Source organism: Solenopsis invicta, unplaced genomic scaffold, assembly GCF_016802725.1.
Source record: "Solenopsis invicta isolate M01_SB unplaced genomic scaffold, UNIL_Sinv_3.0 scaffold_318, whole genome shotgun sequence".
Taxonomy (NCBI): Eukaryota; Metazoa; Arthropoda; class Insecta; order Hymenoptera; family Formicidae; genus Solenopsis; species Solenopsis invicta.
The window spans coordinates 1-58,021 of record NW_024105270.1 but is presented as its reverse complement, the minus strand read 5'-3'; the positions used below and the strand labels follow the sequence as shown (position 1 = coordinate 58,021).

The window sequence follows — 58,021 nt, the reverse complement described above, 5'->3', positions numbered from 1 at the left end:
ACCTCTGTCAATTTTTTTTTGGGAAATAAAACTTCCCTAGCTAAAGCTAGCAAGAGAAAGGCACTCTCTTTTAATACAGTATTAAGAAATCTTTTGCGAACAAGAAACAATTATGTTAAGAAAATAAAGGAATTAGACGAACAAATAACAACACTTCTTACGAGAAAACACTCCAAGCACTAACGAGCAGTCTCTACAGTTATTGAGAACGGCTCTTTCTGCAGCATCAATAAATTTTAATGATACATTTATAGAGTACCATAGACCAAATCAGAGTCAACTAGTGATCGCACAAACAAACCGAGTTTTACTGAATTTTCCAGTACGAGTAGAAACTACTCAGGTGACTTCTTCGACACCTCCTCCTTTTGAGAATAATCTTTCGTCTCAAAACTTCCCAGTCATAAAGTTAGAACCGACTGATGATTTGCAACTTCCTGAAGGAATAAATACAGTTAGGGAAACAGATTCTCAACCTGCTCGCGTGGAAACTCCAACCAGGAATATAATAAACCTTGAAGAGTTAGGACCACCCACCAGTTATCTGGAACATTTCCTAGCTCGTCCTTAAGGTTATTACTCCATCATTGCACCTAGCATTCGTATTACCGGCCTAGCTCTCGGCGTCCCCAGGTATTGCCGGCCCAGCAGGTAGCCTGAAATTAAAGAGAGCACCCCAGTTTCGTGTGACCGAGGTACGCGCGAAATCGGTTGTGTCCGACCTCCGGGACGTGACAATAACGATTAATTTGCAATTCTCGCTGTAAACGTCAATAGTTTCGTTTCTGATGAAGATCCACGATTGTTTGACGCTTTTTAACGTAAAACACGTGAGATATCGCATAGACAGCGATTTGTTTGCAATTCGCGCTGGGATCTTCAATAGTTACGTTTCTGATGCAGATCAACGCTTGTTCGACGCTTTTTAACGTAAAACACGTGAGATATCGCATAGATAAAGATTCATTTGCAATTCGCGCAGGGAACTTCAATAGTTTCGTTTCTGATGCAGATCCACGCTTGTTTGACGCTTCTTAACGTAAAACAGGTAAGATATCGCATAGATAACGATTCATTTGCAATTTGTGCTTGGAACTTCAATAGTTATGTTTCTGATGCAGATCAACGTTTGTTCGACGCTTTTTAACGTAAAACACGTGAGATATCGCATAGATAATGATTCATTTGCAATTCGCGCTGGGAACTTCAATAGTTTCGTTTCTGATGCAGATCAACGCTTGTTTGACGCTTTTTAACGTAAAACACGTGAGATATCGCATAGATAGCGATTCGTTTGCAATTCGCGCTGGGAAATTCAATAGTTACGTTTCTGATGCAGATCAACCCTTGTTTGAAGCATTTTAACGTAAAACACGTGAGATATCGCATAGATAGCGATTCGTTTGCAATTCGCGCTGGGAACTTCAATAGTTATGTTTCTGATGAAGATCCACGCTTGTTCGACGCATTTTAACGTAAAACACGTGAGTTATCGCATAGATAAAGATTCATTTGCAATTCGCGCAGGGAACTTCAATAGTTTCGTTTCTGATGCAGATCCACGCTTGTTTGACACTTCTTAACGTAAAACACGTAAGATATCGCATAGATAACGATTCATTTGCAATTTGTGCTTGGAACTTCAATAGCTATGTTTCTGATGCAGATCAACGTTTGTTCGTCGCTTTTTAACGTAAAACACGTGAGATATCGCATAGATAACGATTCATTTGCAATTCGCGATGGGAACTTCAATAGTTTCGTTTCTGATGCAGATCAACGCTTGTTTGACGCTTTTTAACGTAAAACACGTGAGATATCGCATAGATAGCGATTCGTTTGCAATTCGCGCTGGGAACTTCAATAGTTATGTTTCTGATGCAGATCAACGTTTGTTCGACGCTTTTTAACGTAAAACACGTGAGATATCGCATAGATAACGATTCATTTGCATTTCACGCTGGTAAATTCAATAGTTACGTTTCTGATGCAGATCAACCCTTGTTTGAAGCATTTTAACGTAAAACACGTGAGATATCGCATAGATAACGATTCGTTTGCAATTCGCGCTGGGAACTTCAATAGTTATGTTTCTGATGAAGATCCACGCTTGTTCGACGCATTTTAACGTAAAACACGTGAGTTATCGCATAGATAACGATTCATTTGCAATTCGCGCAGGGAACTTCAATAGTTTCGTTTCTGATGCAGATCCACGCTTGTTTGACCCTTCTTAACGTAAAACACGTGAGATATCGCATAGATAGCGATTCGTTTGCAATTCGCGCTGGTAAATTCAATAGTTACGTTTCGGATGCAGATCAACCCTTGTTTGAAGCATTTTAACGTAAAACACGTGAGATATCGCATAGATAACGATTAATTTGCAATTCTCGCTGTAAACGTCAATAGTTTCGTTCCTGATGAAGATCCACGCTTGTTTGACGCTTTTTAACGTAAAACACGTGAGATATCGCATAGATAGCGATTCGTTTGCAATTCGCTCTGGGATCTTCAATAGTTATGTTTCTGATGCAGATCAACGCTTGTTCGACGCTTTTTATCGTAAAACACATGAGATATCGCATAGATAAAGATTCATTTGCAATTCGCGCAGGGAACTTCAATAGTTACGTTTCTGTGTCACGTCCCGGAGGTCGGACACAACCGATTTCGCGCGTACCTCGGTCACACGAAACTGGGGTGCTCTCTTTAATTTCAGGCTACCTGCTGGGCCGGCAATACCTGGGGATGCCGAGAGCTAGGCCGGTAATACGAATGCTAGGTGCAATGATGGAGTAATAACCTTAAGGACGAGCTAGGAAATGTTCCAGATAACTGGTGGGTGGTCCTAACTCTTCAAGGTTTATTATATTCCTGGTTGGAGTTTCCACGCGAGCAGGTTGAGAATCTGTTTCCCTAACTGTATTTATTCCTTCAGGAAGTTGCAAATCATCAGTCGGTTCTAACTTTATGACTGGGAAAGTTTGAGACGAAAGATTATTCTCAAAAGGAGGAGTTGTCGAAGAAGTCACCTGAGTAGTTTCTACTCGTACTGGAAAATTCAATAAAACTCGGTTTCTTTGTGCGATCACTAGTTGACTCTGATTTGGTCTATGGTACTCTATAAATGTATCATTAAAATTTATTGATGCTGCAGAAAGAGCCGTTCTCAATAACTGTAGAGACTGCTCGTTAGTGCTTGGAGTGTTTTCTCGTAGAAGTGTTGTTATTTGTTCGTCTAATTCCTTTATTTTCTTAACATAATTGTTTCTTGTTCGCAGAAGATTTCTTAATACTGTATTAAAAGAGAGTGCCTTTCTCTTGTTAGCTTGGCTTGTGCCTGTTCGAGACATGAATCTTTTTGTTAAAGCGTAGTGTATTCTCTTAATGTGTTTGGTTCAATGTAATTGTCTGAAAATTGTATTAAAATAACGTTCCGATATTCTGAATGAGTTGGTAAGTTAGGTTATTGTTAATTACATGTATTTGTAATGCTTACTGATGGAATTTCCATATTAAACGCTGCTGAGATAACGTGAGATAATTCTGCTGGATTTCTAGAGTAAAAGTTGATCGCGTTATTATATAGTAAAAGTTTACCAAATAACAAAGGGGTAATTCGTTGATCGAATACCGTCTTCTAATTCGATATCTATCAATTCACAAGGGTTGCAAGAATCTATTTCTGGAAATGTAGTTAAATTATGTTCTTCACTAAAATTTGTAATTGGGTTTTCTTGGTTTAAAGGATCACAATATTCTATCAAATCAAAAGTGGGGTTTGTGTTCAGCAAGTCTTCATATTCTAAAGTATTCGGAAGATAAGGATCTAAATCTTCTTCAAACTCGAAGGGGTTTAACGTAGGTTGTTCTATCTGATTTATTTCTTCGAGTATAACAATTACGTGAATGGTACAATTTGGGAGAGGGGAGAAGGAGTGTTGGATGATTGACGCAACCGTTACTCGTAATTACGGGCTATGCGCTTAGTTAATCAACTCAACTAAGGATGGGTATTCGCGAAAAGCTGATGTGATCGTGACATATGAGAATACGCTACTCATCGACTAATCGCTCGAGGGACAGGAAATGAAAATGTAGTATCTTCCAAATTTTAAGTTTCGTAGCTTAATATAAATTAAATCAGGATTTTACTTTAAGAAATCGTACTTCATGAATTCTCTTGACAATAAGGATTATTAAAAATATTTCGAAGTTTCAATGACTCAAAAAAATTGGCGAGAGGTTCCCCTTAGAAAATTGGCTTTCATGAATTTTTCTGACACTTTAATAAGTCTCGGAAAAATTTCTAAGTTATCTGGAAAAAATAAAAATTTGAACAGAGATTCCCCTTAGAAATTTAGCTTTCGCAAAATTTTCTGACACTTTAGCTTGTGAAAGAAAATTTATCAGTCATCTGTCTAAAGAAATAGTATTGATTGGTGAATAAGTGACGTGAAACTGAGTAAAACTATTCGTTGAATATTCAATGTTTTATTGATACTAAATTTGTTTAATAACTGTAATGCTTTTCAAAATGTGCTTTTCAATAAGTTAGCAAAATTTGTGCTAACTCTCAAAGACAAGGAACGTCGGCTCTTGCTTCTGGTAATGCAAGAATTCCGTTCAACTTGAACCTTCTGAATGCTTGTTAGCTAAAATTCACACATCAAGATTTCTTTAGTTGGTTTTTCTCCAAGGAACGCAAGCTTCCGCTCGTCTAATTAGAAAGCGCTATTTCCCGTTCTCTCGAAATGTAGGAAAGTGAGCTAGAATTTTATGGAGCTTTCTTTAAGCAGAAATTTTTTGCTCCAACTTGCAAATTTTGCAAGGCTTCTAGATTATGGGGGATTACCACCCATGTAAAGGTAGAAGGATTTCGATGAACGCAAACAATCGCTCGTCCGGTTAGGAAAGCGCTATTTCCCGTTCTCTCGAAGTGTAGGAAAGTGAGCTAGAATTTTATGGAGCTTTCTTTAAGCAGAAATTTTCGCTCCAACTTGCAAATTTGGCAAGGCTTCTAGATTTTGGGGGATTACCACCCATGCAAGGTAGAAGGATTTCGATGAACGCAAACAATCGCTCGTCCAGTTAGGAAAGCGCTATTTCCCGTTCTCTCGAAGTGTAGGAAAGTGAGCTAGAATTTTATGGAGCTTTCTTTAAGCAGAAATTTTCGCTCCAACTTGCAAATTTAGCAAGGCTTCTAGATTTTGGGGGATTACCACCCATGCAAGGTAGAAGGATTTCGATGAACGCAAACAATCGCTCGTCCAGTTAGGAAAGCGCTATTTCCCGTTCTTCCGAAACATAGGGAAAAGGAACTACTCCAGCTTTAGGTAAGTAGCGACTTGTCGTCAGTTTCCTCTAGTGGGTATTTTACGCCAACTCTAAGGAAACATGAACTCCAGCTTTCTTAAGTGGGTGTATTACGCCAGCTATAAGAAAGCACGGACTGCCACAGCTCTCCTTTAGTGGGTACAAGGTAAAAAGGGGAAAGATGGATATAAGGTGTCAGATAGTTCAAGAATTCTTGATGGGAAAATATTCTAAGTTTTATTTCCCAAAAAAAAATTTGACAGAGGTCTGTTTGCGAGAAGAGACCTTTTCAGTTTCACTTATCACTTTCACTGAAGTTACTGAATTTAATTTTTTTTTGCAAGATTATTGTGCTAAATTTTCAACATAAATTGTGAAAATTGATTTATTTTAACAAGAATCTTCAAGATACACGTGATTTAATATATTACTTTCACTATGTCAAATTTTTACAAAATGTATAATTTTATTTCCTTTTCAAAGCCACTAGATATAGTAATGTGAGACAATGTCAATGTCAAATTATTCATCACAAAATTCTGATACATGCAAATTTCTGACATATACATATATATGTGTGCAATTTTATTTCCAAGTCACTGGATACATAAATTAGTTATTTAAAATTTTCTACTTTTCTTCCTCTCTTTTTCCACAATAGTTACTTAGAGATGTTCACAGTTTCAAAATATGGCAAATTTATTGTCATATGGATTTCTTAAGTTTTTCTCTAAGTTCTGATTTCTGAGACACTAGGTATATTGAAAATTATTTAAATTGAATCAAAATATTATAACAAAGAGGCCCGTAAGGTTTTATTTGATTATTTTATTCTAAATCAAAGATATTAATTTTTTAAATTTCATGAGTACGTAGACAAGGGGGGGGGGAAATACATGAGTGCAGTTACAATATAGGGGATACTAGATTGTCAATATAAATTTGTCAAATGGATGCTTGATACAAAAGGCCGTTTTAACATTCAGCGTAAGTACACATATATACATATAGTGTTACACATATATATATATATATTTATATTAGTATGTTAATGTATTAGCAACTTACCCTTTTTATATTTCCTCGTCGATTTTCAACAAGACAAAACAAGACAAGACTGCTCACGTCGGCTCTGGAACGTAGCAGATGAAGTAGCAGACCTCTGCAGTGGCTTCTAGCTCAAGGCAGGGATAAAATAATAAGTCGACGATTCTTCAAGGCTCGTAGTTGCGTTCAAGACTTTATTCTCAAATACGCTGATTGTCAAAATGCATAGCAAGAGACGACTCGAGAAACAAAGTTTCCACGGACGTCCTTACCGCACTCAGGGATTCACTCTGAGAAAATCAGAATGAAGAGCCAAATTGCTAATGTCAAAGTGCATAGCAAGAGACGACTCGAGAAACAAAGTCTCCACGGACGTCTTTGCCGCACTTACGGACTCACTCTGAGAGAATCAGAATAAAGACCAAATTGCTAATGTCAAAGTGCATAGCAAGAGACGACTCGAGAAACAAAGTCTCCACGGACGTCTTTGCCGCACTTACGGACTCACTCTGAGAGAATCAGAATAAAGGCCAAATTGCTCCGCGGGGCGCGTATTTATGAGTGCGCGAAAAGCGTTAGAGGGGGCGTGCCGTTCCCCACCGTGCGATCGTAGGGGAAGCAGCAAGCTCCTCCTTTTCTCTAAGTGAATCCGTGAGCACAGTTATTTGTTCTTTAATGTACATTTTAAAATAAACGCAATTGTTTAAACAATATGATTTTCAGCTTAAAATAACGAGAACAATAAGTTGTATCGTCGGTATGCATTGCATTAATCTAATACATATAATTCAACGATAAAACAAAAAAATTCGATTATTATTATAAATTGTTTAAATTTTGCAATAAAAACATTTTTAACATAAAGTCGGGTGCTTAATTAGTTTAACTGTATATTTTTGTAAAGTTGCGACCATCCGTTTGCGCGTAATTGAATCGGAAAGAAAATGAATTTTTTCTACATAGGCTTATGCATAAGTACATCTCTCTTGCTTTCACGGCGAGAATGTTCAATAAAATGGTCGATTGCTGGAAAACGGTTTGACGTAGGATTGTAGGGCTTGAATACAATCCTAATTGTTATACTTTTATCACTCCGTTATCAATGATTTATAAAAATTAAATATAAGAGTGTTCTCGTATTAGAGGTTACCTGTCAAAAATTTTCAAATTTTAAAAATTAATATTTTCAAAACTAATAAGGTTGAAGATTTGATACTTGGTATTAAGCTTTAGTACCACAAGAAGTTTTTGTGTGTAAAATTTCATATTCCTAGGGTCAATAGTTTCAAAGCTGGGTCTAGGTCCATTTTTATTTATTTCGCTTTATCGACTTTATACTCAGCTAATAAGAAAAAATCAAAATCTTCGAAACTAATAAGGTTGAAGATTTAAAACTTGGTATTAAGTTTTAGTATCACAAGAAGCTTTTGCGTATAAAGTTTCATATTTCTAGGAGCAATAGTTTCGAATCTGTATCTGGGTCCACTTCATATATTTGACATCTACGTTGAAAAATTTCAAAATTCAAAAATCAATATTTCCAAAACTAATGAAGTTAAAGATTTGATACTTGGTATTAAGCTTTAGTACCACAAGAAGTTTTTGTGTGTAAAATTTTATATTCCTAGGATCAATAGTTTCAGAGCTAGGTCTAGATCCATTTTTATGTATATTTCTCTTTAGCGACTTTATTCAGCTAACTTGAAAATTAAAATTTCTGAAACTAATAAAGGTAAAGATTTAAGACTTGGTATTAAGTTTTTGTATCACAAGAAGTTTTTGTGTACAAAGTATCATATTTTTAGGATCAATAGTTTCGAAGCTGTATCTGAATCCAATTTATATTTTTTCGCTTCGTTGACTTTATACTTAGCATATGCCTATGCAATATTTTAAGGAAAGAAAGCTTTATATTTCCTAAACGGGTTATCCGATTCTTATAGAATTTTAAACTTAAGTGTATAAAAAATATTGCCTATTAAAGGGAATAGGTGGAAATTGTGTAATATGTCAATTAAGAAAATTCGTCTGTCTGTCTGTTCGTACATAGGCGTAATGCATACGAAAGGGGGGGCGACAATGAATTTTGGTAGCAGCGCTTTAAATTCCTGATATAGTCAGTGGAATAGCCAAAGCTGCATAACATTGAAAATAAAATTTTGTTATACAAACGGTTGTTTTTGGTATCCCTTTTTTGAAGCATAACAAATAATAGTAAGCATTTAAAATGCCAACTACGCTTTCCCAAGATTCAAACCCCCTTAAAACCCGCCTCGGGGGGAAGTTTAGATACTACCTCTGGTGGTTTTCAACAATGAATCCAGCAGAACTGGAAAGTATTAGCAGAAGACTAATTAAAAAAGAGAACGTTACGAGAACACGCTCAAGCCTTAAGGCTCCGAGAAGAAGAAGTAGAACGTAGACGAAGAGAAATTGAACAGGGACGACCTCCCGTAGATACGAATATAGATTCGAGGCTTAACTCAATGAGGCAAGCCATGACTACGTTAACGGTGGATTTCCCCGAACGATTAGACGATATGTCTCAACGTATTACGAATTTAGATGACAAAATTAATCATGGTACTTTTAGAACTTTGAAAAGGGGGAAAAAGACCTCGAACTCGTGAATCAGGACCAGGATCCCCAACTGAACCCCCAACGCCCCCCATTCGCTTGAAAGATGTTATAGACAGCATTCCAAAATACGACGGACATAAAATGTCGGTATTTTACTTTTGCAAAATGTGTGAACGAGCACTTAAGTTGATTCCACAAAATCAAGAATATCATTTGGTACAACTAATTCTGAACAAGTTGCAGGGACATGCATACGCCGCAATAGAAGGCTCTGAATATACAACTGTACACGAACTAACAAAAAGATTGAGGAAAATATTTGGCCCAAATAAATCCACTGATCAATATCGAGGTGAATTAGCTAATATTTATATAAAAAATAATGAGAATCTCTTTGATTATATTGAACGAGTAAAAGAGTTACAAACCGCCATTGTGGAGGCGAAAGCACCGACTATGGCACTATTGATTCAACGACTAGAGCTGCAATTGAATTTACTACGAAGGAGAGTTTCATAAATGGACTCCCCTCTGATCTTTTGATAAGAGTAAAATTAGAGCAATGCTATACGCTAGAGGATACCATAACAACTACGATTCAATTATCTAAACAGTTGGAAGCTGAAAATTTACGCAAAAGAAGTTATCAAAATAAGGAGAAAACATACAATTACCTTTGCGCTGATGCACCGCAAAACCGCGGTCCGCCTTTAAGTAATATAGCAAGAACTGCTGGAAATTTTCAAAACGCATCTAAATCTAGTTCAAGCAATCCCCAGAGAGGAAGCGCAGGCCCCTCTCCTTTTATCAAGCCCTTAGTCCCAGGACGACCTGGACCGAATACCCCTCAAGTATGCTTTTATTGCAAAACTCCAGGGCATTTCATGAGTGAATGCCGTAAGTTAGCTTATCGACGAAATATGGAGGGGCGGCCGGAGCAGCCACTCCTGATTCGGGAAACGCAACGAGCGCCCCGGGGTACAAGCGGCGTCGACCGGGATGCGACCCCGCCCGGACGCCCAGTAACGCAAATTCTGACAGCCCGGAAACCGGCGTCACAAATTACACCCCTTCCTACCTTGCCGGAATGAACACGGGAAGCATTCCGTCTGGTTATCCAATGATTACTCTATCCTCGCCTGATACTTTAGAACCTTGCTCATATATAATAGACTCAGGCTCAGAAGTAAACCTAATTAAGCAGAGCTCCGTCCATCCTTCGCTTCCTTGGGAAGATGAACGTACTTATTCTTTAAAAGGGATATCTTCCCAACTCGTAGAAACTTTAGGCTCTGTAAAGATATCACTCATGGGGAAACCTACTCTTTTTCATGTCTTATCCGACTCAGTGAATCTTATTCCAAACGGAATACTTGGCAACGGATTTCTCCATGAGCGTAATGCAAATATTGATTATAAAAATAAATGTTTACACTATGACAACAGTAGTGTTCCATTTTCAGAGAAGTTTAACGTAATAATTAAGAAAAGAACTGTTTCTCCATTCTATTTGATTATCACTAATCCTGAAATACAAAGTGGTTATGTGCCACGAGTGACTCTAACAAAAGGTGTCTACTACGGTGACGCCATTGTGACAAATATTAAAGGAAAAGCATATCTGCCAATAATAAATGTAAACGAAATAGATTATAAGGTCGAGATACCTTTTGTAGAACTGGAAGAATTTGAAATTTTGAAATCTAGTGACAATGATGAAATAAATATAAATGAGCCCCCTTGCGAAACTCGCGACCATAAAATGGCCGAGTCAAATACATGTACAATAATCTCTGAAAAGAGAGAAGTTCATAAACAGTCTCACGACAGACGTCCCGATAAAGACATCGAAATCCGAGGACACACGATGAGGGATGTCGAGTCAACTGCTGAAACCCGAGGGCACACAGCAGTTCTGGAGAATCTTGAAGATTATAACTCACTGGCGAGGCCAGGAGTTCTTGTGGAAAATACGCAGCTCTATGGCGCGACCGGCTTTGTGAACAAGGCGCGTCCAGGAGACTTGATAAACTATTATAACTCTGAGGTGAATCCTAGAGTTCTGAATATTTGTGAGAAGGGAGAAAAGGAAGCTCATTTTTGTTCTAATTATGTTACCAAAACCCGAGGGCACATGGAGCATAATTCTGTTGATAATCCGATATATTTTTATGACACTACAGACAATGATGACGAAAGAAATCGTCTTAGTAACATTCTTCCACTTTTACGTCTAGATCATTTGAATAATGAGGAAAAAGAAAACATAATATCTTTAATTAGCAAGCACGTGGATAGATTCCACTTGCCTCGAGAAAACCTAGGAGTCACAAATGCAGCACAACATTTTATACCTACAATTAACGAAGTACCAATTCATGTTAAACAATATAGATTTCCGCCGATTCACAAAACTGAAATTGATAATCAAGTTCAAAGGCTACTTTCTGATGGATTAATAGAAATGTCTACTTCACCATACAATTCCCCGTGTGGATTGTACCCAAGAAACCAGATTCTTTAGGTAATAAACGATGGAGAATGGTAATTGATTATAGGAACTTAAATGAAAAAACTATTGGAGATGCCTATCCTCTGCCAAACATCTCCGATATCTTGGATCAATTGGGAAATGCAAAATATTTCTCAGTCCTTGATTTAGCGTCGGGATTTCATCAGATCCCGATGGCATCTCAGGATGCCCCGAAAACTGCTTTCTCAACGCCCTATGGACACTATCAGTTTAAAAGAATGCCATTTGGATTAAAGAACGCCCCCTCAACGTTCCAAAGGCTTATGGATAATGTTCTCTCTGGTTTACAAGGAAATGAACTATTTGTTTACATGGATGACATAGTTATCTATGCTAAATCTTTAAGAGAACATGAAACAAAATTTGAGAGATTAATGAAAAGATTGAAAGAAGCAAATTTAACATTACAGCCAGATAAATGCGAATTTTTACGTCGCGAAGTCGCTTATCTTGGACATATAATCTGCTCTGACGGAGTCAGACCAGACCCGAATAAAATAAAAGCAGTTATAGAATTTCCTGAATTAAAAACACAAAAGAATATAAAACAGTTTTTAGGACTTGTCGGATATTATAGGAGATTTATACCCAATTTCTCTAAAATTGCGAAACCATTAACTGATTTATTGAAGAAGGATACAACTTTTACTTGGCAATTGAAACAAGTTGAAGCTTTTGAAGAATTAAAACTATCATTATGTTCAGAACCTATCTTGCAGTATCCTGATTTTGATAAGCCGTTTAATTTGACTACTGACGCATCTGGATATGCAATTGGAGGGTTCTCAGTCAGGGACAAATCGGAAAAGATTTACCAATAGCTTACACCCCGAGTACTGAACAAAGCCGAACAAAATTATTCTACAATTGAAAAGGAATGTCTAGCGATAGTATACTGCGTGAACCATTTCAGACCATATTTGTATGGAAACAAATTTACAATAATCACTGATCACAAACCTTTAGTATGGTTACATTCGGTTAAAGACCCTACTTCAAGATTATGGAAATGGCGTCTTAAATTAGAAGAATACGAATATGAGATACAATACAAGAAAGGAAAATTAAACAGTAATGCAGATGCACTATCAAGGAACCCAGTTGTTAATTTAACATATCCAATAAGTACTTTAGGCGAATCAGAAGACGTCTCGTCCGACGAATCGATATTTTCGACTAGTAACACAAAAGTTAAAAAAAAACGGTTAGATTTCAAGATAACCCTCAACTTAGAAGCGACAAACCCGTCAACGATAATGCAGATTATGTAGACATGAGCAGAAGCAAGGAACAGGAGCCGTTGCATCCACTTGCTCCTGACATCGAGATTAATTCCGACGAATTACTAAACCCTGAAGACGATCACGAAAGTGATTCCGACGAAGATGAGAATGATGACCGAGCAAGCTTTCTAAACGATGATTTTAATATCGATGACGATCAAGAATATCAAGAAATTATGGATCCAATAACCTTGCCTTTTGAAACTAGAGAAACGGTTTCGGTACCCCAAACTTCGAATAGAATCAAAATAATCGAAACCCGAGATAACTTATTAAATTCGCACGATAATCATGTAATATTTATTTTAATGAACGGAGAACCGTTCGACAACGGTGCTTTAGAATATCAGAAGAATAACCTATTGCCCAATTATCAAAATCTTGCTTATGAGAGAGCAAACGTTAGACACAGAAACAGGCATCATGTATTAATATCTATCCCCATAAAATTCAATCATAGGACTCTTGTGGAACCTCAAACTTTAGATAACTGTTTGCAATCACTGGTAGACGTAATAACTGAATTGGGTCTTCCATCTATCAGCATTAGTAAAACCGAACGTTTTGATGATATCCCTTGGCGTCATATAATTAAAAGAATTTGTGAATATTTACGAGATAATCATATTTTGGTTACAGTATGTGAAAATTTGATACAAGCGCCTATCCCTCAGGAACGTGAAGCGCTCATAACGGAAAATCACTCTTCTGCATTAGGAGGTCATAAAGGCGTAACGAAAACGTACAACAGACTAAGAGCTAATTATTATTGGAATACAATGAAGAAAGATATTCAAGAATTTATTCGTAAATGTCGACAGTGCCAGATTAAAAAGTTAACCAGAGTAAAAACTAAACAGCCGATGATAATTACGGATACACCCGGCACTGCTTTTGATAAAATATCTTTGGATATAATGGGACCCTTACCAATCACTAATAAAGGAAATAGATATTTGCTTACCATTCAAGATTTATTGACAAAATACTCTGTAGCAGTCCCGCTAAAAGAAGCAAATTCGTTAGCAATAGCAGACTTTTTTGAAAAGATTTATCTGTATATACGGATCGCCTAGAGCAATCCTTACGGATCAAGGAAGAATTTTCTTTCAGCATTTATAAGGAACTTAACCAGGAAATTTAATATACAACATTATAAAACCACAGCTTATCACCCGCAGTCAAACGCATCCCTTGAAAGATCTCATCATGTCTTAATGGAATATTTACGAACTCAAGTTGATAAGGAAGAAAATTGGGATAATTATATAGAATTAGCAATGTTCTCATATAATACCAGTGTTCATGAAGGAACGCAGCATACACCCTACGAATTAACGTTTGGGAAGTTAGCTCGCTTGCCTTCTGCACACGTACCTATTGATTGTAGCTTAGAACTAACTTATCAGGAATATTTAATTGACTTATTTAACAAAATACATGATTTACAAGAAACAGCTCGACTTAATTTGATCCGAGCAAAACAAAGGAGTAAAGAATATTACGATAAAAGAATTAACCCAAAACCATTTCACGTAGGATCTAATGTATTTTTGTTAAAAGAACCATTTAAAGGAAAATTTGCGACTCAATATAGTGGACCATATCGTATTATAGAAATGCTTCCTAACAATAATGTTAAGATTTTGATTAATGACAGGCCTCGAACGGTCCACGAAGACAAGCTAAAACTATCTTACATTGAACCAGGATGAAATAATAACTTGACTTTATTGTTTTCAGCTCATGTTATGGTATAGGAATCGTCCTCATGCGACATTCCTGGAACCAGACCCACCAATTGCTCCCCAGTATATGCTGAGGTTCGCAAATTGTGGACGTTTAAGGTGCTATATAGACTATAACGCTAGTGTAGTTTATTGCACAAACTGCTACTTTACAGAGGAATCAAATTCTCTTTTCAATTTCGAATTATTACTATCACATTACGTTGTTGATGGAATTACAAAACCTCATATGACGTGTTTAAAATGTTTCAAGGAAATACCAGAGTATAAATTATTACGCGAATGTGATGTCTGCCAAAGAGAACACTTGATTTTCCTCGGCAACGAGAGAAATCAAGATGTCGTAAATGGAAACAAAACCTTTATAGTAATTCATAGTGGTCAAAACTTTAGCTTGTCATGGCCTAATGTACATACTGATAATGCCAGGACCTAAACCAATCTTGAATCCGTTCCAGGATAACCTTGAACCTGTTGATAATTTTATTATATCTTGTAACAAAGTTTTTGGATATCTGTATACCAGATCTCCGGAGCGAACGTACATTTGTAAACTGTGCGCGAATTCCAATAATACAGAACGCATAGTCGGACACGGATTCACGGAAGGTGTGCCTAGCATTTTTAATTGTGTAATTTGCGATAAATCAATTTACCAAACGCAACCAATAGCAAACTGCTCGAGCTGCCTAGTCGCTCGCGAGCGAATACTCAGGCACCTCGAGGAGGCAAACATACCTCGACGAAATATAAAAATTCTAGTTTATGACACTGATAATCGCGAAATAACATACTTTTCTTATTTGAAACCGCCAACTTATGAAATTGTGCGTGGCGTAAGTCTAAATCGACTAGCATATGAACAGAGACGCGACGCCAACCAATAACTTGTAAACACTATAGTACAAATCCAGACAAATTGTACATGGAGCGGTCAGTACGTTCAGTGGTCATTGCCTATCCTGAAAGATATCTACTATCTTGTATCAAAGGAGTTAGATATCAGCCTAATAATAATATATCCGGGCACCTCTGCAAAGGATGTGCCGAAGGTCTTGAACTTGATTGTGAAATGACACATGGATTTCTGGACGGCCACTGGTTGCCTCATGCATGTATCGAATGTAATGGACCTCTTATAAAAGTACGCCCGGTAGCATCTTGCCGATTGTGCTTCTCAGCATACCGATATCTAATGAACGATCTCGCTGTTCATGGAATTACTCACGAGCACATTTTTCGACTTTCGTACGATGTAGACTCTCACAGAATCACTGACTTAATTTTGCGAGAATAACGCAATAATCATGATAAGTGCACAAAAATTGATTACAGTACACAGGACTTTTGTTAATTGCAATATTAGTGCTTTTACTATTAGAATCAGGATTATACATATCATTTGTCACACTGGATGTAGAGTTAGGAACGATCATGCTGATAGTATGTGTCAGCATTTGTCTAGTGATTATTATCATGATTATATTGATTCTTTGCTTTACGATAACTACGTTCTTTACAGAAGTAATCGAGAATCTTGTTGATTAGATTAATTTTAATCGACACTTAGATGAACGTAAAATGTTTCAAGTTTTTCCATTACCAGTAACAAGAAAACTTCATAGATTGGAGGATCTCGCGCTGCCTTTGGCTTTAGATAAGGTACTGCGAGACGCATCCAAATTAAGCCTTCGCTTAGGCATTGACGTATATATTTACAACTTCTCAGGATATCGGGAAATAAAGAAATTTTGCCAAACCGATTTTGTAGATGAAATAATAAATTTTTTTGTGACCAAGGACGACAGAATTTGTATCCAAGGCGCCGAACGCCTTTCAGCTGTCCTCCTCGGAGATAAAGCTGTCAAACACTACAAAAGATTTCAAGAACTAGGATTAACAATTTTCAAGGATAAATCAGGAATATATTACTTTGAAAAGGAAGTTATACCCTATAATGTTATTAAAGAAAATATGACTACTTTTGGTGACGTATCTCAATGGAAAAGTGATGATTGGACAAATTACTTTAATGTGTGGAAAGAGAAATGCCCCTCATTTTGGGACTACCGTCAGCATTTCCATTGCCTTTATTTTTTCCCCTGATTTAACTAAAATACTAATCTTGTGGAAATGATAAAACTCTTAACTTCGATTAAAAAATTGCACAAGCTGCAAGACATTGCGCTTGCGCACGCAGCAGACAAAACTTTGTGGGAAGCCTCTGTATTAAGCTCTCAATTGAATGTTAACGTTTATATTTATAATTACCCCGAACACCGTCAAATTAAAAGGGAAATATTCAACAAGTTTTACAAAGAAGGGAAAATTAAGACATTAGTAACAAAAGATAATAGAATTGCTGTAGAAGGAACTATTTACCTCTCAATGGTTTTATCTAAAGATCAAGCACTAACCTGGTTTGAGTATTTCCACAGACAAATAGGCTTACCCATTTATTTAGACGAAACAGGAATATTTTACTACGAGGAGAAAATTACACCCTATTCATTCATTAAAGAAAATTTAGATTCACTTGGAGATACATCTGAATGGCCTCACCATTATTGGAAAAGATATTTTACTTTGTGGTATGAATACGGTCCTTGTAAGATCCATGCACGAAGTAAACATTTTAACATTTCCTGATTTATTTAAATGATTAATTTACGTTGCGTACCATTAATGCTACGAATAACCAAAATGATCAAATTACTGACATCGACCAAGAAAGTACATATGCTGCAAGATTATGCACTTGCGCATACAGCCGATAATATGATACGAAAAGCGTCAATTTTAAGTTATCAATTCGATAAGAATATCTACATTTACCATTTTCTCGGAAATCGAGAAACCAAACGCCGTAACTATATTGATTTTGCTAACCAAAGAATTTATTATTTGACAATGAGCGATAACAGAATTGCTACAGATGACACTGTTTGTCTCTCGGCAATCCTGCCCGAAGAACGAGCGTTAAGTTGGTTCAAATATTTTACCGAACAAATAACCATGTCAATTTATACGGATGAAACAGGAATATACTATTACGAAAAGAAGTTTGTCCCTTACTATTATCTTAAAGATAATCTGAACACACTCGGTGACACCACCGGTTGGACTTACGATGACTGGAAAAGATATTTCTGGTTATGGAATCAAACTGGTGCACCTATAACTTGGAACCAATTTGGAATCAACAATTTTTTACATGCTTCTTGATTCATCCGAATAACCAACACATAATGTGTAGAATTACCTCTATATGTTAACTTACGCCCTAACAAAAAGCTCAATACGTCAATACAGTTCATAACCATATTACTAATTTAGAGACTTATTGTATGAGTATTGACATATTAAGATATTAAAAGCAGCAATTAATTTCTCGTATCTTTATACCAATAGATAGCAGCAAAGAAAGGTTTCAAAAGGACACTCCAAAATGTTTGCAATAGACAAAGAGATATTCCCAACCAAGGTGCAAACACTACAAGAGCTTGCATTACCGATTGTTGTCGAAAAAGCTCTACGAGATGCCTCTAAGCTGAGCCTACGTCTTGGTATAGACATCTACTTTTATAACACCTCTGGGAACCGAGCGATAAAAGGATATAGTTACATAGATTTTATCGACGGACTAGTGAATTTTATCATAATGAAAGACGATAGAATTGCAGTGGAAAATGCTCCATATCTTTCCGCGATTTGGACGGAATCATGGGCGAATAAATATTTTAAGTTTTTTGTTAACAATATGATACCGATTCATAAGGATAGATCCGGGATACGTTACTACGAAACTAAGTTACCACCATATCACGTCATAAAGGCAAACATGACCGAGTTCGGTGATATGAAGCAATGGTCCGACGATAAGTGGATGGAATATTTTAAATTATGGGAGAAGTGTCCACCACTTCGGCAAAAACGTTCGCAAGCTTTCATTTTCCCAGAAGCCTCTGAACTATCCTAATGATTACTTCATCTCGTTCTTACATATATAAGATTTATTATCCACATATCGTTTGCACTATATAATTATACTTTAATCAAATTTCTGTATCATTCTTTTATATTAACCTTGCACTAAGGTCAATGACGTAGATTATCAACTTTAAAATTAGAATAAGAAAATGTAAGAAACATAACACAAAAAATATTATGTTGTTATATCCATTTGCTTGTTGTTATTAATATTATCATATTATATCCAGTCTTTAAAATGATACAGAAAAGCCAAATACAAAATGAAAAATGATAGTTTACACGCCAGAAAAATCAAACAAAATTGTACCCCCTTTTACCTAGTAATAAGGTACAGCCACAATAACGTGTTATTTGTAAAACTAAGTATATCCGTTAGTACTTAAGAATTTATATTGTTATGCGTATACTACTTACTAATTCTTGTTAGTAATTATGTTAAAACGTCACGTTGATCATGTTCAGAAAAAAAACAACAGCAGAATTAATTAGTTCTAAGAAAATATCTAAGTATATCTTTGTGCTATTTTGTAACCATTAGATTTAAGGATATGAAGATTATGTTACTACTTATATTACTATTCACGTGCCTAGCTAGCTTGTTTATCGTTAACCTTTTATTATGACAACTACTTTAATAGTATCACAACCATGTTTTGCAAAGCGTAGGATTAGTTATTTGCTTGTACCAATATCTCAGAGCATGCATTATATTGCTTCGTTATAGCAAAAATTAGTTAAATGAGAAAACATGAAAATCAAATAAAATATTTTTCTAAGAGCGTACATAATAATCTCTTACTTCTCTTATGCGCAACTTAAACGTTCCCTGGCGAATAAGTTGCAGAATCATATAAGATATAAGTTAAGATAGTTTTAAACTAATTAGAGTATAACTTGGTAACCTCAAAACAATAAGAGAATCTATGAAAGCTAAGACAAAATCGCAAAATATGAAATGTCAAAAAAAAAGGGGAGAAGAATCAAATAATGTTCCCTTGCATATCGTTTATTATTCTTATCTTAATATTACTAACAATTGTAATTATAAGCCAGTAATTAAGTGAATCTCCGCGTGTGTTACAGACTATGTCTATAATACTTGCAATCTTAGTAATTGTAAACCCCGTGGCGTCCCTCATTGGATACGACTGCGGAGGACAAAACCTGAATATTACCACCATCTCGTTGTTGGACGTAGGCGAGTGTAATTTAAACGTTAAAGCAGCAAATGCAACAGATGTGTACATACAGCTACTGCAGTTATCTGTGTACAACTATGCCGAGGTTATCCAGTGCAAAGTGGAAATTTCGCGCACCGTCTACTATTGCGGAATGCACTCCCACATTTCAGCAGTCCACAACGGCAGAGCAGACTATCTTCACGAGGTTGGTCACGACCAGTGTATGAGGATGTTCCAGGACGGCACTCTCTCGCTTGGACCCAACAATTTCATGACGGGTCTAAGAGTCAATCAAACCACTACTAGAAGTATCACTCTCGCAGGCGGCACCAACAATGAAGGAAGCTGCGAAACAACTTACTATTCAGATCAATTTGGAACTTGGCCCAACGTCATAGTACAAGGAGTGGCAAAGATTACCCTTCGATCTTTCTACGCCCCAGTTCACTTGGAATCCGGTAGAATAATATTAAAATCCGGAACAGTCTGTCAACTAAAAGATGGAACTTGCCTTGATTCAGACGATGGATATTCATTCTGGAAAGTCGCCCCGGTATCACCCTGTGACTTTCACCAGTACGACGTACTTTACGAAGGACGAGCAACAAAGATGCAGGAGGATTCGACCAACTCGGACTCCTCAGTGGTCTACAGCCTTACTACGCAAGACACAACATTTGCACTTACTAAAACTCGAGAAATGTCTCTGTGCGGTTACACGCTGTTCCGCACCGAGCATCCGAAACTCTTTATATTGGAAACGAGTAAAGGAGATACTCCTTCCAACCGGAAGCAGATCCCCATGGAAAACCTAGACATTTTTGCATACATGAACTCTAAGTTCGTGTACGTCGAAAAACATATTCGACAACAAATGGTTTCGTTATATCACAATGTGATGCAACAAAAGTGTGAACTCGAGAGACAAGTAATCACTAACGCCTTGTCTTTTGCTACGTTACAACCTGACGAGTTTGCATACCGACTAATGAAAGGACCTGGATACATGGCTGTCACCGCAGGAGAAGCCATTTTGTAATAAAATGCATACCAATCGACGCCACCGTGCGCCGACCTAAGGTGTTACACGGAACTTCCAGTAACCGTGCACAACACCAGCATGTTCCTGACTCCGAAGTCCAGAATACTTACTAAGGTGGGAAATCAACGAGAATGCAACCACGAAATGCCCACTCTGTATCGAATCGAAGACACCTGGGTGCAGATGTCACCGGATCCGCAAGTTCGACAACTGCCTCCCCAACAGCTTAAACCAATGGCCCAATTGACCTGGAGCTATTTGACACCTGGACCTCTCGCTGTCAGCGGAATCTATTCAGAAAAGGACATAGAACGGCTACGAGAACATATCATGTTCCCCGCCGAGAAACCAGCTGTGCTTAACTCTATTGCCCGAGGCTTAACCGGACACTCGTTCGACCCCAACACCGTTTCCTTGTATAATATGTTGGACGAGGACGCACTAAACAAAATCGCAGAATCAGCAGCCTCTAGAGTTTGGCGAGGATTTATCTCATTTGGATCAGCTACAGCAGGATTATTCGGAATATTTCTGATAATCCGACTGATAAAAATCATCATCGACACTACGATACATGGTTACGCTTTGCACACTGCATATGGATGTAGTATGCATCTCCTGGGAGCTTTGTGGAGCTCTATTACTCACCTCCTTCTTCACTTGGCCAGAGGACCAGTCGACAAGGATGAAAAACAACAGCAGGATGAACAGATAGCAGTCAGCAAACCAATCTATTCAAGTAATGACCGTCGAGTAACAACTGATGCGCCGACTTGCCCAGCGGAGAATCAGCGACAACATATCGAGCCTACAGTCATTGTAACTACACCTACTTATACTTACTATGATTTAAATCAAAGATTAGATGAGATTAGCCAAATTCCTCGATCGCAGCGGAATTTGTCTTAAAAAAGGGAGATGTGACGTCCCGTCATTTTTTCCCTGTTGTACGAAATTCTCTAAAATTTTAACGTAATATTAATCAGATATTTGACAAAGTTAAAGTAGCATTGAACAAACTTTAGTGACACAAGTTAAAACTCATCTTACACGATTTAAATCAGTCTTAACCGAGCGAATAACCGACCCGCGAGACCGTGCGAACCTCGCGAGCCGTTTAACAGATCAAACTTGGAACTGACCAATTGATTGCATCTCTCATTCTAACGCCACGAAGAACTAACCAATAACTTCAAGGATTTGACACTTAAACCTTTGATGGCAGTTCTGGAGCGATCCAGGCTACCAATCAAATAATTTTCACATAATTATTACTCTGTCGACAACTAATAAGCATTCAATAACGGAATTACGATTTTTCACTAGTTATATTATTTAACACTTTTATGACTATAGCTATTACCTTATCGTTTTGCTACAATTTTATTATTTTGCTTCGATGTTTTTGATTTCTGTTACTGAACTTTATTATCAGCCCCCACTATATTTGGGATGGCAAAACTATAACCTATTCTTTTGCACAATTGTTCAACTATTACTATTCTTGCGACCGTAACACGTGTATTAACCGCGTTGCGATTTTTAACCGATAGAATATAAGTTAGCTTTAAGATATTTCAGTTTAAATTTTGCAATCATGACAAACGTATGACTCCGTTTGTAGTGATCAACCAAGGTAAGAATATTGCCTTAACCCTTTCTTCTTTCAATCCTGACAAGACAGATTTGAAATGACACATTTTGAAACATAAATAATTTTACACTTACCTGCCTACTCTTGACGCCTTGACTAATCGAGGGCAGCATGGTTTCCAATTCTTAAAATTAAAATTCTAATAACCAAAGACGTGTTAAAATCAACTAAACAACTTTTGGTCAAATAATGTCTTGGTTGCCGGCACAATAATACCCATACAAATGTGAATACCTAGTTTTGTTAAAAATACAATTTTAAAATAATTAATATTAAATTTTTGGTGAATAAAATAAATTTGATTTCTATAAATTTTCCAACTATTAGCCACACCCTACATGTTACACTGAATAGAATTATTTTCAAAAATTTAATATCTTAAAAATATTTTGTACCTCAAAATTTTGATCGACAAGCTAAAATTTTTATATGACATTAATTGCGTAATCTCTCGCCCTGAACGCGAGAACCGCAGTCCCATGTCCATAACTTAAATAAATTTTCAATAGTAAATAAATAAACTAGAATAATTTTATTAAAAAACCTAAACTATACAGTTAGTTTCGGTACACAACCCGCATTAGGACATTTATAAAATCGGGATGAAATAATACCATTTTCTTAGTTTTATCATAACTTCAAAATTTTTGACCGATAACCTCAAAAACTCATAGGACATAAAATTACTAATAATTGAAGGTCTAAACAATCACACAGGAAGTATGCCCAAATTTAACTTATTTAACCCAAAATAATATAACAATATCAAAAATTTTACGATGACTAGGTGAGCTATGTATTGACATTAACACCGTTTTACCTCCTCTATAAGCCCATACTAATATTTATCACCCGTATTAATATTTACAATAAACTTTTAATTTGTTTAAACAAAATATAAATCTAGAATTTTTATAAATCTTATCGTACAACTTCTTTGGACCCCTAGAATTCAACTATACTCCTTTTGTTTGAATCAAAAATATCAACTTTTCCAATTGTTTAAATAAACAATTTATTAAAAATTCAAGATATACATCAGAAGCGCCTTCCTCGAAAATAATTTTAGGAATTTGTTTGAACTCTTAATCTCTAACCGTTTCGGAGATAGGAATTTTCAAAGTTGCTCACCCCCCCCTCCCCACTTCGCTCAAACTGCACTCCGCAAGAAAGGAAGCAGAGCCGAACACTATGGACATACTCCCGACTTCGAAATAATTTTATTTCAAAACTACCCCCTCAGATCAAAATCACCCCCATAAGAAAAATTACCCCTTAAGTAGTTAGCAACAACCCCCTAGGTTTCGAATTTTTCCAACAAATAGTTTAAAAGTAATAAATTTTTAAAGTGAATATCTTATGTATCACTCATATACCTCGTGTGTCTCACATACTTTATATATTGAACATCTTATATATATATAAAGTTACCCCTATGTCAAAATTAAGGGTTGAACATAATATCTAATTAATTAGAATCATAAAATGACCCTGTAGTTCAATTTTCATAGCGATATTTTAAACGGTTTAAGAATAAATACATTTTGCATTTTATAATTAATAACAATTAACCTCAGAAGAATAAAAATGTTATCAAACTATTCGGAATTAAAAACTATATTTACGATTTAAATTTCACGTCTTTAACTTAAATAGTTTAGAAGCAATTCAAAAGTTATTTAAGAAACTTAATAAATTTTTATTGCAAAAACGGCTACACATGAAAAGCTCGCACTTATATCTTTTATTCATATGGACCTAAGGATCATTATGCATTATAGGACTGAGCTCTAAGTAACTCCAATTTATTATAAAAAATTCCGTTAATAATAAAACTTTAATTGTTTATAACAACTAAACGATCAACCCTACGACTTTAAAGTACTATTAAAAAACAAAGAGCATAAACTAAAGAATACTTTCCTAAAATTTCAACTCTTCAAGACTAATGGTTTTTACAATATAAAATTCCAAATTTTCATGTTATACGCGTACTTCGGTATGACAAGATGGCGTATACACAGGGTACACGAGAAACGCATAGCCTTATACTTGTAAAATATGAACTTTTCCCATGTGAATCTTATTAGATTTCTATAACGATCAAATTAAAAACAATATTTTGTTGTTATTAAAATTTTTATTTCATAATTTTTAGTTGAAAACGTAACGACTAATACAATTGTTAATTAAGAATTATTGTATAAGACATATGTCAAATAAGTTGTAGATTGTCATAGTTACACGAACTTGCCGAAATTATATAAAGTCAGCAAAAATAGTCAGTCGCCAGAACAAACTTCCTATAACATAAAGTATATTGTTTATTAAAATCTAACAAATTAACAATTGTCCATCTAATAAACAATTCTCATGAATTAACGCCCTTTGCCGATAAAAATTAACTATTTTGTAAAGTAGCGTAAATGAAGAATATTTGGTACAAAACTCGCTCTATACTTTAAAGCATATCTGAAATATGTCATTTTGCTAAGTTAATATTTTATTACAATTAAACAATACATCTCTTAATCACTAAACTTAAATACGATTTAAAACAAACATTAAGGAACACACTTGCAAAATTTCAAAACTTTTTACGTATTAGTTTAAAAGTTATTAACTTATAAAGTAAGAACGGTATAAAATCACTTTTCACTGCACATGCATACACTCACACATACACACAGCATGTACGTGAGTGCCTACTACATAGACAAGTCAAATAAGAATATTCTTTAAATAATACATATTTAATATTTCTGATACGGGCACATAAAAGGAAATGATATTTTACAATTAAAGGTTCAATTTCACATCTCTAGCTCAATTAGTTAACTAACAAGTTCAATTTGCAACTAACGATTACTACAGGTATATCGCACTTTAAGCAAGCGAGGAATCTTCATAGTCGTATCTTCTCAGCGACGGCTTGCGAGCTCAAGTAACAGATCTAAAATCAGATTAAAACCTGTTAAACTATAACAATTATTATTAACAATTAACAAATAACGGTAAATAATTTGATTTACAATTGCAAATAAATTTCTCCGATCATAAAATCAACTTAAAAAGGAAATAATTCTTTGATATAAGAAATCACGGATAATACATGTAATGTAAAAATAACGTAAAAGGTAAAGCTTATTACTGCTAAACCCCCTTCCCCCTCATCGTCAGACTTAACGTCAACGTAGAATGAACCTTTGTGAACATGCTTGCCAAATTTCATTTTGCCAAGTTTACCCATTTCTGAATTGTAGATGTTACAAGTCACATAGAATAGACCGAAATTTGCCACGGCAAGCTCTTGCCGTCGGACACCGACACACGCACACACACAAAGCAACGCACGGACGTACGCGAATACATAGGCAGTGTTCAAATTGAAACCAATTTTTCGGCAACACTTACACATTTCTTACCACTTCCCCAAGCAAGACAATGATTCTATACATCTAAATACTAAATCTCGTATTTTTCTGATTTACCGTTCAAGAGCTACAATAAAAAATATATTTAAAATCATATGCAATACCCATAGAGCATCCTCTTGAAGCATAGGTGATGCGGCCTCAGTGACAAATACGTCACGCGAATGATAAAGTAATATAAACAAATTCTCTCAGTTCAATTTAGTACATCGCCACGGACAGAACGTTGCAGGTGGAAGCCTAATTTAATTGAAACAAATTCATATTTTACAATATCTATGGACACAATATATAAGTTAACAGATACTACCATTTTTTAACTACAAATTAAGGTAAAGAAATTAAAATATTATAAGTATAAAAGATGCATCTTGCTTCTAGAAACAATATAGGAAAGGAAATAAATTAATAAAGGTCTCCATTAATTTTTGAACAAATTTTAATAGTGAACTAATATATATAGATATACAGGTATGCATTACGCCTATGTACGAACAGACAGACAGACGAATTTTCTTAATTGACATATTACACAATTCCCACCTATTCCCTTCAATAGGCAATATTTTTATACACTTAAGTTTAAAATTCTATAAGAATCGGATAACCCGTTTAGGAAATATAAAGCTTTCTTTCCTTAAAATATTGCATAGGCATATGCTAAGTATAAAGTCAACGAAGCGAAAAAATATAAATTGGATTCAGATACAGCTTCGAAACTATTGATCCTAAAAATATGATACTTTGTACACAAAAACTTCTTGTGATACAAAAACTTAATATCAAGTCTTAAATCTTTATCTTTATTAGTTTCAGAAATTTTAATTTTCAAGTTAGCTGAATAAAGTCGCTAAAGAGAAATATACATAAAAATGGATCTAGACCTAGCTTCGAAACTATTGATCCTAGGAATATGATATTTTATATACAAAAACTTCTTGTGGTACTAAAGCTTAATACCAGGTATCAAATCTTTAACTTCATTAGTTTTGAAAATATTGATTTTTGAATTTTGAAATTTTTCAACGTAGATGTCAAATATATGAAGTGGACCCAGATACAGATTCGAAACTATTGCTCCTAGAAATATGAAACTTTATACGCAAAAGCTTCTTGTGATACTAAAACTTAATACCAAATTTCAAATCTTCAACCTTATTAGTTTCGAAGATTTTGATTTTTCCTTATTAGCAAATGTAAAGTCGATAAAGCGAAATACATAAAAATGGACCTAGACCTAGCTCTGAAACTATTGATCCTAGGAATATAAAATTTTACACACAAAAACTTCTTGTGGTACTAAAGCTTAATACCAAGTCTCAAATCTTCAACCTTATTAGTTTTGAAAATATTAATTTTTAAAATTTGAAAATTTTTGACAGGTAACCTCTAATATGAGAACACTCTTATATTTAATTTTTATAAATCATTGATAACGGAGTGATAAAAGTATAACAATTAGGATTGTATTCAAGCCCTACAATCCTACGTCAAACCGTTTTCCAGCAATCGACCATTTTATTGAACATTCTCGCCGTGAAAGCAAGAGAGATGTACTTATGCATAAGCCTATGTAGAAAAAATTCATTTTCTTTCCGATTCAATTACGCGCAAACGGATGGTCGCAACTTTACAGAAACATACAGTTAAACTAATTAAGCACCCGACTTTATGTTTAAAATATTTTTATTGCAAAATTTAAACAATTTATAATAATAATCGAATTTTTTTGTTTTATCGTTGAATTATATGTATTAGATTAATGTAATGCATACCGACGATACAACTTATTGTTCTCGTTATTTTAAGCTGAAAATCATATTGTTTAAACAATTGCGTTTATTTTAAAATGTATATTAAAGAACAAAGAACTGTGCTCACGGATTCACTTAGAGAAAAGGAGGAGCTTGCTGCTTCCCCTACGATCGCACGGTGGGGAACGGCGTGCCCCTCTAACGCTTTTCGCCCCTCTCCGCTCTCTCCATCCGGTCTCTTTATTCTGATTCTCTCAGAGTGAGTCCGTAAGTGCGGCAGGGACGTCCGTGGAGACTTTGTTTCTCGAGTCGTCTCTTGCTATGCACTTTGACGTTAGCAATTTGGCTCTTCATTCTGATTTTCTCAGAGTGAATCCCTGAGTGCGGTAAGGACGTCCGTGGAAACTTTGTTTCTCGAGTCGTCTCTTGCTATGCATTTTGACAATCAGCGTATTTGAGAATAAAGTCTTGAACGCAACTACGAGCCTTGAAGAATCGTCGACTTATTATTTTATCCCTGCCTTGAGCTAGAAGCCACTGCAGAGGTCTGCTACTTCATCTGCTACGTTCCAGAGCTGACGTGAGCAGTCTTGTCTTGTTTTGTCTTGTTGAAAATCGACGAGGAAATATAAAAAGGGTAAGTTGCTAATACATTAACATACTAATATAAATATATATATATATATATGTGTAACACTATATGTATATATGTGTACTTACGCTGAATGTTAAAACGGCCTTTTGTATCAAGCATCCATTTGACAAATTTATATTGACAATCTAGTATCCCCTATATTGTAACTGCACTCATGTATTTCCCCCCCCCCTTTGTCAACGTACTCATGAAATTTAAAAAATTAATATCTTTGATTTAGAATGAAATAATCAAATAAAACCTTACAGGCCTCTTTGTTATAATATTTTGATTCAATTTAAATAATTTTCAATATACCTAGTGTCTCAGAAATCAGAACTTAGAGAAAAACTTAAGAAATCCATATGACAATAAATTTGCCATATTTTGAAACTGTGAACATCTCTAAATAACTATTGTGAAAAAGAGAGGAAGAAAATAGAAAATTTTAAATAACTAATTTATGTATCCAGTGACTTGGAAATAAAATTGCACACATATATATGTATATGTCAGGAATTTGCATGTATCAGAATTTTGTGACGAATAATTTGACATTGTTATAATACTACATTGTCTCACATTACTATATCTAGTGGCTTTGAAAAGGAAATAAAAATTATACATTTTGTAAAAATTTGACATAGTGAAAGTAATACATTAAATCACGCGTATCTTGAAGATTCTTGTTAAAATAAACCAATTTTCACAATTTATGTTGAAAATTTAGCACAATAATCCTGCGAAAAAAATTAAATTCAGTAACTTCAGTGAAAGTGATAAGTGAAACTGAAAAGGTCTCTTCTCGCAAACAGACCTCTGTTAATTTTTTTTTTGGGAAATAAAACTTAGAATATTTTCCCATCAAGAATTCTTGAACTACCTGACACCTTATATCTGTCTTCCCCCTTTTTACCTTGTATCCACTAAAGGAGAGCTGTGGCAGTCCGTGCTTTCTTATAGCTGGCATGATACACCCACTTAAGAAAGCTGGAGTTCATGTTTCCTTAGAGTTGGCGTAAAATACCCACCAGAGGAAACTGACGACAAGTCGCTACTTACCTTTGCTGGGAGTTCCTTTCCTATGTTTCAAGAACGGGAAATAGCGCTTTCCCAACTGGACGAGCGATTGTTTGCGTTCATCAAAATCCTTCTACCTTTACATGGGTGGTAATCCCCCCTAATCTAGAAGCCTTGCTAAATTTGCAAGTTGGAGCGAAAATTCCTGCTTGAAGAAAGCTCCATAAAATTCTAGCTCACTTTCCTACACTCCGAAAGAACGGGAAATAGCGCTTTCCAAACTGGACGAGCGATTGTTTGCGTTCATCAAAATCCTTCTACCTTTACATGGGTGGTAATCCCCCATAATCTAGAAGCCTTGCAAAATTTGCAAGTTGGAGCAAAAAATTTCTGCTTAAAGAAAGCTCCATCGAGAGAACGGGAAATAGCGCTTTCTAATTAGACAAGCGGAAGCTTGCGTTCCTTGGAGGAAACCACTCCGAGAGAACGGGAAATAGCGCTCTCTCTCTCAGATGAGCGGAAGCTTGCGTTCCTTGAATGAAAACCAACTAAAGAAATCTTGATGTGTGAATTTTAGCTAACAAGCATTCAGAAGGTTCAAGTTGAACGGAATTCTTGCATTACCAAAAGCAAGAGCCGACGTTCCTTGTCTTTGAGAGTTAGCTCATTTTGCTAACTTATTGAAAAGCACATTTTGAAAAGCATTACAGTTATTAAACAAATTTAGTATCAATAAAACATTGAATATTCAACGAATAGTTTTACTCAGTTTCACGTCACTTATTCACCAATCAATACTATTTCTTTAAACAGATGACTGATAAATTTTCTTTCACAAGCTAAAGTGTCAGAAAATTTTGCGAAAGCCAATTTTCTAAGGGGAATCTCTGTTCAAATTTTTATTTTTTCCAGATAACTTAGAAATTTTTCCGAGACTTATTAAAGTGTCAGAAAAATTCATGAAAGCCAATTTTCTAAAGGGAATTTCTGTTCAAATTTTTATTTTTTCCAGATAACTTAGAAATTTTTCCGAGACTTATTAAAGTGTCAGAAAAATTCATGAAAGCCAATTTTCTAAGGGGAACCTCTCGCCAATTTTTTTTTGAGTCATTGAAACTTAGAAATATTTTTAATAATCCTTATTGTCAAGAGAATTCATGAAGTACGATTTCTTAAAGTGAAATCCAGATTCAATTTACATTAAGCTATGAAACTTAAAATTTGAAAGGTACTACATTTCCCTTCCCTGTCCCTCGAGCGATTAGTCGATGAGTAGCGTATTCTCATATGTCACGATCACATCAGCTTTTCGCGAATACCCATCCTTAGTTGAGTTGATTAACTAAGCGCATAGCCCGTAATTACGAGTCACGATTGCGTCAATCATCCAATACTCCTTCTCCCCTCTCCCAAATTGTACCATTTATGTAATTGTTATACTCGAAGAAATAAATCAGATAGAACAACCTACGTTAAACCCCTTCGAGTTTGAAGAAGATTTTGATCCTTATCTTCCGAATACTTTAGAATATGAAGACTTGCTGAACCCAAACCCCACTTTTGATTTGATAGAATATTGTGATCCTTTAAACGAAGAAAACCCAATTACAAATTTTAGTGAAGAACATAATTTAACTATATTTCCAGAAATAGATTCTTGCAACCCTTGTGAATTGATAGATATCGAATTAGAAGACGGTATTCGATCAACGAATTACCCCTTTGTTATTTGGTAAACTTTTACTATATAATAACGCGATCAACTTTTACTTAGAAATCCAGCAGAATTATCTCAGCAGCGTTTAATATGGAAATTCCATCAGTAAGCATTACAAATACATGTAATTAAGAATAACTTAGCTCACCAACTCATTCAGAATAAATCTAACTCTCCTGATAGCAAATATCGCATACACGGAGGACCAAACGTCATAGGAAACCAAATAAAATAAAACGTCTTGTACGACGACAGTTGCAGCAACTGAAGAAGGTTAGCCTTCAACTACAAATTCCGGAGGAAGAAATTACCAAGGAAATTTACAAACAATCGAGAAGAGTTTTCTCGCAGCCTTCTCCTTCTAAATCTAGTGCAACAGGATCGCTCTTGTTAACTATCACCATCCCAGATAAAGTAAAAGAATTATTTGAACCTGCTTCTAGTTCTCCCACTCACGGAGAACCTATAGAGCCTCGCTCTCAAGATCCGTTAAATCTTGACGAATCAGAACGGAATCCTTCAGTATCAGAAGAACTTTCGCACATTATTTATAGAAATCAAGAAACAGGTTACATTATAGACAGCGCTCTCCCTTCAGAAGAGCTATGGTCAGAAACACAGATCTTTTTGGATAACCCTCCTTTGACTCCTTAGTATAAAAACCAATGGATGGTTAATATGCACTTCAATTATTAATATAAATATTGTATCACAATTTTGTACTACCTTTTATTCAAATGAATAAAAATAAAATGATTATTTGAATCAATTACAACGAGAAGATTTCAAGTCATTTACCTAGATTCAATCTGCGCCTAATCATAAATATAATTTATCTGCAACGGTAATATATGCCTCGAACAAGCTCCAGAAAACATTTTCCTAGTAAAGGCACTAACAGGAAAAGGAGACCACTCCTTTTGAAATCAACAATACGCAATCTTTTGGATCAACGGAGAAATCATACTAACAGAATAAAACAGATTGACGACCAAATAATAGAAACTTTAAGGTCTGACTATACTACCCCTGCTCATGTTTGGTTAGAAATAATCCAGATAGCTCTCCATAGATCTTCAGTCGACTTCGAAACCACGCGACTCGAATATTCGAACTCGGGACAAGTTCCCATTGTGATTGCGCAAAAGGATAAATTAAATCTAATAGAGTCACTTACGCAAGTAGACTCTCCTCCTACAAATCTTGTAACTTCTCAATCTGTTGTGAGTATAATTACGGATAGTTGCGATTCTCCACAACTTATTAACCCTCCCTCTGAATCGTTAGAAATTCCTACGACATCAGCGTCAATTTTACCTACAGAAGAGCATAATCAAGTCGAAAACGCCGTGGACTCCTCAGAGTGGAATTCTCTAGATTGCCACGAATCCGTTTCATCAGACAGTTTCCTTCAACACTTAGACCTAACTCCAGCACACGCTGATCTCATTTCCCTTAATTCGGAACGTTATTTTAATACGCTTTCAGACAATTATATCGAATCAAACACATTAGGAGAATACTCTACACTTTAACCTAAAGATTCATGTCTCGAACAGGCACAAGCCAAGCTAACAAGAGAAAGGCACCCTCTTTTAATACAGTATTAAGAAATCTTCTGCGAACAAGAAACAATTATGTCAAGAAAATAAAGGAATTAGACGAACAAATAACAATACTTCTACGAGAAAATACTCCAAGTACTAACGAGCAGTCTCTACAGTTATTGAGAACGGCTCTTTCTGCAGCATCAATAAATTTCAATGATACATTTATAGAGTACCATAGGCCAAATCAGAGTCAACTAGTGATCGCACAAAGAAACCGAGTTTTATTGAATTTTCCAGTACGAGTAGAAACTACTCAGGTGACTTCTTCGACACCTCCTCCTTTTGAGAATAATCTTTCGTCTCAAAACTTCCCAGTCATAAAGTTAGAACCGACTGATGATTTGCAACTTCCCGAAGGAATAAATACAGTTAGGGAAACAGATTCTCAACCTGCTCGCGTGGAAACTCCAACCAGGAATATAATAAACCTTGAAGAGTTAGGACCACCCACCAGTTATCTGGAACATTTCCTAGCTCGTCCTTAAGGTTATTACTCCATCATTGCACCTAGCATTCGTATTACCGGCCTAGCTCTCGGCGTCCCCAGGTATTGCCGGCCCAGCAGGTAGCCTGAAATTAAAGAGAGCACCCCAGTTTCGTGTGACCGAGGTACGCGCGAAATCGGTTGTGTCCGACCTCCGGGACGTGACATAATAATAATAATAAATTATTTTTGGTGGCAGCGGTGGGATGGCCAAAAGGCTGGTTTAGAAAGAGCGTTAGGTGTAAAATATTCCGGTGGGATGGCCAAAAGGCTGGTTTAGAAAGAGCGTTAGGTGACATAAAATATTTCGGTGGAATAGCCCGAAAGCTGGCTTAGAAAGAGCGACAATAGAATTTTGGTAGCAGCGCTTTAAATTCGCTGATATAGTCAGTGGAATAGCCAAAGCTGCATAACATTGAAAATAAAATTTTGTTATACAAACGGTTGATTTTGGAATATACCTTTCTTGAAGCATAACAAATAATAGTAAGCATTTAAAATGCCAACTACGCGTTCGCAAGATTCAAACCCCCCTTCAAACCCGACCTCGGAGGGAAGTTTAGATACTACCTCTGGTGGTTTTTCAACAATGAATCCAGCAGAACTGGAAAGTATTAGCAGAAGACTAATTGAAAAAGAGAGAACGTTACGAGAACACGCTCAAGCCTTAAGGCTCCGAGAAGAAGAAGTAGAACGTAGACGAAGAGAAATTGAACAGGGACGACCTCCCGTAGATACGAATATAGATTCGAGGCTTAACTCAATGAGGCAAGCCATGACTACGTTAACGGTGGATTTACCCGAACGATTAGACGATATGTCTCAACGTATTACGAATTTAGATGACAAAATTAATCATGGTACTTTTAGAACTTTGAGAGATGGGGAACCAAGACCTCGAACTCGTGAATCAGGACCAGGATCCCCAACTGAACCTCCAACGTCCCCCATTCGCTTGAAAGATGTTATAGACAGCATTCCAAAATACGACGGACATAAAATGTCGGTATTTTACTTTTGCAAAATGTGTGAACGAGCACTTAAGTTGATTCCACAAAATCAAGAATATCATTTGGTACAACTAATTCTGAACAAGTTGCAGGGACATGCATACGCCGCAATAGAAGGCTCTGAATATACAACTGTACACGAACTAACTAAAAGATTGAGGAAAATATTTGGCCCAAATAAATCCACTGATCAATATCGAGGTGAATTAGCTAATATTTATATGAAAAATAATGAGAATCTCTTTGATTATATTGAACGAGTAAAAGAGTTACAAACCGCCATTGTGGACGGCGAAAGCACCGACTATGGCACTATTGATTCAACGACTAGAGCTGCAATTGAATTTACTACGAAGGAGAGTTTCATAAATGGACTCCCCTCTGATCTTTTGATAAGAGTAAAATTAGAGCAATGCTATACGCTAGAGGATACCATAACAACTACGATTCAATTATCTAAACAGTTGGAAGCTGAAAATTTACGCAAAAGAAGTTATCAAAATAAGGAGAAAACATACAATTACTCATATCGCGCTGATGCACCGCAAAACCGCGGTCCGCCTTTAAGTAATATAGCAAGAACTGCTGGAAATTTTCAAAACGCATCTAAATCTAGTTCAAGCAATCCCCAGAGAGGAAGCGCAGGCCCCTCTCCTTTTATCAAGCCCTTAGTCCCAGGACGACCTGGACCGAATACCCCTCAAGTATGCTTTTACTGCAAAACTCCAGGGCATTTCATGAGTGAATGCCGTAAGTTAGCTTATCGACGAAATATGGAGGGAGCGGCCGGAGCAGCCACTCCTGATTCGGGAAACGCAACGAGCGTCCCGGGTACAAGCGGCGTCGACCGGGATGCGACCCCGCCCGGACGCCCAGTAACGCAAATTCTGACAGCCCGGAAACCGGCGTCACAAATTACACCCCTTCCTACCTTGCCGGAATGAACACGGGAAGCATTCCGTCTGGTTATCCAATGATTACTCTATCCTCGCCTGATACTTTAGAACCTTGCTCATATATAATAGACTCAGGCTCAGAAGTAAACCTAATTAAGCAGAGCTCCGTCCATCCTTCGCTTCCTTGGGAAGATGAACGTACTTATTCTTTAAAAGGGATATCTTCCCAACTCGTAGAAACTTTAGGCTCTGTAAAGATATCACTCATGGGGAAACCTACTCTTTTTCATGTCTTATCCGACTCAGTGAATCTTATTCCAAACGGAATACTTGGCAACGGATTTCTCCATGAGCGTAATGCAAATATTGATTATAAAAATAAATGTTTACACTATGACAACAGTAGTGTTCCATTTTCAGAGAAGTTTAACGTAATAATTAAGAAAAGAACTGTTTCTCCATTCTATTTGATTATCACTAATCCTGAAATACAAAGTGGTTATGTGCCACGAGTGACTCTAACGAAGGGCGTCTACTACGGTGATGCCATTGTGACAAATATTAAAGGAAAAGCATATCTGCCAATAATAAATGTAAACGAAATAGATTATAAGGTCGAGATACCTTTTGTAGAACTGGAAGAATTTGAAATTTTGAAATCTAGTGACAATGATGAAATAAATATAAATGAGCCCCCTTGCGAAACTCGCGACCATAAAATGGCCGAGTCAAATACATGTACAATAATCTCTGAAAAAAGAGAAGTTCATAAACAGTCTCACGACAGACGTCCCGATAAAGACATCGAAATCCGAGGACACACGATGAGGGATGTCGAGTCAACTGCTGAAACCCGAGGGCACACAGCAGTTCTGGAGAATCTTGAAGATTATAACTCACTGGCGAGGCCAGGAGTTCTTGTGGAAAATACGCAGCTCTATGGCGCGACCGGCTTTGTGAACAAGGCGCGTCCAGGAGACTTGATAAACTATTATAACTCTGAGGTGAATCCTAGAGTTCTGAATATTTGTGAGAAGGGAGAAAAGGAAGCTCATTTTTGTTCTAATTATGTTACCAAAACCCGAGGGCACATGGAGCATAATTCTGTTGATAATCCGATATATTTTTATGACACTACAGACAATGATGACGAAAGAAATCGTCTTAGTAACATTCTTCCACTTTTACGTCTAGATCATTTGAATAATGAGGAAAAAGAAAACATAATATCTTTAATTAGCAAGCACGTGGATAGATTCCACTTGCCTCGAGAAAACCTAGGAGTCACAAATGCAGCACAACATTTTATACCTACAATTAACGAAGTACCAATTCATGTTAAACAATATAGATTTCCGCCGATTCACAAAACTGAAATTGATAATCAAGTTCAAAGGCTACTTTCTGATGGATTAATAGAAATGTCTACTTCACCATACAATTCCCCCGTGTGGATTGTACCCAAGAAACCAGATTCTTTAGGTAATAAACGATGGAGAATGGTAATTGATTATAGGAACTTAAATGAAAAAACTATTGGAGATGCCTATCCTCTGCCAAACATCTCCGATATCTTGGATCAATTGGGAAATGCAAAATATTTCTCAGTCCTTGATTTAGCGTCGGGATTTCATCAGATCCCGATGGCATCTCAGGATGCCCCGAAAACTGCTTTCTCAACGCCCTATGGACACTATCAGTTTAAAAGAATGCCATTTGGATTAAAGAACGCTCCCTCAACGTTCCAAAGGCTTATGGATAATGTTCTCTCTGGTTTACAAGGAAATGAACTATTTGTTTACATGGATGACATAGTTATCTATGCTAAATCTTTAAGAGAACATGAAACAAAATTTGAGAGATTAATGAAAAGATTGAAAGAAGCAAATTTAACATTACAGCCAGATAAATGCGAATTTTTACGTCGCGAAGTCGCTTATCTTGGACATATAATCTGCTCTGACGGAGTCAGACCAGACCCGAATAAAATAAAAGCAGTTATAGAATTTCCTGAATTAAAAACACAAAAGAATATAAAACAGTTTTTAGGACTTGTCGGATATTATAGGAGATTTATACCCAATTTCTCTAAAATTGCGAAACCATTAACTGATTTATTGAAGAAGGATACAACTTTTACTTGGCAATTGAAACAAGTTGAAGCTTTTGAAGAATTAAAACTATCATTATGTTCAGAACCTATCTTGCAGTATCCTGATTTTGATAAGCCGTTTAATTTGACTACTGACGCATCTGGATATGCAATTGGAGGAGTTCTCAGTCAGGGACAAATCGGAAAAGATTTACCAATAGCTTACACTTCCAGAGTACTGAACAAAGCCGAACAAAATTATTCTACAATTGAAAAGGAATGTCTAGCGATAGTATACTGCGTGAACCATTTCAGACCATATTTGTATGGAAACAAATTTACAATAATCACTGATCACAAACCTTTAGTATGGTTACATTCGGTTAAAGACCCTACTTCAAGATTATGGAAATGGCGTCTTAAATTAGAAGAATACGAATATGAGATACAATACAAGAAAGGAAAATTAAACAGTAATGCAGATGCACTATCAAGGAACCCAGTTGTTAATTTAACATATCCAATAAGTACTTTAGGCGAATCAGAAGACGTCTCGTCCGACGAATCGATATTTTCGACTAGTAACACAAAAGTTAAAAAGAAAACGGTTAGATTTCAAGATAACCCTCAACTTAGAAGCGACAAACCCGTCAACGATAATGCAGATTATGTAGACATGAGCAGAAGCAAGGAACAGGAGCCGTTGCATCCACTTGCTCCTGACATCGAGATTAATTCCGACGAATTACTAAACCCTGAAGACGATCACGAAAGTGATTCCGACGAAGATGAGAATGATGACCGAGCAAGCTTTCTAAACGATGATTTTAATATCGATGACGATCAAGAATATCAAGAAATTATGGATCCAATAACCTTGTCTTATGAAACTAGAGAAACGGTTTCGGTACCCCAAACTTCGAATAGAATCAAAATAATCGAAACCCGAGATAACTTATTAAATTCGCACGATAATCATGTAATATTTATTTTAATGAACGGAGAACCGTTCGACAACGGTGCTTTAGAATATCAGAAGAATAACCTATTGCCCAATTATCAAAATCTTGCTTATGAGAGAGCAAACGTTAGACCCAGAAACAGGCATCATGTGTTAATATCTATCCCCATAAAATTCAATCATAGGACTCTTGTGGAACCTCAAACTTTAGATAACTGTTTGCAATCACTGGTAGACGTAATAACCGAATTGGGTCTTCCATCTATCAGCATTAGTAAAACCGAACGTTTTGATGATATCCCTTGGCGTCATATAATTAAAAGAATTTGTGAATATTTACGAGATAATCATATTTTGGTTACAGTATGTGAAAATTTGATACAAGCGCCTATCCCTCAGGAACGTGAAGCGCTCATAACGGAAAATCACTCTTCTGCATTAGGAGGTCATAAAGGCGTAACGAAAACGTACAACAGACTAAGAGCTAATTATTATTGGAATACAATGAAGAAAGATATTCAAGAATTTATTCGTAAATGTCGACAGTGCCAGATTAAAAAGTTAACCAGAGTAAAAACTAAACAGCCGATGATAATTACGGATACACCCGGCACTGCTTTTGATAAAATATCTTTGGATATAATGGGACCCTTACCAATCACTAATAAAGGAAATAGATATTTGCTTACCATTCAAGATTTATTGACAAAATACTCTGTAGCAGTCCCGCTAAAAGAAGCAAATTCGTTAGCAATAGCAGACTCTTTTTTGAAAAGATTTATCTGTATATACGGATCGCCTAGAGCAATCCTTACGGATCAAGGAAGTAATTTTCTTTCAGCATTTATAAGGAACTTAACCAGGAAATTTAATATACAACATTATAAAACCACAGCTTATCACCCGCAGTCAAACGCATCCCTTGAAAGATCTCATCATGTCTTAATGGAATATTTACGAACTCAAGTTGATAAGGAAGAAAATTGGGATAATTATATAGAATTAGCAATGTTCTCATATAATACCAGTGTTCATGAAGGAACGCAGCATACACCCTACGAATTAACGTTTGGGAAGTTAGCTCGCTTGCCTTCTGCACACGTACCTATTGATTGTAGCTTAGAACTAACTTATCAGGAATATTTAATTGACTTATTTAACAAAATACATGATTTACAAGAAACAGCTCGACTTAATTTGATCCGAGCAAAACAAAGGAGTAAAGAATATTACGATAAAAGAATTAACCCAAAACCATTTCACGTAGGATCTAATGTATTTTTGTTAAAAGAACCATTTAAAGGAAAATTTGCGACTCAATATAGTGGACCATATCGTATTATAGAAATGCTTCCTAACAATAATGTTAAGATTTTGATTAATGACAGGCCTCGAACGGTCCACGAAGACAAGCTAAAACTATCTTACATTGAACCAGGATGAAATAATAACTTGACTTTATTGTTTTCAGCTCATGTTATGGTATAGGAATCGTCCTCATGCGACATTCCTGGAACCAGACCCACCAATTGCTCCCCAGTATATGCTGAGGTTCGCAAATTGTGGACGTTTAAGGTGCTATATAGACTATAACGCTAGTGTAGTTTATTGCACAAACTGCTACTTTACAGAGGATTCAAATTCTCTTTTCAATTTCGAATTATTACTATCACATTACGTTGTTGATGGAATTACAAAACCTCATATGACGTGTTTAAAATGTTTCAAGGAAATACCAGAGTATAAATTATTACGCGAATGTGATGTCTGCCAAAGAGAACACTTGATTTTCCTCGGCAACGAGAGAAATCAAGATGTCGTAAATGGAAACAAAACCTTTATAGTAATTCATAGTGGTCAAAACTTTAGCTTGTCATGGCCTAATGTACATACTGATAATGCCAGGACCTAAGCCAATCTTGAATCCGTTCCAGGATAACCTTGAACCTGTTGATAATTTTATTATATCTTGTAACAAAGTTTTTGGATATCTGTATACCAGATCTCCGGAGCGAACGTACATTTGTAAACTGTGCGCGAATTCCAATAATACAGAACGCATAGTCGGACACGGATTCACGGAAGGTGTGCCTAGCATTTTTAATTGTGTAATTTGCGATAAATCAATTTACCAAACGCAACCAATAGCAAACTGCTCGAGCTGCCTAGTCGCTCGCGAGCGAATACTCAGGCACCTCGAGGAGGCAAACATACCTCGACGAAATATAAAAATTCTAGTTTATGACACTGATAATCGCGAAATAACATACTTTTCTTATTTGAAACCGCCAACTTATGAAATTGTGCGTGGCGTAAGTCTAAATCGACTAGCATATGAACAGAGACGCGACGCCAACCAATAACTTGTAAACACTATAGTACAAATCCAGACAAATTGTACATGGAGCGGTCAGTACGTTCAGTGGTCATTGCCTATCCTGAAAGATATCTACTATCTTGTATCAAAGGAGTTAGATATCAGCCTAATAATAATATATCCGGGCACCTCTGCAAAGGATGTGCCGAAGGTCTTGAACTTGATTGTGAAATGACACATGGATTTCTGGACGGCCACTGGTTGCCTCATGCATGTATCGAATGTAATGGACCTCTTATAAAAGTACGCCCGGTAGCATCTTGCCGATTGTGCTTCTCAGCATACCGATATCTAATGAACGATCTCGCTGTTCATGGAATTACTCACGAGCACATTTTTCGACTTTCGTACGATGTAGACTCTCACAGAATCACTGACTTAATTTTGCGAGAATAACGCAATAATCATGATAAGTGCACAAAAATTGATTACAGTACACAGGACTTTTGTTAATTGCAATATTAGTGCTTTTACTATTAGAATCAGGATTATACATATCATTTGTCACACTGGATGTAGAGTTAGGAACGATCATGCTGATAGTATGTGTCAGCATTTGTCTAGTGATTATTATCATGATTATATTGATTCTTTGCTTTACGATAACTACGTTCTTTACAGAAGTAATCGAGAATCTTGTTGATTAGATTAATTTTAATCGACACTTAGATGAACGTAAAATGTTTCAAGTTTTTCCATTACCAGTAACAAGAAAACTTCATAGATTGGAGGATCTCGCGCTGCCTTTGGCTTTAGATAAGGTACTGCGAGACGCATCCAAATTAAGCCTTCGCTTAGGCATTGACGTATATATTTACAACTTCTCAGGATATCGGGAAATAAAGAAATTTTGCCAAACCGATTTTGTAGATGAAATAATAAATTTTTTTTGTGACCAAGGACGACAGAATTTGTATCCAAGGCGCCGAACGCCTTTCAGCTGTCCTCCTCGGAGATAAAGCTGTCAAACACTACAAAAGATTTCAAGAACTAGGATTAACAATTTTCAAGGATAAATCAGGAATATATTACTTTGAAAAGGAAGTTATACCCTATAATGTTATTAAAGAAAATATGACTACTTTTGGTGACGTATCTCAATGGAAAAGTGATGATTGGACAAATTACTTTAATGTGTGGAAAGAGAAATGCCCCTCATTTTGGGACTACCGTCAGCATTTCCATTGCCTTTATTTTTTCCCCTGATTTAACTAAAATACTAATCTTGTGGAAATGATAAAACTCTTAACTTCGATTAAAAATTGCACAAGCTGCAAGACATTGCGCTTGCGCACGTAGCAGACAAAACTTTGTGGGAAGCCTCTGTATTAAGCTCTCAATTGAATGTTAACGTTTATATTTATAATTACCCCGAACACCGTGAAATTAAAAGGGAAATATTCAACAAGTTTTACAAAGAAGGGAAAATTAAGACATTAGTAACAAAAGATAATAGAATTGCTGTAGAAGGAACTATTTACCTCTCAATGGTTTTATCTAAAGATCAAGCACTAACCTGGTTTGAGTATTTCCACAGACAAATAGGCTTACCCATTTATTTAGACGAAACAGGAATATTTTACTACGAGGAGAAAATTACACCCTATTCATTCATTAAAGAAAATTTAGATTCACTTGGAGATACATCTGAATGGCCTCACCATTATTGGAAAAGATATTTTACTTTGTGGTATGAATACGGTCCTTGTAAGATCCATGCACGAAGTAAACATTTTAACATTTCCTGATTTATTTAAATGATTAATTTACGTTGCGTACCATTAATGCTACGAATAACCAAAATGATCAAATTACTGACATCGACCAAGAAAGTACATATGCTGCAAGATTATGCACTTGCGCATACAGCCGATAATATGATACGAAAAGCGTCAATTTTAAGTTATCAATTCGATAAGAATATCTACATTTACCATTTTCTCGGAAATCGAGAAACCAAACGCCGTAACTATATTGATTTTGCTAACCAAAGAATTTATTATTTGACAATGAGCGATAACAGAATTGCTACAGATGACACTGTTTGTCTCTCGGCAATCCTGCCCGAAGAACGAGCGTTAAGTTGGTTCAAATATTTTACCGAACAAATAACCATGTCAATTTATACGGATGAAACAGGAATATACTATTACGAAAAGAAGTTTGTCCCTTACTATTATCTTAAAGATAATCTGAACACACTCGGTGACACCACCGGTTGGACTTACGATGACTGGAAAAGATATTTCTGGTTATGGAATCAAACTGGTGCACCTATAACTTGGAACCAATTTGGAATCAACAATTTTTACATGCTTCTTGATTCATCCGAATAACCAACACATAATGTGTAGAATTACCTCTATATGTTAACTTACGCCCTAGCAAAAGGCTCAATACGTCAATACAGTTCATAACCATATTACTAATTTAGAGACTTATTGTATGAGTATTGACATATTAAGATATTAAAAGCAGCAATTAATTTCTCGTATCTTTATACCAATAGATAGCAGCAAAGAAAGGTTTCAAAAGGACACTCCAAAATGTTTGCAATAGACAAAGAGATATTCCCAACCAAGGTGCAAACACTACAAGAGCTTGCATTACCGATTGTTGTCGAAAAAGCTCTACGAGATGCCTCTAAGCTGAGCCTACGTCTTGGTATAGACATCTACTTTTATAACACCTCTGGGAACCGAGCGATAAAAGGATATAGTTACATAGATTTTATCGACGGACTAGTGAATTTTATCATAATGAAAGACGATAGAATTGCAGTGGAAAATGCTCCATATCTTTCCGCGATTTGGACGGAATCATGGGCGAATAAATATTTTAAGTTTTTTGTTAACAATATGATACCGATTCATAAGGATAGATCCGGGATATGTTACTACGAAACTAAGTTACCACCATACCACGTCATAAAGGCAAACATGACCGAATTCGGTGATATGAAGCAATGGTCCGACGATAAGTGGATGGAATATTTTAAATTATGGGAGAAGTGTCCACCACTTCGGCAAAAACGTTCGCAAGCTTTCATTTTCCCAGAAGCCTCTGAACTATCCTAATGATTACTTCATCTCGTTCTTACATATATAAGATTTATTATCCACATATCGTTTGCACTATATAATTATACTTTAATCAAATTTCTGTATCATTCTTTTATATTAACCTTGCACTAAGGTCAATGACGTAGATTATCAACTTTAAAATTAGAATAAGAAAATGTAAGAAACATAACACAAAAATATTATGTTGTTATATCCATTAGCTTGTTGTTATTAATATTATCATATTATATCCAGTCTTTAAAATGATACAGAAAAGCCAAATACAAAATGAAAAATGATAGTTTACACGCCAGAAAAATCAAACAAAATTGTACCCCCTTTTACCTAGTAATAAGGTACAGCCACAATAACGTGTTATTTGTAAAACTAAGTATATCCGTTAGTACTTAAGAATTTATATTGTTATGCGTATACTACTTACTAATTCTTGTTAGTAATAATGTTAAAACGTCACGTTGATCATGTTCAGAAAAAACCAACAGCAGAATTAATTAGTTCTAAGAAAATATCTAAGTATATCTTTGTGCTATTTTGTAACCATTAGATTTAAGGATATGAAGATTATGTTACTACTTATATTACTATTCACGTGCCTAGCTAGCTTGTTTATCGTTAACCTTTTATTATGACAACTACTTTAATCGTATCACAACCATGTTTTGCAAAGCGTAGGATTAGTTATTTGCTTGTACCAATATCTCAGAGCATGCATTATATTGCTTCGTTATAGCAAAAATTAGTTAAATGAGAAAACATGAAAATCAAATAAAATATTTTTCTAAGAGCGTACATAATAATCTCTTACTTCTCTTATGCGCAACTTAAACGTTCCCTGGCGAATAAGTTGCAGAATCATATAAGATATAAGTTAAGATAGTTTTAAACTAATTAGAGTATAACTTGGTAACCTCAAAACAATAAGAGAATCTATGAAAGCTAAGACAAAATCGCAAAATATGAAATGTCAAAAAAAAAAGGGAGAAGAATCAAATAATGTTCCCTTGCATATCGTTTATTATTCTTATCTTAATGTTACTGACAATTATAATTATAAGCCAGTAATTAAGTGAATCTCCGCGTGTGTTACAGACTATGTCTATAATACTTGCAATCTTAGTAATTGTAAACCCCGTGGCGTCCCTCATTGGATACGACTGCGGAGGACAAAACCTGAATATTACCACCATCTCGTTGTTGGACGTAGGCGAGTGTAATTTAAACGTTAAAGCAGCAAATGCAACAGATGTGTACATACAGCTACTGCAGTTATCTGTGTACAACTATGCCGAGGTTATCCAGTGCAAAGTGGAAATTTCGCGCACCGTCTACTATTGCGGAATGCACTCCCACATTTCAGCAGTCCACAACGGCAGAGCAGACTATCTTCACGAGGTTGGTCACGACCAGTGTATGAGGATGTTCCAGGACGGCACTCTCTCGCTTGGACCCAACAATTTCATGACGGGTCTAAGAGTCAATCAAACCACTACTAGAAGTATCACTCTCGCCGGCACCAACAATGAAGGAAGCTGCGAAACAACTTACTATTCAGATCAATTTGGAACTTGGCCCAACGTCATAGTACAAGGAGTGGCAAAGATTACCCTTCGATCTTTCTACGCCCCAGTTCACTTGGAATCCGGTAGAATAATATTAAAATCCGGAACAGTCTGTCAACTAAAAGATGGAACTTGCCTTGATTCAGACGATGGATATTCATTCTGGAAAGTCGCCCCGGTATCACCCTGTGACTTTCACCAGTACGACGTACTTTACGAAGGACGAGCAACAAAGATGCAGGAGGATTCGACCAACTCGGACTCCTCAGTGGTCTACAGCCTTACTACGCAAGACACAACATTTGCACTTACTAAAACTCGAGAAATGTCTCTGTGCGGTTACACGCTGTTCCGCACCGAGCATCCGAAACTCTTTATATTGGAAACGAGTAAAGGAGATACTCCTTCCAACCGGAAGCAGATCCCCATGGAAAACCTAGACATTTTTGCATACATGAACTCTAAGTTCGTGTACGTCGAAAAACATATTCGACAACAAATGGTTTCGTTATATCACAATGTGATGCAACAAAAGTGTGAACTCGAGAGACAAGTAATCACTAACGCCTTGTCTTTTGCTACGTTACAACCTGACGAGTTTGCATACCGACTAATGAAAGGACCTGGATACATGGCTGTCACCGCAGGAGAAGCCATTTTTGTAATAAAATGCATACCAATCGACGCCACCGTGCGCCGACCTAAGGAGTGTTACACGGAACTTCCAGTAACCGTGCACAACACCAGCATGTTCCTGACTCCGAAGTCCAGAATACTTACTAAGGTGGGAAATCAACGAGAATGCAACCACGAAATGCCCACTCTGTATCGAATCGAAGACACCTGGGTGCAGATGTCACCGGATCCGCAAGTTCGACAACTGCCTCCCCAACAGCTTAAACCAATGGCCCAATTGACCTGGAGCTATTTGACACCTGGACCTCTCGCTGTCAGCGGAATCTATTCAGAAAAGGACATAGAACGGCTACGAGAACATATCATGTTCCCCGCCGAGAAACCAGCTGTGCTTAACTCTATTGCCCGAGGCTTAACCGGACACTCGTTCGACCCCAACACCGTTTCCTTGTATAATATGTTGGACGAGGACGCACTAAACAAAATCGCAGAATCAGCAGCCTCTAGAGTTTGGCGAGGATTTATCTCATTTGGATCAGCTACAGCAGGATTATTCGGAATATTTCTGATAATCCGACTGATAAAAATCATCATCGACACTACGATACATGGTTACGCTTTGCACACTGCATATGGATGTAGTATGCATCTCCTGGGAGCTTTGTGGAGCTCTATTACTCACCTCCTTCTTCACTTGGCCAGAGGACCAGTCGACAAGGATGAAAAACAACAGCAGGATGAACAGATAGCAGTCAGCAAACCAATCTATTCAAGTAATGACCGTCGAGTAACAACTGATGCGCCGACTTGCCCAGCGGAGAATCAGCGACAACATATCGAGCCTACAGTCATTGTAACTACACCTACTTATACTTACTATGATTTAAATCAAAGATTAGATGAGATTAGCCAAATTCCTCGATCGCAGCGGAATTTGTCTTAAAAAAGGGAGATGTGACGTCCCGTCATTTTTTCCCTGTTGTACGAAATTCTCTAAAATTTTAACGTAATATTAATCAGATATTTGACAAAGTTAAAGTAGCATTGAACAAACTTTAGTGACACAAGTTAAAACTCATCTTACACGATTTAAATCAGTCTTAACCGAGCGAATAACCGACCCGCGAGACCGTGCGAACCTCGCGAGCCGTTTAACAGATCAAACTTGGAACTGACCAATTGATTGCATCTCTCATTCTAACGCCACGAAGAACTAACCAATAACTTCAAGGATTTGACACTTAAACCTTTGATGGCAGTTCTGGAGCGATCCAGGCTACCAATCAAATAATTTTCACATAATTATTACTCTGTCGACAACTAATAAGCATTCAATAACGGAATTACGATTTTTCACTAGTTATATTATTTAACACTTTTATGACTATAGCTATTACCTTATCGTTTTGCTACAATTTTATTATTTTGCTTCGATGTTTTTGATTTCTGTTACTGAACTTTATTATCAGCCCCCACTATATTTGGGATGGCAAAACTACAATCTATTCTTTTGCACAATTGTTCAACTATTACTATTCTTGCGACCGTAACACGTGTATTAACCGCGTTGCGATTTTTAACCGATAGAATATAAGTTAGCTTTAAGATATTTCAGTTTAAATTTTGCAATCATGACAAACGTATGACTCCGTTTGTAGTGATCAACCAAGGTAAGAATATTGCCTTAACCCTTTCTTCTTTCAATCCTGACAAGACAGATTTGAAATGACACATTTTGAAACATAAATAATTTTACACTTACCTGCCTACTCTTGACGCCTTGACTAATCGAGGGCAGCATGGTTTCCAATTCTTAAAATTAAAATTCTAATAACCAAAGACGTGTTAAAATCAACTAAACAACTTTTGGTCAAATAATGTCTTGGTTGCCGGCACAATAATACCCATACAAATGTGAATACCTAGTTTTGTTAAAAATACAATTTTAAAATAATTAATATTAAATTTTTGGTGAATAAAATAAATTTGATTTCTATAAATTTTCCAACTATTAGCCACACCCTACATGTTACACTGAATAGAATTATTTTCAAAAATTTAATATCTTAAAAATATTTTGTACCTCAAAATTTTGATCGACAAGCTAAAATTTTTATATGACATTAATTGCGTAATCTCTCGCCCTGAACACGAGAACCGCAGTCCCATGTCCATAACTTAAATAAATTTTCAATAGTAAATAAATAAACTAGAATAATTTTATTAAAAAACCTAAACTATACAGTTAGTTTCGGTACACAACCCGCATTAGGACATTTATAAAATCGGGATGAAATAATACCATTTTCTTAGTTTTATCATAACTTCAAAATTTTTGACCGATAACCTCAAAAACTCATAGGACATAAAATTACTAATAATTGAAGGTCTAAACAATCACACAGGAAGTATGCCCAAATTTAACTTATTTAACCCAAAATAATATAACAATATCAAAAATTTTACGATGACTAGGTGAGCTATGTATTGACATTAACACCGTTTTACCTCCTCTATAAGCCCATACTAATATTTATCACCCGTATTAATATTTACAATAAACTTTTAATTTGTTTAAACAAAATATAAATCTAGAATTTTTATAAATCTTATCGTACAACTTCTTTGGACCCCTAGAATTCAACTATACTCCTTTTGTTTGAATCAAAAATATCAACTTTTCTAATTGTTTAAATAAACAATTTATTAAAAATTCAAGATATACATCAGAAGCGCCTTCCTCGAAAATAATTTTAGGAATTTGTTTGAACTCTTAATCTCTAACCGTTTCGGAGATAGGAATTTTCAAAGTTGCTCACCCCCCCCTCCCCACTTCGCTCAAACTGCACTCCGCAAGAAAGGAAGCAGAGCCGAACACTATGGACATACTCCCGACTTCGAAATAATTTTATTTCAAAACTACCCCCTCAGATCAAAATCACCCCCATAAGAAAAATTACCCCTTAAGTAGTTAGCAACAACCCCCTAGGTTTCGAATTTTTCCAACAAATAGTTTAAAAGTAATAAATTTTTAAAGTGAATATCTTATGTATCACTCATATACCTCGTGTGTCTCACATACTTTATATATTGAACATCTTATATATATATATAAAGTTACCCCTATGTCAAAATTAAGGGTTGAACATAATATCTAATTAATTAGAATCATAAAATGACCCTGTAGTTCAATTTTCATAGCGATATTTTAAACGGTTTAAGAATAAATACATTTTGCATTTTATAATTAATAACAATTAACCTCAGAAGAATAAAAATGTTATCAAACTATTCGGAATTAAAAACTATATTTACGATTTAAATTTCACGTCTTTAACTTAAATAGTTTAGAAGCAATTCAAAAGTTATTTAAGAAACTTAATAAATTTTTATTGCAAAAACGGCTACACATGAAAAGCTCGCACTTATATCTTTTATTCATATGGACCTAAGGATCATTATGCATTATAGGACTGAGCTCTAAGTAACTCCAATTTATTATAAAAAATTCCGTTAATAATAAAACTTTAATTGTTTATAACAACTAAACGATCAACCCTACGACTTTAAAGTACTATTAAAAAACAAAGAGCATAAACTAAAGAATACTTTCCTAAAATTTCAACTCTTCAAGACTAATGGTTTTTACAATATAAAATTCCAAATTTTCATGTTATACGCGTACTTCGGTATGACAAGATGGCGTATACACAGGGTACACGAGAAACGCATAGCCTTATACTTGTAAAATATGAACTTTTCCCATGTGAATCTTATTAGATTTCTATAACGATCAAATTAAAAACAATATTTTGTTGTTATTAAAATTTTTATTTCATAATTTTTAGTTGAAAACGTAACGACTAATACAATTGTTAATTAAGAATTATTGTATAAGACATATATCAAATAAGTTGTAGATTATCATAGCTACACGAACTTGCCGAAATTATATAAAGTCAGCAAAAATAGTCAGTCGCCAGAACAAACTTCCTATAACACAAAGTATATTGTTTATTAAAACCTAACAAATTAACAAATGTCCATCTAATAAACAATTCTCATGAATTAACGCCCTTGCCGATAAAAATTAACTATTTTGTAAAGTAGCGTAAATGAAGAATATTTGGTACAAAACTCGCTCTATACTTTAAAGCATATCTGAAATATGTCATTTTGCCAAGTTAATATTTTATTACAATTAAACAATACATCTCTTAATCACTAAACTTAAATACGATTTAAAACAAACATTAAGGAACACACTTGCAAAATTTCAAAACTTTTTACGTATTAGTTTAAAAGTTATTAACTTATAAAGTAAGAACGGTATAAAATCACTTTTCACTGCACACGCATACACTCACACATACACACAGCATGTACGTGAGTGCCTACTACATAGACAAGTCAAATAAGAATATTCTTTAAATAATACATATTTAATATTTCTGATACGGGCACATAAAAGGAAATGATATTTTACAATTAAAGGTTCAATTTCACATCTCTAGCTCAATTAGTTAACTAACAAGTTCAATTTGCAACTAACGATTACTATAGGTATATCGCACTTTAAGCAAGCGAGGAATCTTCATAGTCGTATCTTCTCAGCGACGGCTTGCGAGCTCAAGTAACAGATCTAAAATCAGATTAAAACCTGTTAAACTATAACAATTATTATTAACAATTAACAAATAACGGTAAATAATTTGATTTACAATTGCAAATAAATTTCTCCGATCATAAAATCAACTTAAAAGGAAATAATTCTTTGATATAAGAAATCACGGATAATACATGTAATGTAAAAATAACGTAAAAGGTAAAGCTTATTACTGCTAAACCCCCTTCCTCCTCATCGTCAGACTTAACGTCAACGTAGAATGAACCTTTGTGAACATGCTTGCCAAATTTCATTTTGCCAAGTTTACACATTTCTGAATTGTAGATGTTACAAGTCACATAGAATAGACCGAAATTTGCCACGGCAAGCTCTTGCCGTCGGACACCGACACACGCACACACACAAAGCAACGCACGGACGTACGCGAATACATAGGCAGTGTTCAAATTGAAACCAATTTTTCGGCAACACTTACACATTTCTTACCACTTCCCCAAGCAAGACAATGATTCTATACATCTAAATACTAAATCTCGTATTTTTCTGATTTACCGTTCAAGAGCTACAATAAAAAATATATTTAAAATCATATGCAATACCCATAGAGCATCCTCTTGAAGCATAGGTGATGCGGCCTCAGTGACAAATACGTCACGCGAATGATAAAGTAATATAAACAAATTCTCTCAGTTCAATTTAGTACATCGCCACGGACAGAACGTTGCAGGTGGAAGCCTAATTTAATTGAAACAAATTCATATTTTACTATATCTATGGACATAATATATAAGTTAACAGACACTACCATTTTTAACTACAAATTAAGGTAAAGAAATTAAAATATTATAATTATAAAAGATGCATCTTGCTTCTAGAAACAATATAGGAAAGGAAATAAATTAATAAAGGTCTCCATTAATTTTTGAACAAATTTTAATAGTGAACTAATATATATAGATATACAGGTATGCATTACGCCTATGTACGAACAGACAGACAGACGAATTTTCTTAATTGACATATTACACAATTCCCACCTATTCCCTTCAATAGGCAATATTTTTATACACTTAAGTTTAAAATTCTATAAGAATCGGATAACCCGTTTAGGAAATATAAAGCTTTCTTTCCTTAAAATATTGCATAGGCATATGCTAAGTATAAAGTCAACGAAGCGAAAAATATAAATTGGATTCAGATACAGCTTCGAAACTATTGATCCTAAAAATATGATACTTTGTACACAAAAACTTCTTGTGATACAAAAACTTAATATCAAGTCTTAAATCTTTATCTTTATTAGTTTCAGAAATTTTAATTTTCAAGTTAGCTGAATAAAGTCGCTAAAGAGAAATATACATAAAAATGGATCTAGACCTAGCTTCGAAACTATTGATCCTAGGAATATGATATCTTATATACAAAAACTTCTTGTGGTACTAAAGCTTAATACCAAGTATCAAATCTTTAACTTCATTAGTTTTGAAAATATTGATTTTTGAATTTTGAAATTTTTCAACGTAGATGTCAAATATATGAAGTGGACCCAGATACAGATTCGAAACTATTGCTCCTAGAAATATGAAACTTTATACGCAAAAGCTTCTTGTGATACTAAAACTTAATACCAAATTTCAAATCTTCAACCTTATTAATTTCGAAGATTTTGATTTTTCCTTATTAGCAAATGTAAAGTCGATAAAGCGAAATACATAAAAATGGACCTAGACCTAGCTCTGAAACTATTGATCCTAGGAATATAAAATTTTACACACAAAAACTTCTTGTGGTACTAAAGCTTAATACCAAGTCTCAAATCTTCAACCTTATTAGTTTTGAAAATATTAATTTTTAAAATTTGAAAATTTTTGACAGGTAACCTCTAATATGAGAACACTCTTATATTTAATTTTTATAAATCATTGATAACGGAGTGATAAAAGTATAACAATTAGGATTGTATTCAAGCCCTACAATCCTACGTCAAACCGTTTTCCAGCAATCGACCATTTTATTGAACATTCTCGCCGTGAAAGCAAGAGAGATGTACTTATGCATAAGCCTATGTAGAAAAAATTCATTTTCTTTCCGATTCAATTACGCGCAAACAGATGGTCGCAACTTTACAGAAACATACAGTTAAACTAATTAAGCACCCGACTTTATGTTTAAAATATTTTTATTGCAAAATTTAAACAATTTATAATAATAATCGAATTTTTTTGTTTTATCGTTGAATTATATGTATTAGATTAATGTAATGCATACCGACGATACAACTTATTGTTCTCGTTATTTTAAGCTGAAAATCATATTGTTTAAACAATTGCGTTTATTTTAAAATGTATATTAAAGAACAAAGAACTGTGCTCACGGATTCACTTAGAGAAAAGGAGGAGCTTGCTGCTTCCCCTACGATCGCACGGTGGGGAACGGCGTGCCCCTCTAACGCTTTTCGCGCTCTCTCTCCGGCTCTCTCCATCGGTCTCTTTTATTCTGATTCTCTCAGAGTGAGTCCGTAAGTGCGGCAGGGACGTCCGTGGAGACTTTGTTTCTCGAGTCGTCTCTTGCTATGCACTTTGACGTTAGCAATTTGGCTCTTCATTCTGATTTTCTCAGAGTGAATCCCTGAGTGCGGTAAGGACGTCCGTGGAAACTTTGTTTCTCGAGTCGTCTCTTGCTATGCATTTTGACAATCAGCGTATTTGAGAATAAAGTCTTGAACGCAACTACGAGCCTTGAAGAATCGTCGACTTATTATTTTATCCCTGCCTTGAGCTAGAAGCCACTGCAGAGGTCTGCTACTTCATCTGCTACGTTCCAGAGCCGACGTGAGCAGTCTTGTCTTGTTTTGTCTTGTTGAAAATCGACGAGGAAATATAAAAAGGGTAAGTTGCTAATACATTAACATACTAATATAAATATATAAATATATATATATATATGTGTAACACTATATGTATATATGTGTACTTACGCTGAATGTTAAAACGGCCTTTTGTATCAAGCATCCATTTGACAAATTTATATTGACAATCTAGTATCCCCTATATTGTAACTGCACTCATGTATTTCCCCCCCCCTTGTCAACGTACTCATGAAATTTAAAAAATTAATATCTTTGATTTAGAATGAAATAATCAAATAAAACCTTACAGGCCTCTTTGTTATAATATTTTGATTCAATTTAAATAATTTTCAATATACCTAGTGTCTCAGAAATCAGAACTTAGAGAAAAACTTAAGAAATCCATATGACAATAAATTTGCCATATTTTGAAACTGTGAACATCTCTAAATAACTATTGTGAAAAAGAGAGGAAGAAAATAGAAAATTTTAAATAACTAATTTATGTATCCAGTGACTTGGAAATAAAATTGCACACATATATATGTATATGTCAGGAATTTGCATGTATCAGAATTTTGTGACGAATAATTTGACATTGTTATAATACTACATTGTCTCACATTACTATATCTAGTGGCTTTGAAAAGGAAATAAAAATTATACATTTTGTAAAAATTTGACATAGTGAAAGTAATACATTAAATCACGTGTATCTTGAAGATTCTTGTTAAAATAAATCAATTTTCACAATTTATGTTGAAAATTTAGCACAATAATCCTGCGAAAAAAATTAAATTCAGTAACTTCAGTGAAAGTGATAAGTGAAACTGAAAAGGTCTCTTCTCGCAAACAGACCTCTGTCAATTTTTTTTTGGGAAAAAAACTCCCAGCTAACAAGAGAAAGGCACTCTCTTTTAATACAGTATTAAGAAATCTTCTGCGAACAAGAAACAATTATGTTAAGAAAATAAAGGAATTAGACGAACAAATAACAACACTTCTACGAGAAAACACTCCAAGCACTAACGAGCAGTCTCTACAGTTATTGAGAACGGCTCTTTCTGCAGCATCTATAAATTTCTAATGATACATTATAGAGTACCATAGAGCCAAATCAGAGTCAACTAGTGATCGCACAAACGAAACCGAGTTTTATTGAATTTTCCAGTACGAGTAGAAACTACTCAGGTGACTTCTTCGACACCTCCTCCTTTTGAGAATAATCTTTCGTCTCAAAACTTCCCAGTCATAAAGTTAGAACCGACTGATGATTTGCAACTTCCTGAAGGAATAAATACAGTTAGGGAAACAGATTCTCAACCTGCTCGCGTGGAAACTCCAACCAGGAATATAATAAACCTTGAAGAGTTAGGACCACCCACCAGTTATCTGGAACATTTCCTAGCTCGTCCTTAAGGTTATTACTCCATCATTGCACCTAGCATTCGTATTACCGGCCTAGCTCTCGGCTCCCCAGGTATTGCCGGCCCAGCAGGTAGCCTGAAATTAAAGAGAGCACCCCAGTTTCGTGTGACCGAGGTACGCGCGAAATCGGTTGTGTCCGACCTCCGGGACGTGACAAAAACAATTTTTTGCAATTCTCCGTGTTTTTCTTTTTAAAAAGGGGCTTTTTCAAAAACGTGGATTGCATAGAAACAAAATTTGAATTCGCGGGGGAATTTAAAATAATTCGTTTCTATGCAACCCAACGTTTTTTTACTTTTTAAAACGTAAAAAAACTTTGGATTGCATAGAAAAGATTTTTTGAATTCCCAGGGAATTAAAATGTTTCGTTTCTATGCAATCCACGTTTTTTTACTTTTTAAAACGTAAAAAAAGGTTTGATTGCATAGAAACGACTTTTTGAATTGGCGGAATTAAAATGAATGTTTCTATGCAACCCAACGTTTTTACTTTTTAAAACGTAAAAAAACGTGGATTGCATAGAAAAAAACTTTTTGAATTCCGCGGGAATTCAAAGTTTCGTTTCTATGCAACCCAACGTTTTTTTACTTTTTAAAACGTAAAAAAACTTTGGATTGCATAGAAACTTTCTTTGAATTCCCGGGGGAAAATTCAAAGTTCGTTTCTATGCGATACCCTTTTTTTAAGTTTTAAAACGTAAAAAAACGTGGATTGCATAGAAACAAAACTTTGAATTCGCGGGGGAATTAAAATGAATGTTTCTAGGGAAATCCACGTTTTTTTACGTTTTAAAACGTAAAAAAAGGGTTATCGCATAGAAACGACTTTTTGAATTCCCGCGGGAATTAAAATGTTTCGTTTCTATGCAATCCACGTTTTTTTACTTTTTAAAACGTAAAAAAACTTTGATTGCATAGAAACTTTCATTGAATTCGCGGAATTAAAATGAATGTTTCTATGCAACCCAACGTTTTTACTTTTTAACGTAAAAAAACGTGGATTGCATAGAAACAAAACTTTTTGAATTTCCAGGGAATTCAAAGTTTCGTTTCTATGCAACCCAACGTTTTTTTACTTTTTAAAACGTAAAAAAACTTTGGATTGCATAGAAACTTTCTTTGAATTCCCGCGGAATTCAAAGATGTTCTATGCAACCCAACGTTTTTACTTTTTAACGTAAAAAAACGTGGATTGCATAGAAACAAAACTTTTTGCATTTCACGCGGAATTCAAATTAAACGTTTCTATGCGATAACCCTTTTTTTAAGTTTTAAAACGTAAAAAAACTTTGGATATGCATAGAAACAAAACTTTGAATTCCCGCGGGAATTCAAATAGAATGTTTCTAGGGAAATCCACGTTTTTTTACGTTTTAAAACGTAAAAAAGGGTTATCGCATAGAAACTTTCTTTTTGAATTCCCAGGGAATTCAAAGTTTCGTTTCTATGCAATCCACGTTTTTTTCCCCTTTTAAAACGTAAAAAAACGTAAATTGCATAGAAAAAACTTTTGAATTCCCTGGGAAATTAAAATAATTCGTTTCTATGCGATAACCCTTTTTTAAGTTTTAACGTAAAAAAACTTTGGATTGCATAGAAACGAAATTTGAATTCCCGCGAAAGAAAATGTTTCTTTATCTAGGGAAATCCACGTTTTTTTACTTTTTAAAAAACCGTGGAACCAAGGGCGTTGTTTGAAACCCCGGGAAACCAATAACTTTTGGAAATTTTTCCCACGCCGAATTGCAAAAAAAAATTCTTTCTTTTGCGAAATTTTCATGTTTTTCGTGTCACGTCCCGGAGGTCGGACACAACCGATTTCGCGCGTACCTCGGTCACACGAAACTGGGGTGCTCTCTTTAATTTCAGGCTACCTGCTGGGCCGGCAATACCTGGGGAGCCGAGAGCTAGGCCGGTAATACGAATGCTAGGTGCAATGATGGAGTAAAAACCCTTTAAGGACGAGCTAGGAAATGTTCCAGATAACTGGTGGGTGGTCCTAACTCTTCAAGGTTTATTATATTCCTGGTTGGAGTTTCCACGCGAGCAGGTTGAGAATCTGTTTCCCTAACTGTATTTATTCCTTCAGGAAGTTGCAAATCATCAGTCGGTTCTAACTTTATGACGGGGAAAATTTTTGAGACGAAAGATTATTCTCAAAAGGAGGGGGTTGTCGAAGAAGTCACCTGAGTAGTTTCTACTCGTACTGGAAAATTCAATAAAACTCGGTTTCTTTGTGCGATCACTAGTTGACTCTGATTTGGTCTATGGTACTCTATAAATGTATCATTAAAATTTTTTGATGCTGCAGAAAGAGCCGTTCTCAATAACTGTAGAGACTGCTCGTTAGTGCTTGGAGTGTTTTCTCGTAGAAGTGTTGTTATTTGTTCTCAAATTTCCCTTTATTTTTTAACATAATTGTTTCTTGTTCGCAGAAGATTTCTTAATACTGTATTAAAAGAGGTGCCTTTCTCTTGTTAGCTTGGCTTGTGCCTGTTCGAGACATGAATCTTTTGGTTAAAGCGTAGTGTATTCTCTTAATGTGTTTGGTTCAATGTAATTGTCTGAAAATTGTATTATAACGTTCCGATATTCTGAATGAGTTGGTAAGTTAGGTTATTGTTAATTACATGTATTTGTAATGCTTACTGATGGAATTTCCATATTAAACGCTGCTGAGATAACGTGAGATAATTCTGCTGGATTTCTAGAGTAAAAGTTGATCGCGTTATTATATAGTAAAAGTTACCAAATAACAAAGGGGTAATTCGTTAATCGAATACCGTCTTCTAATTCGATATCTATCAATTCACAAGGGTGCAAGAATCTATTTCTGGAAATGTAGTTAAATTATGTTCTTCACTAAAATTTGTAATTGGGTTTTCTTGGTTTAAAGGATCACAATATTCTATCAAATCAAAAGTGGGGTTTGTGTTCAGCAAGTCTTCATATTCTAAAGTATTCGGAAGATAAGGATCTAAATCTTCTTCAAACTCGAAGGGGTTTAACGTAGGTTGTTCTATCTGATTTATTTCTTCGAGTATAACAATTACATAAATGGTACAATTTGGGAGAGGGGAGAAGGAGTTTGGATGATTGACGCAACCTTTACTCGTAATTACGGGCTATGCGCTTAGTTAATCAACTCAACTAAGGATGGGTATTCGCGAAAAGCTGATGTGATCGTGACATATGAGAATACGCTACTCATCGACTAATCGCTCGAGGGACAGGGGGGGGAAATGTAGTATTTTTCCAAATTTTAAGTTTCTAGCTTAATTAAATTAAATCGGTTTTTACTTTAAGAAATCGTACTTCATGAATTCTTTGACAATAAGGATTATTAAAAATATTTCAAGTTTCAATGACTCAAAAAAATTGGCGAGAGGTTCCCCTTAGAAAATTGGCTTTCATGAATTTTTCTGACACTTTAATAAGCTCGAAAAATTCTAAGTTATCTAAAAAAATAAAA

General features: G+C 35.5%; 5 protein-coding genes and 2 long non-coding RNA genes across 8 annotated transcripts; 5 read left to right on the top strand and 2 right to left on the bottom strand.

Moving 5' to 3' along the window:
• Positions 1-12,752: 12,752 nt before the first annotated feature.
• LOC120359895 lies at positions 12,753-13,838 on the top strand. Its single transcript, XM_039459331.1, has one exon. The coding sequence runs from the start codon at positions 12,753-12,755 to the stop codon at positions 13,836-13,838; it is 1,086 nt and encodes a 361-aa protein (XP_039315265.1).
• Positions 13,839-20,771: 6,933 nt separating this feature from the next.
• Positions 20,772-21,635, top strand: LOC120359894. Its single transcript, XM_039459330.1, has one exon. It carries the CDS (start codon positions 20,805-20,807, stop codon positions 21,633-21,635), a length of 831 nt encoding a protein of 276 aa, XP_039315264.1. The 5' UTR covers positions 20,772-20,804.
• A 3,227-nt stretch (positions 21,636-24,862) lies between these two features.
• LOC120359899 lies at positions 24,863-27,764 on the bottom strand. Its single transcript, XR_005576656.1, has 3 exons — positions 27,590-27,764; positions 25,919-26,054; positions 24,863-25,333 (listed from the first exon to the last, which is right to left on the bottom strand). It is a non-coding gene; the product is annotated as an uncharacterized LOC120359899 (long non-coding RNA).
• Positions 27,765-27,786: 22 nt separating this feature from the next.
• LOC120359897 lies at positions 27,787-43,927 on the top strand. 2 transcript variants are annotated; one of them, XR_005576655.1, is made up of 2 exons: positions 27,787-28,205; positions 39,464-43,927. XR_005576655.1 is itself a non-coding variant. In XM_039459332.1 (2 exons), the coding sequence occupies exon 2, from the start codon at positions 42,916-42,918 to the stop codon at positions 43,444-43,446; it is 531 nt and encodes a 176-aa protein (XP_039315266.1). In that variant the 5' UTR covers positions 27,787-28,205; positions 42,879-42,915; the 3' UTR covers positions 43,447-43,927. The 2 variants fall into 2 exon arrangements, 1 of the variants encoding a protein (XP_039315266.1); XM_039459332.1 differs by having other exon boundaries at positions 42,879-43,927.
• On the top strand, positions 30,904-32,215 carry LOC120359898. Its single transcript, XM_039459333.1, has 2 exons — positions 30,904-31,044; positions 31,123-32,215. The coding sequence occupies exons 1-2, from the start codon at positions 31,030-31,032 to the stop codon at positions 31,591-31,593; spliced, it is 486 nt and encodes a 161-aa protein (XP_039315267.1). The 5' UTR covers positions 30,904-31,029; the 3' UTR covers positions 31,594-32,215.
• Positions 43,928-44,970: 1,043 nt separating the features above from the next.
• LOC120359900 lies at positions 44,971-46,590 on the top strand. The gene has a single exon (XM_039459334.1). The coding sequence runs from the start codon at positions 45,247-45,249 to the stop codon at positions 46,588-46,590; it is 1,344 nt and encodes a 447-aa protein (XP_039315268.1). The 5' UTR covers positions 44,971-45,246.
• A 2,867-nt stretch (positions 46,591-49,457) lies between these two features.
• Positions 49,458-53,343, bottom strand: LOC120359896. The gene is made up of 3 exons (XR_005576654.1): positions 52,543-53,343; positions 50,874-51,009; positions 49,458-50,289 (listed from the first exon to the last, which is right to left on the bottom strand). It is a non-coding gene; the product is annotated as an uncharacterized LOC120359896 (long non-coding RNA).
• Between the last annotated feature and the right edge of the window lie 4,678 nt (positions 53,344-58,021).

What these genes read in the sequence shown, in the direction of transcription:
- LOC120359894 (XM_039459330.1), top strand. Translation starts at nt 20,805, where the DNA reads ATGTTCCTGACTCCGAAGTCCAGAATACTTACTAAGGTGGGAAATCAA.
- LOC120359897 (XM_039459332.1), top strand. Translation starts at nt 42,916, where the DNA reads ATGTTTGCAATAGACAAAGAGATATTCCCAACCAAGGTGCAAACACTA.
- LOC120359895 (XM_039459331.1), top strand. Translation starts at nt 12,753, where the DNA reads ATGAGCAGAAGCAAGGAACAGGAGCCGTTGCATCCACTTGCTCCTGAC.
- LOC120359900 (XM_039459334.1), top strand. Translation starts at nt 45,247, where the DNA reads ATGCAGGAGGATTCGACCAACTCGGACTCCTCAGTGGTCTACAGCCTT.